The 72,089-nt window shown below is 35.1% G+C and overlaps 1 protein-coding gene and 1 long non-coding RNA gene across 3 annotated transcripts; both read left to right on the forward strand.

Moving 5' to 3' along the window:
* The first annotated feature begins 23,495 nt into the window (after nt 1-23,495).
* Nucleotides 23,496-38,481, forward strand: LOC149560634 (putative disease resistance protein At5g47280). 2 transcript variants are annotated; one of them, XM_089824758.1, is made up of 6 exons: nt 23,496-24,263; nt 24,610-25,016; nt 31,912-32,267; nt 32,350-32,561; nt 37,080-37,923; nt 38,146-38,481. In XM_089824758.1, the coding sequence occupies exons 1-5, from the start codon at nt 23,597-23,599 to the stop codon at nt 37,898-37,900; spliced, it is 2,463 nt and encodes an 820-aa protein (XP_089680884.1). In that variant the 5' UTR covers nt 23,496-23,596; the 3' UTR covers nt 37,901-37,923; nt 38,146-38,481. The 2 variants fall into 2 exon arrangements, with proteins under 2 accessions (XP_089680884.1, XP_089680885.1); XM_089824759.1 differs by having other exon boundaries at nt 37,080-37,917.
* Nucleotides 25,260-25,688, forward strand: LOC149560635 (uncharacterized). The gene is made up of 2 exons (XR_016363712.1): nt 25,260-25,398; nt 25,492-25,688. It is a non-coding gene; the product is annotated as an uncharacterized LOC149560635 (long non-coding RNA).
* Nucleotides 38,482-72,089: the final 33,608 nt, after the last annotated feature.

Genomic DNA, 72,089 nt, shown 5'->3' on the forward strand with positions numbered 1-72,089 from the left:
TCTATCGCTTTGTCTCTTTTCTATATTATCATCACATTATATAAAGTTTTGACCTCTTAAATAATTTCAACATCTTGGATTCATTTTCGAGATCAAAATCAAAATCTAAGTTCATCTTGATGGTCAAAATTGTCTTTTAAAATTCTACTTTCTTCTAAGCAATTAGTTGATCTTTTGAGGTCTAATCTCTGAATCATCACTGAGGCATTGTCATTTCTTCATGTCTTCATCATTTCCATATTACTTCATATCTACTTCAATTCACTGTTTCATGTCTAAAATCACCTTTCTACTCGTTTTGACCTAATTTTTATGCTATATCCTTCAAGGTCAACTCTAGTCAAACTGGGGCATTTTATCAGTTTCTTATAGTCATTCTTGGGTTCTAATCATCTATCTGTCATCTTGGACATTGCTATATTCTGATTTTCTCATGTCTAGCTAGTTTCTGCATCCCCTTACCTCATTTCAATTTCAATCCCGAGGGGGCAGAAATACTCTATCACTAATTGCTACAGCTATGTATTTCTTAGGAGCATTTGTTTGATCTTCTTACTTGTTCTTGATCTATCTACTTTGCTAAGTTTTACCATTCTTCTTGAATTCTGACATCATCTTTTCCTAGTGTTCAGTACTACCGTTATCAGGCTTTACATTTAGGACTCACTATCACTTTCTGCATTTCGTTATTTGGAATAAGATATCTATATCTATTTTTGCCTACTTAGCTTCTGTTTTCTTTGGCATAATGTGTTCCCAGATCGATCTTACATTAGTCAAAGAGGGGCAAATGTAATCACCTAAAAATGGTCATCTAGACTATTAGCTCCCTTCTCAGCATTTTGGCTAAATTAATTAAATCATTTACCTAGACCAAATTGCTAATAATCAATCAATTTGATTATAATCTATAGTTTGAATATGCTATCCTAAGTTCATTATTTGATTAAAAGAACATGTCCCCTTTTAATTAAATAAAAGACCACATTCTTCTAACCCACTTAAAGTGCACACATAAAGTCCTTTTTCTATTTTGCAATTAAAAGAAAAGGCTTTGTGACTTTTGTCTTATATGACAAGTCAACTTATATTCTATTGGTTGACTTATGTGTGCACATGGATCACTCCTCTTTTCAAATTCCACCGTTGATCATCCACCATCTTCATCTTGATCTCTACCGTCTATATGACTTTAAAAGGGAGAGAGCTTTCCCCCTCAAAGGATCCATCCTCATTTGAATGTTGTTATGTTGTAAGTTTTTTGATAGAACTTTGTGGAGAACTTCTCACTTTTTGTCTATATTCTCTCATTCCATCATACTAGCATTAGATCATATGGAATTCTTAACATAGTTGCATGTTAGTTTAGCTTTTATTTTTGCAATAATCTCACATAGCTTAACAATTGGTTTTGTAACACTCTCATTCATGCTTAGAATAGTTGCACCTTGCATATTCATTCTAGTGTAGTAGTCATATTTGCATTTGTATCCTTGAGGGATTCATTGTAGACACTTGCATTCTTGCTCTTGTCTCAAAGAACCTCCTGTTGCATGGTTTACTAGCAAGAAGCGTATCTCTAAGGCTCGGCCGAGAGCCTTCAAACTTGAAACATACATTCTTGCACTCCATGGATAGGGAGCTCTAAGCCGGCATTTGAACATTTCGAACTCATGGAATCGTTTGGATAGAAGGGTTTAGAGTGTGACACAATTCGAGTGTACAACATTTAGTGAACATGGGAATGTGTCAAGGTGAACGGGTTTGGGGTTGTTTTTGGTCAAGTGGTGTACTTGGATGGGTGTAGTAAGATGGGGTTTTGATTAACACAAGGTACAATGTGTTTTAATTAAAATGACCCCTTCGCCACCTTTTCTACCTTGTGAGTCAGGTTCCCATTATAAAGTCAACATTCATTGACACAAAATAAATTACTAATTGGATATATTATGTTTCTTTATTGACCATTCTATATCAATTAATAAATTAGAAAACTATAATAGGAATTGGTTGAATTTCTTTTGTAATGTATTTATCTAGATCATTACAAATTCAATTAAGAAAAATGGTATGATAGATGTATAGTGTATTCATTGACAACATTATACAAATAAACAAGGAATTCCTATGTATTCAATGAGAACATAAAAAAAGAAAGAGAGCAATGTGAAATTATAGAGTACAATTATTGTAGCTTGACTAGATTGAAAAGTTTGTGAATTTATTGATATCATAAGAAAGTTTTTTTGTGCACTGTGTAAAGCTAGTTTTGTAATGTATTCATTGACATCAATGTGAATACATTAGATAACTACTTGTGCACTTTGCAGAGTTAGTTAACTACATTTCACTAGTGAATACATCACCTAAGTAATTGGGCATAATGCACAGTTGGTTTTGTATTGTATTGATTGACAACATTATATAAATAAACAAGGAATAGCTAGGTATTGATTGAGAACAATAGAAAAGTAAGACAACATTGTGAAATGTGAGAACACAATGAGAAGAACACACAAAGATTGAGAACACAGTGAAAAAGGAGAGTGGATAAAAGGAAGAGGGAAGAGGATGCTTCCTAGGATGATAGCCAATCGAAGACTGACGAGGCTAAGGCCAAGGAAGAGTTGAAGCTCAAGAAAGTGAAGCTAGCTAGAGAATTAATGCCCTTATTGTTTCTCCTAGTTTTTGCTTGTTCCCTAGCTTTTGGCCATTTGCTTTTTGCTTCTGTTTGTTGGTTAGGTAAGGCCTATTATTTTTTAGTGTTGCTTGGTTGCTAGACCTGAACTTTAAGTAGTCTTTATGTTGTTAACTGGTGAGTTTCAGGAACCCCTATTAAAAACCTGTTTTACTTAATAAAAAACACACAAAGATTAACATGTATATTTCATTGTATAATACATCATAAAATAAATCATGTATAATGGACCGGTAGTTTTGTAATAGACTAATTGAAAATATTACAAAACTATTTCGATAATGTGAGACATGAGAGCTGGAAACTTGTATGAATAGAGAATAAGTTTCAATATGAAGGAATCAAATAAATTAAGTAGAATGACATGTAAATTTTATGATTGAAGTATGAAATTTCTAGGTATTCACTGAGAACAATTACAAAATGAAGAGAACAATGTGGATTCTTTGTGTATAATGAATATAACATTGCAGACTGGCCAGTACATTTCATTAGCAAATGCATCACATAACTAAATATGCATTAAGTGTTAGATAACTGAGAGAGGGGGGATGAATCAATTATCCTCAAATCCCTTTTAAAAAATATGCAACACTTATACCAACTTTAAATTATCAGTAAATCAACTCAAAAAACACAATAAACTTAATCAACTTTTTCTTGTAAATAAATTTCGCTTCCTATACCGAGTATCTGATTCATTGACCGACTTACAAAAATAATTGACAATTTTAACATGTAAAAACAAATAACATGCAAAACACCCTTGCACACATTAACACCATGATTTTTAATGCGAAAACTTGATTCTATAAAACCCAACAAGGACTAGTCACCCAAAATAATTTAACTTTTTTGAAGTGAGTTTGATTAAGAGCCAACCCTGTTAAAGGTTAAAAATACATTGTTTAGGTCTAACCCTATTAGGGGATTTTCACCAAAGATCATCTAGACCTTATCACCCTTCAATAAGTGGCCTTTCTAAAGGACTTACAAACATTCAATGGAATGTCACCTTACAATAAGCATGTGCAAATAAAAATACTGTTAATTCCACTCGGTTAAGAGATTTTCTTCTACAATAGTTAGAGAATAACAATAAGATGATCTAATAAATATACAACTCACTTTGCTCATTAAGATCTCTAGTCTTCTTTATATCCCTACTTGTTGACTGGCCATCACATCAACTCTTCACTTCACCTCAACTTCGCACTCTAACATGCTTGATAGGATCTCCTTCAACAAATTTGCATCAACTTGATTATCAATTAGGCCAATATTATTCACCTCCTTTTCTCTTCCTTATATAGACATATTTTTGTCCCTTCATATAATGCATTATGGTTTCCATAAAATCCTCTCATCCACACAATCTCATGTTTAATGAATTTGGTGTTAGGTAAAATGATTTGTAGATCTTGCTAGTTATAACTCCACCTCAAAACTTTTACCTTTTCTTGGATATCAAAACATGTCTCAAATCTTCACCATCAAATGTTTCTTTAATTATTCTAGTAATTGTTCTTGTTAAAAAACTTCATCCTTATACTAGAATCTTATAGAATAGTCTAGATCTTCACTTTATGTCATTCTTTGCTCAATGTGTCACAAACTATTCTTCATGTACCAAACTATGCTCTTCCTTCGTTGAACACCTTCATCACTCGGTTAATGCTGTGCTTGGTTAACTTTATACTTGCTCGGTTAATACTGTTCCTTTCATCTACTTCATTTATTGACTACTATCTCTAATTTGTTGTACCTTCTCTTTTCATTCTCCAACTTCATTCCTTCTTTTACCAACCAAACTAACTTGCTTGTACATCATCTCAACACTTCGTGAAATCATGTAAAATAATCAAATCAACATCGTATTGTTATTGACGGATTCATCAATCACCTAATTAGGTTCACATACTTAACATCACTTTTACATCTCATCTTCATGCTTTTTCTTACACTTCTCTATCCAACATCACATCCTTCATATGATTGTAACTTACATTAATTATATAAGTATTGTCAATTAGCTTAACATCAATGACAACATAACAACTGATCTAACTCTTCTACATACACTTTCTAGCTTGGTTCTGACCATGTTCTTCATTTGCATTAGTTGTGTCCAACAATCTCCACCTTTGGCAATGACGGTAGCACATTGTGAAACATATCATCCAATACCAAACACCATTATATGATCAACAATACATTAGTTGTGTCCAACAAATATGATCTTCATTCATGTTCTCATCTTTTCTATTTTTTTGCAACTTATATCTTTTTCATTCGCCCTGTGCCCCCTCACCCCAAGATATATCTCATTCACTATTCATTTAGTCTATCAACAAGTCCCCCTTTGACAATAATCTTCTTCACTAAACATACATAGTCACTACCTTTCATTGTACTCAATCATTCCCCCTTTGACAACAAAGTCAAAGGTAACAATAAGATTCAATTAGAAACTTATGTGTCATGTAGTTTTACCTTGTACCTTGCATTTACCGATCACTTCTATTTCATTATGTATCATCTTCATAACTTTAGGATAACCAAAAGAGCCAATTCCTGCATCAACTCACAAGTAGATATTCTGACAAAATATGAATTGATGCAATCCTACATCAGGGGAAGGACCCCTAATTTACCTCTTAGTTATTCAAAGACATCCTTAGGTAATGGCTTGGTGAATATATCTACTATCTACTCCTTTTACTTCACATACTCCAATCTTATTTTTTCTCTCAAATAGTGATACTTGATAGATATATGCTTTGCCTTAGCATGCATCGCCATATTCTTTGAAATGTTTATTGCACTTGTGTTGTCATAATATATTGTTATAGGATTAGTCATTTCCTCTTGCATTCCCTATAGTATTTGTTTAATCCACACAATATTAGAATAATTAATAGAACCAAATACATATTCTACTTCAACAGTGGACTGTGAAATACAACTTTATTTCTTGGTTATTCATGTCACAAGCCTTTCTCCTAAAAATATAACTCAACCACTAATACTTTTTCTATCATCCACATTACCTTCCAAATCAGCATTCGTATAAACTCCCACCTCAAAATCTCCATCTTTCTTGTACCATAAACCTAAATCCCTTGTTCCTTTTAGATATCTAAATATTCTCTTCGTACTAATCATGTGTGTCTGCTTAGGATTGTTGGAAACTTACAATTGGAACAATTGTTGTTTTTTCATTGATGTCAATTCTACTAATGAGACATGTTGCTATCAAATTTATATGTCATATATATTTGATTGATGAAGAGGATTTGAGAGATTGCTTATAATAATAGCACCTAAGAGGAAAGGTTGAGCTATGAAAAGGAAGCTACAATGGACATTTGATTAGTTAGACTTTGATAAGACAAAATGATTGTTTATATCATAGATGTAAAACTTAACCGAGCAAAAGAGTAAAAGATTAAGGAATGTCGAGTGATGCTAGTGTTAACTGAGTTCTAGTGCAAGCCGAGCAAATCTAGTGTTGAGCGAGAAAGTTAGTTGACATCAAGCCAAAAGTTCTACAACGATTAAATGATTAAGTGATTATTGAGCGTCAGAACTTGGTGATTGTCGAGTGACATCATATTTTGAATAAATATGAGAAATAGTGATTTCGAGTTAACTCAGTTGATTTCTTGGGATATGTAAACTATGTTGAAGATAAGATTGATGAGTTGGATCATTAAATTCAAGGTGAAAATTAGGTAAAGACATAATATATGGATTTTAGAGAAGTTTCTAGAGGATGATCAAGAAGGTGGACAGATTCATTGAACATGTTGAACTAGATCGTAAACCCTAAGATCTATGATGATCATAGAAAATGGCAAAGCAAGAATTACCTATTTAAGGAGGTATATAGCCAAATTTTAAAGCATATGCGCATAGAGAAAGGTGGAATAGAGGTGCACAAGGGTGAACACAAGTGTGTGTGAGTGAGAGAGAAGCAAGAGAAAGGAATTACTTGCACAAATGCCGCTAAAGTTGATAAGTAAATCTAAGCAAAAGGCTTAAGTTTGTTGAAAGGAGAAGATTGACTGCTTGAAGGGTTGCTAAGCATGTTAAGAGATAGAGATGACAATTCATCTCGATTTACGTGTAAAATTTTTGATTTACATGCCAAAATTCTTGATTTTTGCACAAAAAGTTACAAAATTGACACCTTGGGAAATGTGCCAAAAAATCTTAAATTGTCTTGATTTGCGTTCCAAAAATAAAAAAATTGATGCTTTGGGAAACGCATCAAAAATCTCAAAATTTGAATAAAAAATATCGAGGTTTAAAAAATTAGAAAATCATCGCCTCAAGAAACGTGCCAAATATAGAAGTAATATTATTTTGCCTCAAATTCCAACTATGTCCAAATTGGACAAATTTTATATGAAAATAGGGGTTTTTGGGCGCTTTGAGCTCAATCATGATGTTCGTTTAGGCTCAAAGTTACCCAAAAATTATTGAGCCCCTAGATTCAATACAAAATAACTTTGAAAAATGAAACCCTCTTAAAGAAAAAGAATAGATCTGAAAGCCAAGCCAAACTTCTTATAAACAAAACAGGGGCACAAAGATTTGGAGCTCTGATACTATGTTGAAGTTGATAAAAGCTCAACCCTGCGGCTCCCAAGAATCATCTACATGTGCGAACACCTATCACAAAAAGAAAGAAGCAAAAGCTATGTTGTGGACACCTAAAAGTCCTTTAGAAAATAAAATACTTTTATTTTCTAAAAAAGTCCCTGATGACATCATCATTAATTAATTAATTAATTTATTTATTTTTATGCCATTAAATCCCTTTATCTTAATTAAAAATGTTTAATTAAGGAATCCCTCCAAAAAATGTTTAAATTTTATTTAAACATTATTTCCTTATTTATTAATTATTTAATCAATAAATTGACCAAAAATTCCAAAATAAATAATTTATTTATTTTTTGCCCAAACTTGGCCAATTTCCTTAAGACCACTAACCTCTTCCAAAATCTTCTAATCTTTCTTTAATTTTGATTAAAGGCTAATCCCATCATTTCCTACCCCTAATCCCAACTCAAAATATTTAATTAAGATTAAATATTAATCTTCATGTTTATTAAAAATACTTTAATAAATATCTCCTCAACCCAAACCCTTAAATAAATAAAGCTTTATTTATTTCCTAAAAACCTTATTTATCCTCATCCTAGGAAGTTCTAGACTCTTCTAGAAAGTCTTCATCCTCATCCAAAGCCTAGACTCTTCTAGAAGATGTCAATCCTTATCTTTGATCCTAATCCTAATCCCCCCCCTAACCTTGTCACATTCCCTAAACATGGGTTAAGACTTGCTAACCCAAGCCAAAGCCAACAAATATCTCCTCCTTCACCCACCCTCATTAAATGCCATCCACTTGCCCATCTCTAACAAGTCTAATCTAATCTTAACCCAAGCCTAATCCAAGCCTTAATCATTTGCACATTCCTAAGTCAAGCTTAAGACTTTCTTAATCCAACCCAAGTCAAAATATCTCAACTCTCTCACAAATATCCCAACTATAAAACTTTATGAAGCCCACAAAGCCATAAATGACTCTTACAAGCCCATTCATTGCTCTTACAAGCCATTATGAGGGTCTTTATGAGCTTTGAGCCTCCTTTGTTGACTCCTCAACCCCTCTTGCTCTAATCAATGACCCCTGATTGGCTATAAGGAAGCATAATCCATGTGCTCTCCTCTCATTCAATCTAAACCTTCCATAAGCTTTCTCCCATCCTTGCATACTAGCCCTTGATCCCTCAAGCCCTTTGCCTATTTAAGGAATCCTCTCCCAAGCCATTTTAACACAATCACCCATAGTAACAAAGTAATACCATTTTGATCATGAAGTAAAGCCATAATGCCATTTTTGAGAAGCCATTTTACATCAAATCCATTCGCCCAAGCCAAAATTCATCAAGAACACCATTGAAGCCTTTGTAGAATCGAGCATACATCCTATCTAATTAGACAAAGCTACTCAACAAGAGAGCTTCTCATTGAGAGAGCCCATTAATGGCTCATATTTTCAATTGAGAGCTCATCTTAATCTATCTTGAAGTTACATTTATTTAGTTTTGTGAATACTTTTGATTTGATATTTAGTGTTCTTTGCATTACTAATCCTCATATACATTCTGGCACACTCGGTGGGACCCCGCATGGGTCATCTTCATTAGCTTTTTTAGTCAAGTTTTGTATGTCATTTGATAATTTTGGCTAATTTTTCTTATTTTTGTGATTGGTAGGATTGTATAAATTGGATTTGCAGGTCCACATGAGCATGAAAAAGACAAAGGAACTCATAGTCTATCTCATAGTGTTTGCAGATTTTTCAAGCTTATAGGTGGATGGAGCACTTGGAATTCTTCTTCCTCTTCTTGTATATATTCTTCTTCTATTCCATCTACTTCTTCTTCTTCTTCTTGAGGGATCTTGGCCTTTTTTTTTAAGGAAGCAAGATCATACACACTTTTTTTTAAGTGCTTAAAATGAACCCCCAAATCATACTTAAATCCATTAAAAACTAAAAATTTGTAAAAAAAAAAAAAAATCTTTTAACAAGTGAAACTAAACCAATCCAATCATTTGCATCCTTGCAACATCAAGGTTTTAGATGCATTCATGCAAAGTTAGGAACACTTCAGTTTTGGAAATTTAAAAAGAACTTCAAGTTTCCATTTCAAAAGGTTCAAAATCAACACTAAGTGCACACTAAAATCTAAATCAAACTCAAAGCATCAATCAAGGATAAAATGAACCTCATTTGCAAATATTTTAAAGTTCTTTTAAAAATCTCATGAAAACTAAGAGTCCTAAACGATTGCCAAAATTGTCCTAAAAGCTTTGTTATTTGTTCCAAACAAATGTCTTGTTGTAAAATCTTGAATGTTTCCTAAGTTTTTTATGCATCAAAACAATCTAGGAATATGATTTTTTTAGGCTTAAAACATGCAAACTAGAACACAAAATCTTGAATGAAAATGAAAGTCCAAAGAGTCATTTTCACTTTTGAGTCCAAAACAATCTTGAATGATCTAAGGTTAAAACAAAACACTTCAAAGTTCTTAACACAACATGCAAAATCTCAATCTTGAATGCTTAAAGGAAAAAACTTGAATGTTTAACCACTTGTCTTTGAATGCATGTTGTTAAAATCACTCTTGAGTGCCATGGATTAAAATCAAGTTTGTTATTTTTTTTTTATGAATGCATGATTAAAATAACAAATCCAATCTTGAATGCCATAGATCAAATAATCATCTTTTGGGGCATAAAAAGAATTCACATTTTAGAAACTTTCTAAGTTATAAAAACAAATAAAGACACTTTGAGTGAATTTGTTGTTGGACTCACCCTCTTTAATCACCCATCATTCTAACCATTTGTTGCAATATCAGCGCCATATATGGGGATGAGTCTACCTAAGAAGGTGTTAAGTGCTCCATAAAAATCAAATTCCACTCACTTGATTTTTTATTGGTTTTTCTAAGATAGAAAATTTCTTGAATGCACATTAGTCTCGCTAACACTTCATTTGGGCATAAAAATTGAACAAATCTTGACGTGGAGGGCCTCCGAGCGCGCGCTTGAAATCGAGCTTTACACACATCTTTGTTTTGGCCTTAAAACGAACAAACACCAACTCTTGAATGCCTTAAAGGAAATTAATTGATACTTGACGTGGAGGGCCTCCGGGCGTGCGGGTTTACTTTCTTGTTGACCCTAACTCTCAATTGTGTATTCATTCTTCGATCAGTTCTCTTTCATTGTTGCATTTCAAATTGGAATTGAACCTTTGCATCTTCATCACATGTGTTTTCAAAAAATCTAGATCAGAAAACTTAAGCGTCAGTTGGAAAATAACTCTGTCTTTTAGCCCAAGATCATCCAAGTCTTCTCTCCCCTTGTCGTCTTTCGAGGCCATCTTGGGTGCATAATATTAAGATCCAAAATCTTATTTAAGTTTTAGGAGGCCTGCTCGGGGATTTCATCACCCCTTGGGACAACCTCAACTCCAGCGTTCTAGTGGAGTATAAAGATCAGGAGGTGAATCCAAAGACACCTCTCTTAGGATCAAAATTCTGTCACTCGGGCTAAGCCTTAAGGAACTTTATACCCTTGAGAAGTGAAAGAGGAGAAGTGGGTTACCGCTCCTCTTGGCTGTGTGACATCTTTTTGGTTTCATCTACGAATTTGGGCCTCACATACCTTGTGTATATCGAGGACTCCCTAGGTAAACCAAATTTCATCCTTGTAGAAAGCTTCTTAGGATGTTGGTGTGTTTGACGTGCTTGCTCCAAACTTTTGCCTGCTTGTTTGTTCATAGCTTTTTAATGAATGTTTGCCAACTTTGGTCAAAATTCCAGAAAAGCATAAATCTCCCAGCTCAAGGCATACTTAGCATAGTCACTGCCTCATCAGAAAATCATCCAAGCTCCCCCTCCGCAACCAAATCTATCTAGTTCTTTTCTTTAGAACAATCCCAAATCCAAAGTCCATCCAAATCATCCCCCCAGCCAACTAGCAACCCAATCCAAAATCACCCAAGCCTTTAAGGAATTATTGTTACTCTGCCAGAGTTTGCTATCCAATCAATCTATCCAAATCCTTCAATCTCCCCAAGGTTATCCCTTTGACAGAGCTTTGTCTAGGGTAATCTAGCCTTGTCACTTGTCATCCCTCATCACCTTAAGCTAAAGGTTGGGATCCACAAGTGGTCAATCTTGTGTCATGCCCATAGGATCATGTGTCTATCCTTAAGTTGACACCAAAAGCCACCAATCCTGCACATAGGAAAGCAAAACTCTCACTTTTTGACAACATACCCTTGAAGTCTTCTATCCACAAGAAAGCCAAAAATCTCTAGCCAATCCTCCTTAGGTCTGTTATGCAGCTTTGACTCTCCCTAGAAAATCTTTCATCAGCCAATCCAAAATTTGCGCTTAATCCAAATCCAACCATGAGCTTCTGTGTTCAACCATATGCAAGACCCCATCCCCATCCAACTCATCATCAAAACATGAAATCCCAACCCTATCATGATGAGTTTGGTCGCATTGTCCTTTCTCCCGCTACATCTTATTCCAATGATAATGAAAATCTTGTTGACTATGACGAGTATCTTGAGGGCCTTAGATACATTCCGCCAACCATCCCCCAAAATCCAAGCATTCCTCCAAACTATCTAGTCATGCCATCTGATATCGCAGCTTCTCCTCCATCACCCAATCAACCAAGCTTCCAATCTTCCACCCCCATCACACCAGCTATTCTTGTCAATCCACCACCTCCACCTTCGACACACGAGTCTCCCAGGAATCTCCTAGAGGAAATATAAGAAAAGCTGCCTCCAACAATCGATAAGCCATGTCATCTAATCCAACCATGTGAAGTAGTCAGTGATGAAGCTTCCCCATCTATAATATCACCTCCATCTCCCATAGCTATCATCCCCATACCATCCATCAAATTGCTTAAAATCTTTCCACTTCCCGCAAGCATCAAAATCCCACCACCTGTCAAATCCCTCCAAATCCTATCCACATCACCTCCAAGCATTTCCCAAATCTCCCGTAATGACCCTTATGCATCCATCTTCTACTCACCCATCTCCACTACCGAATCTCCCATCTATCCATCCACTGCCTTTGAAGAATCCATCCCTTCACCTCCTATTGCACCATCCACTCCAATCCAATCCTATCAAGATCCTGCCCAAAAGCATGTTGAAATCCCCCAAAGCATAAACAAAGATATCATTGTACCATGTCTTCCATCCATAGTGTAGTCACCATCCCCTCCATCACCAAAACCTCAAGCCATACCTCCTATACTACATGATATCTTTTCATCCCATTAGCTACATCAAGATCCTATCCTACCATCTCCTCCGCTCCATGCTTCCATCTTACCACCTATCCAAGCTATTCCACCATCTATAATCTACCCTCTTGGTTCACTTACATTCATCCATGGTGGCCCCCTCTCAGCAGAAGAATTAAGAATAGTATCTCCCCGTTGCAATACATCTAATAAAGCACTTCTACCATTTTCTACAAGCAAAAAGTTTCCTCAGCTCGTTCAAATGCTCAATCGATGGTATTATCAAGGTCAAGGTTTAGGACCACAAGAGCAAGGAATCAAAATGCCTATTATTGTGCAAAAGAACATAGGATTTCATGGTCTTGGATATGTATCCAAAGGCTCACCATCTAAAAGTGTTGGTACACGCCATCCCCAACCAAGCCTATCTCCAGGCCCACCATGCCAACCTCTCATCACTCCTTCAAGAAATCTTATGTCATCCCCCTCAACCATCTTTGCAACCCAAAACAACCTACCATATCCCCCCTTCATCCGCTAAATCCATTTTGGGTCCCTATGTCCCAAAATCTACCATCCTCCATCCTCCTATCAGCCATCATAAAAATCTTATTCCATCCATTCCTACGCAAGATCAACAAAGGCACATATCAGGGCACATCATCCATTATCATCCCCCTACATGCTCTTCCATATCCTCTCCATCTCACAAAGCTTCTCCTAACCATCTCCCCAAAGCTTACCACAACAATGTGAATGCCAACTTCAAAATGCATAAAGCTAAAAATCCACATCCTAGGCAATCATATGTCTATTCTAAAAGACATACTCCAAAAAGGCAAAATCCAATCAAAGAATGCAAAACAATGCAAAAGCCTATGAAAAGAAAATCCAAAACCACGTGGATCCCAAAGAAAAAAGTCAAACCCAATGCATAATGGCATCCACCATTGCTAATCCCCCATCTAGTGATTCGTGTCCCCCATCTCCTAACTCCATCTTGGGTACCTATATCCCCAAGTGTGCTTCCACAAATCCGCCATCAAGCCCACATCTACCATCTATACCCCATATGCTCTTTTCACACTCATCCCAACATGTGCCAATGTTGATCCTGCAAGCATCCCCATCTCATGCTCCTTTCCAGCCTTTTCATCCCTCCATCTCCTACCATCAATCCCATCTAATCTGATCTATTGCATAAATCACACATCCGGTGTACCAACAACTAGCAACAAAATTGAACATTCCAACAACCAGTGAAAAATCCCAAAAAAGCCAAAAATAGTTGAAGAAAGCCAAAATCATTCCAGCTAAGTCCAAAGTCAAAAAGTCAAAAAAGAAAAGAAAAATAAAGTGTCCACTAGTGAAAACTTGGCAATTCAAGCGCCTTGGACAAGTACCATGATGAAAACTTGGCAAAAAAGCGTCATGCGTAATCCAGCCATCCCTAGCTTAGCCTATCATCCTCATGCTTTTGGTCACATATTGCCATCCAGCTCCATCTTCCAATTTATCCACCTATCTTTCATCCTCTAGCTTTTATCTATCACTATCCACTTATCTTTTGCAACCTCACCCCATCATCCTAGCTATCATCCATCTCCCTAGCGCCTTCAACTTTTCCATCCTAACTTCAATCCTATCACATCCATCGTAAGACCTCCTTCTGCATGTCATCTTCTGACTGGGGGCACTGTATTCCTTGGAGATCTTGTCTTGTCCATCCTCCCTTGTCATTGGTATCTCGCTCTAGGCTATCCTCATGCAAATCCAACGTCATCCTCTCATTAGCCATTCACTCTAGTGCCATCTATCAGCTTAGCTACCACCAACCTTAGCATTGTCCCCATCCTTGGTCGCACATCTATCATCATCATTGGATGCATCCTACCAAATCCATACCTTTCGCTATCACCTCATCCTTAGCTTTTGCATCTTGCACCAACTTGAGCCATCTCGCTATCTTATCATCCGAAGCTCCTATACAGCTTGTAAATAATCTTGTATCCAACGCTTGTATCATACCTTGTATCATAGCTTGTATATCCAATCTTGTCCAAAACAACTTGTACATTTGTACCATATCTTGGTCCGTCAGCTTATACATCCTCTTTAGCTTAGTACCATTGTATCTATCTAGCTTTTATGTCAGTTCATCCTTAATCAACATCTTGCACACATCATACAAATCTTGGTTAGTTATTCCAATGCATCCTTTAGCTAGATCTCCTGTCATCAAAGTGTTATCCTTCTCAATTCAGCTTGCCAAGGGCATCACTCATCCAAATCCACCAGCTTAGGTGCTCTCCGATAGATCCTTGCAGGATATAACTTTCCTCATGTCTGATCTTGGTCCATTAGTACCTCGTCCTACCCATCTCATTGGCAAACAGTTCTCTTTTGGATTTTCGCTTTCTTTTGATTTGGAATCTTTCCTTTTGGGTCTTGAAGTATCTTTTCCAAGCAATTTTTTTGTTTCCTCCTCAAGGTTGCCACGATCTTCCATATCATGGTATGCTGCGAATGGGGCACTCTGAGCGTATGATTTTGATCAGGTCTTTCGTTTGTTTCTTTTTTGCTTGTGGGTTACCAGTGTCGGTTCCACGCTGTTTCCTTCGAGTTTCATGTGTGATGCTGGGGATATCCTTGTGTGTTTGTTTCAAGTCAGTCCATCAGTCCTCTGGACGATTGGTGACACGGCCTTGATGTTCTTGGTAACCTTGGCAATTAACCAATAGTCCTATAGCAAATCTAGTGCTCAACTACATGGTAGTACTTCTCTTTGAAGTATCCCCCTGCTCAAAAAGCTTCAATGGATTCCCTTCATCTCCATTATCCCCCATCTATATCCAACATCTGTCTCTCCTACCCCAGCTTATGCATCAGTATCTCTTTGAATCAATCTTCACTTTTAGCTTTAGGGATCCACAATCCTAGTCTTAGGGATCCACCAATCCAATCAATCCACCAAGCCTCATCTTTCGAGATCCACAATCCTAGTCCTAGGGATCTCTGAAACCCATCTTCCGCCAATCTGACTCTTTGAAATCTTGTTGCATCAGCTTTATAATCCCCTCATCCTTCTCCCTATCTTGGATTCCTTTTTATAGCACTCTGCTCCTTCATCCTCCACCTTCTCTAAAGTCTTAAGCTTGCTTCCTCTTATGCATTTGATTCTCCTTTATCATTCTCCTATAGTGAGAGTTTGAGCTAATTCAGCCCCTTCTCTTTGCCAATCTGAGTCTCCTTGCTTATCTCAGATTCTTGTATTTTTCAAAAAGTCGTCGAGCCTCATTTTCTCTCCCCGCCGCCTTCTTGAGGGGGCATCTCATAGTCTAGTCTCTCCTTCTTACCCGAGACTGGAGCAACTGTGTTGCTCCATAAAGTCATCTCTATGTTGTTTATATCTGAACTTCTTTGAAATAGTGTTGTTTCAACACAATGTCAAAGAGGGGCAAAATGTAGACACCTAAAAATCCTTTAGAAAATAAAGTATTTTTATTTTCTAAAAAAGTCCCTAATGGCATCATCATTAATTAATTTATTTTTACGCCATTAAATCTTTTTATCTTAATTAAAAATATTTAATTAAGGAATCCCTCCAAAAAATGTTTAAATCTTATTTTCTTATTTATTAATTATTTAATTAATAAATTGACCAAAAATTCTAAAATAAATAATTTATTTATTTTTTGCCCAAACTTAGCCAATTTCCTTAAGACCACTAACCTCTTCCAAAATCTTCTAATGCTTCTTTAATTTTGATTAAAGGCTAATCCCATCATTTCCTACCCCTAATCCCAACTCAAAATATTTAATTAAGATTAAATATTAATCTCGTGTTTATTAAAAATACTTTAATAAATATCTCCTCAACCCAAATCCTCAAATAAATAAAACTTTATTTATTTCCTAAAAACCTTATTTATCCTCATCCTAGGAAGTTCTAGACTCTTCTAGAAAGTCTTCATTCTCATCCAAAGCCTAGACTCTTCTAGAAGATGTCAATCCTTATCTTTGACCCTAATCCTAATCCCCCCCTAACCTTGTCACATTCCCTAAACATGGGTTAAGACTTGCTAACCCAAGCCAAAGCCAACAAATATCTCCTCTTTCACACACCCTCATTAAATGCCATCCACTTGCCCATCTCTAACAAGCCTAATCTAATATTAACCCAAGCCTAATCCAAGCCTTAATCATTTGCACATTCCTAAGTCAAACTTAAGACTTTCTTAATCCAACCCAAGTCAAAATATCTCAACTCTCTCACAAATATCCCAACCATAAAACTTTATGAAGCTCACAAAGCCATAAATGACTCTTACAAGTCCATTCATTGCTCTTATAAGCCATTATGAGGGTCTTTATGAGCTTTGAGCCTCCTTTGTTGACCCCTCAACCCCTCTTGCTCTAACCAATGACCCCTGATTGGCTGTAAGGAAGCACAATCCATGTGCTTTCCTCTCATTCAATCTAAACCTTCCATAAGCTTTCTCCCACCTTGCATCCTAGCCCTTGATCCCTCAAGCCCTTTGCCTATTTAAGGGATCCTCTCCCAAGCCATTTTAACACAATCACCCATAGTAACAAAGTAATGCCATTTTGATCATGAAGTAAAGCCATAATGCCATTTTTGAGAAGCCATTTTACATCAAATCCATTCACCCAAGAAAAAATCCATTAAGAACACCATTGAAGCCTTTGTAGAATCGAGCATACATCCTATCTAATTAGACAAAGCTACTCAACAAGAGAGCTTCTCATTGAGAGAGCTCATTAATGGCTCATATTCTCAATTGAAAGTTCATCTTAGTCTATCTTGAAGTTACGTTTATTTAGTTTTGTGAATACTTTTGATTTGATATTTAGTGTTCTTTGCATTACTAATTCTCGTATACATTCTCTCCAAAGGCTTCAATGGTGTTCTTGATGGATTTTGGCTTGGGTGAATGAATTTGATGTAAAATGGCTTCTCAAAAATGGCATTATGGCTTTACTTCATGATCAAAATGGCATTACTTTGTTACTACGGGTGATTGTGTTAAAATGGCTTGGAAGAAGATTCCTTAAATATGCAAAGGGCTTGAGGGATCAAGGGCTAGGATGCAAGAATGGGAGAAAGCTTATGAAAGGTTTAGATTGAATGAGAGGAGAGCACATGGATTGTGCTTCCTTACAACCAATCAAGGAGTGACACATGTCACAGGGTCATTGATTATAGCAAGAGGGGTTGAGGGGTCAACAAAGGGCATGCCAAAATGTATACGAGGATTAGTAATGCAAAGAACACTAAATATCAAATCAAAAGTATTCACAAAACTAAATAAACGTAACTTCAAGATAGACTAAGATGAGCTCTCAATTGAGAATATGAGCCATTAATGGGCTCTCTCAATGAGAAGCTCTCTTGTTGAGTAGCTTTGTCTAATTAGATAGGATGTATGCTCGATTCTCCAAAGGCTTCAATGGTGTTCTTGATGGATTTTGGCTTGAGTGAATGGATTTGATGTAAAATGGCTTCTCAAAAATGGCATTATGGCTTTACTTCATGATCAAAATGGCATTACTTTGTTACTATGGGTGATTGTGTTAAAATGGCTTGGGAGAGGATTCTTTAAATAGGCAAAGGGCTTGAGGGATCAAGGGCTAGGATGCAAGGATGGGAGAAAGCTTATGGAAGGTTTAGATTGAATGAGAGGAGAGCACATGGATTGTGCTTCCTTATAGCCAATCAGGGGTCATTGGTTAGAGCAAGAGGGGTTGAGGGGTCAACAAAGGAGGCTCAAAGCTCATAAAGACCCTCATAATAACTTGTAAGAGCAATGAATGGACTTGTAAGAGTCATTTATGGCTCTGTGGACTTCATAAAATTTTATGGTTGAGATATTTGTGAGAGAGTTGAGATATTTTGACTTGTGTTGGATTAAGAAAGTCTTAAGCTTGACTTAGGAATGTGCAAATGATTAAGACTTGGATTAGGCTTGGGTTAAGATTAGATTAGGCTTGTTAGAGATGGGCAAGTGGATGGCATTTAATGAGGGTGGGTGAAGGAGGAGATATTTGTTGGCTTTGGCTTGGGTTAGCAAGTCTTAACCCATGTTTAGGGAATGTGACAAGGTTAGGGGGGGATTAGGATTAGGGTCAAAGATAAGGATTGACATCTTCTAGAAGAGTCTAGGCTTTGGACGAGGATGAAGACTTTCTAGAAGAGTCTAGAACTTCCTAGGATGAGGATAAATAAGGTTTTTAGGAAATAAATAAAGCGTTATTTATTTCAAGGGTTTGGGTTGAGGATATATTTATTAAAGTATTTTTTAATAAACATGAGGATTAATATTTAATCTTAATTAAATATTTTGAGTTGGGATTAGGGGTAGGAAATGATGGGATTAGCCTTTAATCGAAATTAAAGAATGATTATAAGATTTTGGAAGAGGTTAGTGGTCTTAAGGAAATTGGCCAAGTTTGGGCAAAAAATAAATAAATAATTTATTTTGAGATTTTTGGTCAATTTATTAATTAAATAATTAATAAATAAGAAAATAATGTTTAAATAAGATTTAAACATTTTTGGGAGGGATTCCTTAATTAAATATTTTTAATTAAGATAAAGGGATTTAATGGCATAAAAATAAATAAATAAATTAAATAAATAAATAATTAATAAATGATGATTTCATCAGAGACTTTTTTAGAAAATAAAAATACTTTATTTTCTATAGAATTTTTAGGTGTCTACAACGTAGGTTGGAATTGTTAGATCCATAGATGCAACATTCTTGATGAGCAAAAAAAGAGATTGCTATTATCAAAAGTGAATGAATGAATAGATTTACAATTACCATCCTTATAAAAGGAGAAAGCTAAAACTTTAAAGGTAGAAACCCTAAAGAGGAATATCCTAGGTTGAATGATAATAATTAATAAAAGAATTAATTATTATATGCCTAAAGTTTAGCTTAAGTAAACTAGAGATAATAAGTGACTTAATAATTAAATCAAAATGATTTAATTAATAAGATAATATCTTATTACTCTAACACCCCCCCCCCTTAAGATAAACTTAGGGAGTAGCTAAAAACCTAAAAACTAATGCTGAAAACAAATTTGGGTCCTGACAACAAGGCTCGATGAGGTACCCAAGCAAAACCAAATCTTTGTAAAGAGAAGAAATAGAGAAAACCATATGAAAAACCCTACTCCAAAAAGAGACAAAAATAAAATATTCCAGAAGATAGGAACAAAAGGATGATCGTGAAGAACACCACTGAAGAATGAAGCTGCAAACACTGCCAAACTACTGATTTGAAGAACCTCCATTGTATAGAATATGACTAGGTAGAGAAGCCTAAGTCTGAAGAGCTAACCAATCGAAGATGAATGGTATCTTCATGGCCTCTAAAAATAGGAATGAAAGAATATCTATATGGTAAATGATCCATCTCACGGAAATACATAGGTATCTAGCCATTGCAATTGCCTATTACATAGGATCAAATACTGAATACATAGCTCACTCCATTGAACCAAGAAAGCAATAGAACCAACATAACCCCTCTATAATGTTGAGAGGTAAGACATGAAAACTAAAGCTAAATGCAATATCTCTTACAGAAAGAAGAACGAAGAACATCGATAGTGCAAAAGAAGTACAAACACCTATAATGGTACGTGTCATCGATACATCATGAGGCTAATATCGTGGAAGAGACACTCACTTGGCAAAGGAAGATGGCGAATATGGCCAACATGAAACCCCCCAAGGCACTTTATAATGTAGTGTGAGTACAAAAAAAATACAAAGATGTACAAGATCTCGAAATGTAATAGAGTGACTCTTTATCTCAATGCGTTTGTGTCATGCCCAAAATTTGAACAAGATACACACGCATACACACATACATAATATTCAATTTTAATTCTTAAAAACAATTTAGAAAATCATATCAAATTATTAATAGATTATTTTGCTACAATTTTTCAAATACTTTTACTCATTTTCAAGAAATATTTAAACTAAAATATATTCACAGTGTTGAAAAGTCCTTTCAAATATTACAATCATAATTGGATCCTTACAACAATTCAAAAATTACACGAAGATCTACTTCTGATATTTTTACAATACATAACTTTTACAAATGTTCATAATAAATCATCTTCAAATCTCCAACAGAAAATAAAAAATCTTCCAATCTTTTCTTCAACACATATCCATTTAGAATCCTATACAAAACAACCCTGTAAACCATGGAGAGCTCACCTCCTAGCCTGGGTCTCTATAAGACCACCCATCAAGCTTGGAAAATCAAGACCAACCGGGTAACAATCAAGCACAACCACATAACACAATAATTATACAATACAATATTTAACACCATTTTTGAGCTTACACAATAGGTTACCATAGGAACCAATATAATGGGTGAAGGTGTTCCCAAAACCCTGAGGAGAGTTCAAATACATAAAATCAAATCTACCTTTACAAGGCATACAAAATAATTACCAACTCTCACAAAATTTCTCTCTTTATCACCCCTAAAGTGCATAACAATATATTGGCACATGCAACCCATACTACACGTGTATCCCTCTTCCTTCTAGGGAAGAGACTTTGCACTCAAGGGAAAGGCCCAACTAACCCCTTCACCCGAAGGCCACTTCTTCCCTCCCAAGGGTGAGCAATGTCCTTCCACACCCATAACATCGTACTTTGAAAATCAAGAGAAAGAAACTAAATGATAGAAAATTATTCACACCCAACAATACAACATAGAAAATGAACAATACACATATGCATCTGTAGCCAAATCTACATAACTTTTACTCAAAAAATTAATACAATACATAAGTCCTAAAACATGGCAAAAGCTCCAAAGTTACGACAAATGAACTAATTTGAGAAGAGCCCTCTATCCTTCCTTGATCAAATCTCCAAACACCAAAAATCTCTAAAGCTAGAGAGTGGGTGAAGGAATCTCCTATTTTCAAAATCACTTTTATATAAAAAAAAAACTCAACTTCTTTTTCTCCATTATGAAATAGAAAAAGCCCCTTAACTTCAAGTTTCCCTCTTTGATTGGAACTCCAACTCACTGAAGATAAAGTGATAAGTTGGATAAGGTTTCTTCCATTTTTGCAATACCTTAAGAATGACATTTTAAAAGGGTTAGAAAAGTGATTTAAACTAAAGAAAAATCAAAATTAAAGTCCTAACATATAATACTAACATATAGGTAACTTAATTTCACTAAAAGAACACCCTAGGACTCAAATAAAGCCATCTAAAGTCACCCTAAACTTGAAATCCGAATTTTAATTTAATTAAAACCTTCGTAAGATATTTTTATGCAAGGGTATATAACTTAAACATTTATAATTGGTTAGGAATAAGGTTGGATCTCTTTTGCCAATGTCTAAATCTCACTTGCCACTTAAACACATAACAAGTGTTAAGTGACACTATAAAATATACACTATAACATTACGAGTGGCAAATAAATTTTCACAAAATGAATCTAATCTAACACACTCATTCACATTACGTTCACAAAGTAAAATACTTAACAATGAGGTTAATATCTCTTCATTAGATCTAACCTTGACATTCCCAGTTAATAAAAAGGTATAGTCTTGGTTCTTCGTTTTACCATAGTTATTTCCTGCACACTCAAACCGCATACCATTATTCCAAGATATATAAATCATATGCATATATAAAATCCTAAATCAATTTTCCATTCATAATTAAATCAAAATATAAAATATATCTCAATTGAATTTGAAATAACATTTTTCCATTTCTAAACCGCTGTGCATATATAATTCTAGCAACATCAACTAAGCATGATATAACCATTTGCAACATTTCATAATTTTCAAATATACGATCCATCTAATCTTTGCATTCAAACATAATTTCCTACTCATTCATAAAATAACCAAATATATGAATGCAAATAATTATCAAGCATCATCAATAAGTTCTAACATTAAAAATAATTAGCATAAAATAAAATGTCCAATACTATTAAATAGTCTAAATAACAATCCATAATAGTCCAACATATAACAAGATATCAAAATATAAAGTATCTAAAATGTAAATAAATTGCGATGCTATGATGGGTCAGAGAGGGGCCTCACATCCTCCCCTAGGCATGTACCCCCTCCTGGAGTTCATCAAAGAGGTACTGTGATCTCATTTGAACTGCATTCTCTCATGAATGCATGGATTTGTTTGCTTGATACTCCATGCCTTAATGAGTTTGATTCTATAAATTGCCTTCTTGGCTAGAGTCCATCTCATGATAAAAAAATACAAAGTGATGAAGTGTTTTTTTTATTTAAAAAAAAAGTTTGAATAATCATCTTGTTTTCAATTAACATTACATTTTATAGCTAAAACTCAATATAAATATTTAGATCACTACTACATTAAATAGTGAGTCTTGCTAAAGCTTGTACATATACTAAATTAACTATGATAAATTTTAATATGAAAAAATAATAATTTCTACATTAATTATAAAAATTCCTACACTTACAAAAGATCATAAGGATCACATAATCTTGCACTCAATTACAAACTATAAAAAAAACAGTTCAAATTGATGATATTTTATCTGGAACAATAAAAGCAATTTAAGGGAGAGTAGTACAATACTTGCACATAATTATAAAATATTAAAAACAATTAAAATTGATGATATTTTATCTTGTACTAATCTGAAGTAATAAAGACAATTTAAGGGAGACTAGTATAATTTACTGAAACAATAAAGACTTGTACAATTTACTGAAATGTTTATACTAATTGGAGTGAGTGATCTGTAAGGTTAGAACTCTGTACCGTAAAGTTGAAAAGTAAAAATTGTTGCCAAGAAGTTTAGCTTTATGTTACCGCCCATCTCGTTTTTTCATCATCTCTAATCAGGAAGCTTTCAGTGCCCAACGGCTAGATAACACAGTCTTGTATACAAGGTGTAAGAAGATCCAGAAAAAATTTTCAGTAGCGAAATTATCATGCAGATAATTAGCAAGACTCTGTCGGACAGACTCGATGCTGTGCTGAAACCCCTAGCTCCAACTATTCACAAGCTGTGTGTGTCTGAAAACAATTTGCCCAAAGATGAGCAAAATCCCATCTTTGAGCAGTTCTACAGAATTCTCATAAGAGGTGTCGATTTGGTTAAAAGATGTGAGAATACCAGCTCTTTTAACTTGCTTCTTCATTATAGGTATGCTTTGCAAATCCTTAAGCTTGAGGAGGAGATCAATGCCTTTTTGGCGTCCATGCCTGCCCAAATACTGCTTGATACCAGAAGGCTTATGGCAGATGTTAAAAGAAATTATCCAATGGATGATACGGAAATAAACAGGGGCGTGAACGAGTCCATTCTCAAACAAGCTTCACTTCTTACAAACGACCCCGCTCAGAATTCCATGATGCTTCAAGAAATGGCGTCACTTGACTTGTTTGATTCCGATGAAACGATGGATGATTCCTCATGCTTTCATAGTGATAGTGCTCCTGGGAAATCTCAGTTTTGTGTGGGGTTAGAAAAATGTATTAGGGATTTGAAGGGACTTTTATTCAAGAGCGAGGTGTCGGTAGTTGGTGTACAGTCTATGGGGGGTGGTGGGAAAACAACTCTCGCATTGAATCTCTGCGACGATCCTCAAATCAAAGGTGAAGTGGTGCTTCCCTGATTTTTAAAGGTTTTAAAGTTGGCCTTACCAAAGGGAATGACCCTGTGTTTCAATTTTTTTAGGTCAACACAACTATCAAAATTAAGAGTGTTGTTCTTCTGTGTGCGAGGTTTCCCACCTTATTTTTTATGTCTTGTTTTTGGGTGACCTGTACCGTAGATATCATATAAATTCAATTATTTATCTGCTTCAAATTACTTTTTGGTGGCATCCATCATCTGAAGTGGATTTGTTGAGAAATTATCCAGGCGTGAATACCCTACTATAAGTTCTTTCCCCAATTCGAATCATCTTCTGAAATATATTTGTTTTTTCACTATTATCAGGTTATTTCCAAAAAGTGCTTTTCATCACCGTTTCACAATCTCCAAATCTGAAAGGAATTTTAGAGGGTATGTGGGATAAGATAATTGGCAAGCAAAGGCCCGAGTTTCAGAATGTGGAAGATGCTCGTAGACAGCTTGGACAACATCTTCTGATGCAATCTAGGTCAACTCTCGTGATATTAGATGATGTATGGTCCAGAGCAAATGCGGAAAAGTTACTGTTTGAAATGCCAGGATACAAGACTCTTATAACAACACGAGATAGTTTCACTTTTCCCAGAAGCTCCTCTGTTTCATTATATCAATTGCCATTGCTGGATCAGGAAGATGCTCTGTCCCTTTTCTGTTTTTGGGCTTTCGGACAGACATCAATTCCAAGTACTGTAGATGCAAATCTAGTCAAACAGGTATATTCTAATTTGCGCTATTGCAGGTTTTCTGATTTGATGAATTATGCGAAATTGCCATTCAGTTTTCAATTGACTTTGCTGTACAAAATATTGTTGGAATTGCTCTTTATTTTATTGCCTTTCGAAACAAAATTACAATGCATATCAAATGCTTAACTGTAGTATTACTCGCAGAACTTGCACCTGGTGTAAGGGGTAGGAACTTATTGGAAGGGATGGCGTTCCTACCCTGAAATTCATAAACAAGTAGCAAAGTCCACAGTATATATGTCTGGAACTTTAGGCCTAAGGTAATAAAGGCGCTATCCAGAAATAGAATGTGACAACCGGATTGGGTGGATCTAAGTCGAATCAGGCTAATTTATTCTGATCTTTGCAGGTATTATGCGTTTTGAAATTAAGCAGAATTGCCCTTTACACATCTTTTTGAGATTGCTGTGAAACCTCTTGTTGTTAATGTTGCTTTCTACAGAAAATTTACGCTAGAAAGCCTACTAATTGGACTTCTACTCGGAGAGCTTACACATGTTGAAAGGGGTGGCCATTCATAAACAACTAGTACAATGCGTTCCACTTGATGTCGTATATGTATAAAGAATTGAGAGAGTCTTCATATCACAACCGAAGGTCTCTTCAATTTCTAAAAACAAGTTTCTTTATGTTTCCAAATGCGCATAACACATGATACATGTCTCTCATACAATATTATCTCAAATAAATATCTTCTCCAGCTGTATAGGAATTAATCTCAATTTCTATAAATAACAAAATTAGAGATAAAAGATCTCTATCGCAGCTACAATCTTCATCAATTACCACATTCACGATAATTGATGAAGATTATAGCTGCGATAGAGATCTGTATCTCTAATCTTGCTATCTCAGCTACAATCTTCATCAATTACCACATTCATGTTGTGAATAGTAAGAAAGAAAGAACAAGTCTATATTTGCCACTTTAGTGAAAGGGCAATTGCAAGCAGAGGCTTCATCAAATGGTCTAGCCGCAATAGACTGAAACAGTGATGCATGTAAAAATATGGAGTTATTGACTGAGAGCTCAATTACTTGGCAAAATGCTTCAATAAGATGCCACTATAAAATGATTTATAAAATAAAAATCATATTGTCACATCTAAACACCTTGGCCAGCGTGCATTAAAATATGACAATGTCAAAGATGCACGGCAGGTGTATGACAAAATGTTTCATCAAGTAATTTCAGGATACCCCCATACCTGGAGTCGTCATCTCAAGAAATTAAACGAAAATGTTGCAGAATACAATGAATCTCGATTTCTATAAGAGTCTTTAAAGACTTCCAAGCACGCTGTCCTTCACCATAGGTCTCCCTGCTTTTTGGAACACCAGAAAAATAAAACAGAACAAATAAGAATTTAAAATGTTGCAATGGAAGAAACAAAATGGTTGAAATGTTCATTGAATTCGATGAGATCACAGCATACGTATAGCTAATTTATCATCAAACACGGAAATCCCACGGTCCAAGAAGAAATTATATACACAAACTCAAAACATTTCAAAGTTGCTGTAGCATTAGAAGAATGAGAGAAGAATATTATCTTATAGATAGATGATACTAATAAAGCATTGGATTATGATAAGCCAAAAAAAGGGGGTAAGAGTAGGGGAAAAACAAGGTAACTTACTATTTCTAATTTCAGAGTTTTTTGGTAATTTCCAACGAAAAATCAAAGGGAAAAAAAAAACCTAAAGTGTTTTCCATAGTTGGAAAAGAAAAAATTCCGGGAAGAGGGCTGAGAACTATTAGGGAGGATAAAGTAATTTCCAAGAGCAAAGCTCCCACACAAAGCCTATCGTATAAAAATGACTTCAATAACTAACATACCTAACTAAATTTACAAGCATTGATGATAGGGAAATGTTAGCAAACCCAACAGCAGGAAAACATTTCTTTGTTATTGCAGTTGTGGATATTTTTCATGTTGGCAACAATCGATGCAACATAGAAGTTTGGCTGTGATCGAATTTGTTTGTTTGTTTCCTTTGCAATGAGACTTTTCTTGACATCCTCGCTCCTTAGAAGCCAAGGCTGATAATAGAATCTATGCAATGCACACACAAGTTAGATGGGATCACACTTGCTCCACTGACATATGTCGATATGCATGTGATTTTTCTACAGGTTGTGCTTTTGTTTTGTGTTTCACAATAAAAAGTGATGTGGAGCATGCTAGAATGCATTTAAAACTCTCACAATAAATATCCACCTTACATATTTTAATCTGTCTTTGAGAGGCTCAAATTTTGTCAAACATGTTTTAATGGAACTATGTAAATGCCCTTCAAGTAGTCAAAAATAAATCGACAATGTACATTGTTTGGATATCTTGCAAATGTGTCTTTTGCGCCTTACACAACTAAACCTGTTTTGTTTCTCATTCTTCTACATTCTCAGTGGTTTATAACTACCATTCTTCCTTTAACAATTTTTTTTGCAACTAGGGTTTGATGCAAATTATTGAAATTGGAGACACAATTGGAAAGATCTTTCAATAGATAACTTGCGTGGATAGATGTGTCTCTTTTAGGAGACATGATGCTCCATGACAACTAGTTTGGAGTGTGATTATATCTAATTTATATTCTTTATTCTTTTTTTTTATTGGTAACATTAAATATTTATATTCATATGTCAAAAAAGATTACAATAGAAGTGTTGATACTTTATCCAAGACCATCCAAGACCAAAACCAGTCTATAAACCAACCAACCAACTTGAACAACATACTATCTATGTGTGGTAACGAGATACATACAAAATGTCACAATGATACGAAATCTGTGAGCATAGTAGGCTGCCATGACCAAACATACCAACCCCACACTACTAGAGACTCTTAGGCACGACACCCAGGCCTAACCCTTAAACCATTTTGCCATCTCCTCTTTGGTGAGAATAGGAATGGCTTCGATAGCCTAACCACCTTGCACTACCACGACCCTACTTCCTGCAAACACTTTTATGCTCGGGGAGGAGAGAAATGTCAACCCTGACCATAGGGGCTTGTACTTGACGAACAACAAAAGGTGAATCAAGTTCCCAAGATCCACTCGCAGTTTGCTTTCCTTGAACCACAAAAGCCACCGTTGAGCCATCACCACCACCTTCTATGTTTGCCTGGTCTCCAAAACTATTGTTTGTGACGACAAATAGGTAATTGACGCCGAACCAGAGGGCGACCATCCTTGTCAAGAGGAGTAGAAGACCTGACAGGCGTAGTTTTTCGACGTCTCACCATTTTTTCCTCAGCCAACACCTATGTTCAATCAGTAGATTGCACAAATTCCAGAATTTTGCTCCACCCCTACCGCACCTATGGGAGATGGACCATCGAAGGTGCATTGGTGGACAAGATTAGGAGTGGCTAGAGTTCTCTTGGCCCTTCGCCAATGAGCCGCCATGGATGGTCCCCCATATGCAAGTTAATACCCAATTCAGTATGATGGACAATGTCGTCCACACCTCCGCTCTATTTTGGTTCCATTAGAGCCTTTGCCACGTACAAAACTTTGTGTTTAGAGTTAATCACATGAGCCCCAAAGCCAAGAATAGGAATGATATATGGAGGTTGGAGTGGGGACACATGTCTTTTTCCAGGAAATCCTCTCCAAAGATCATCTTAACCACATCCCATAAAGCTTCATGATCAAACTTGAAAATGTATTTGAGTCGGATATCAGAGATGGATCCAACAAAGGATGGGATTTGTTCGTCAGTGTAGAGGGCAAAATTAGCTTCCATGTTGTAGTGAGAAAAAAACTAGATACCGCTTGCACATAATGCTTAAAGATAATGTGTGGATCAAGCTTTATTTCTACTCGAAGCCTCAAGAAGTCATCCTCAAAAGAGGTTCTTTATTACTCTTCAATCGTGTTCTACGAGTACACATGTCTACCTCCTATCATTATTAGATCAATGTACAGCCACGCCTCCAGATGTATAATGAAGAGGTGTGATATTACCCTTCACATTGATTGAATCTATGATAATGGGATGCCTAGATATTTAAATTTGTATGCAAATCCGAGAGAGCCTATACCTAGGCCTCTGATGAGGGCACAACCCAAGACAAAATGAACACAATAAGGAAGGAGACTTTTATTATCAGAAATGATATGCTAGTACATCTGTTACAGCAAAAACAAACTCCACTATATGCGCTATGGGCTTACAACATGATCAGTTTCTAGAGAAAATCCTTTCTCATAGTACCTTCTCCCAAACTCCACCAAAATTGCTTTTACAATGCAAGAAATGACCTTAAGTAACTCGAATTAGGTTTAGGGTTAGGAATACATTTTAGAATATGCCATTTGGCATCCACCGCCAAAGTAGAAGGTTTTAGAAGACATGTTAGAAGTCGGTGCTAAATGCCAAACTTTCGGGAGGCATAACTTTTGATTCGGGGCTATGATTGATGAACCATTTACATTTGCAGAAAGCTCTTTGAGTGTTCTATATGCCTACGAACCAATTTTGCTGGTCCCCCATTTTTTAGGCCCATATGAGGCTGTTTAGATGCATTAAGTATGAGAGAATTGTTACTAATAGAAATACAGATTGAAGTTGTTAGATTTAATGAACTCAAGACTTTGTATATGAATGTATAATGCTCCAAATTTATGCTAGTACATTCATTACAGCAAAAATGGACTCCACTATATGCCCTACGGGCTTACAACATAATTAGACTATGGAGAAAAACCCTTCTCACAGTACCTTCTCCCAAACTCCACCAAAACTGCCTTTACAATGCAAGAAATGACCTTAACCCAAATTAGGTTTAGGGTTAGGAATACATTTTAGAATATGCCATTTGGCACCCACCGCCAAAGCAAAAAGTTCTAGAAGACACTTTAGAGGTCGGTGCAAAATTAGAAGAATCTAGAAATGGTAGTGCAACTTCCGAGAGGCATAACTTTTGATCCGGGGCTCCGATTGACAAAATGTTTATATTTCAAGAAAGCTCTCTAAGTGCTCTATATGCTTGAAGACCAGCTTTGCTCATCCCCCATTTTCTGGGCATGTACAAGGCTGTTTAGTGCCTCAAATCTGACTTTTAAGCGTTCTTAGGAGGTCTCCAGACAACTTAAAACTGCAATAAATTTCAAATTGTAAAGTCTTTTTAATTAATTGTTTTTCTTGAGTGCTTGAAATTACAAGTACAATCATCCCTCCTATTTGCACCCTCTAGATCATCATAATTATGGCTCAATTACAAATAATTGATTTTCTACATTGGCATGTATCACGAGGTGCTAAAAAACACTAACCCAGAAAACTAGTAGTGGAACTATGAGAGTTGAAATCTATATGTGGCCCAAATGAGTATCCAGAAATATAAACACATTAAACAGAAACTAACAATAAGCATATTTTTGGGTGATATAGGATTTTCCATTACACTACTGGATGCTCCTGCATCAGCCTCATGACTTTCAAGGCCAATTGGAGGGCACCATATCGAGTATGGATGCCAGAAGTCTAGATTGTTACTTAGGAGAAGTGTCCCCAAACCTGATACTGAAATCATGCCAGGTGTTATGACATCTAGTCACCAAAATGGATGATTCATTGGTGTGGAGAGATGTTACCAATCCAAAGCTGATGAGGGAATATGGCTATAATTCTCTTATAATTCAAATTGATCTTCTAGGGAACCTATCACTCCCACATTTGAAAGTTGGTCAGTAAGAGAGTTGGCTTCTTTGGGAACATTTGAAACTTTGAACTCCTCTACTTCAGATAGAAGGGTTCGGATCTGCTTAATGTGCCTATCAAGATGCCATGCATCCATACTACCTTTGGCAATCCCATTGATCACAATCTGCGAATCCTCTTCTAGATGTAGCTTGTGGGTTCTTAGTTTCACACCCAGCATTGCAGTTTCAACAGCAGTGAAACAGTCCGCCTGGTTGTTAGTCCCATCCTTCAGCCATTTAGCCCCAAAGGCCACCATGTCTCCTGCATCGTTTCTAGCAACAACACCGATCCCTGAGGGCTCAGCTCCCTTTGGAAGCCCCATTGAAGTTAACCTAAATCCAACCTTTATCTGGGGGTGTCCAGGACGTGCTAGGAGGAAGAGGGGAAGAATGAGCTCTAGAGAGCAATCTAATTTATATTTTAAATATGTTTGAACCCCCTCATTAATAAAGCAACGGTTCTACTTCTTGCATCTCTTGAATTCTGCACCTTGGTCTGTAAAAAAACTGGTTAAAATTGAACCATGTGAAAATAACAATGAAGAGCGTATCAGATCAAACTGATATGCTGGGATTATGTCACTTGACTTTGGCCAGAACTTCTAGCTTTGGACAACCCTTTGCTGCATGGTCAGCTCACTGCAGAGATTTAGTTACCAACTAGAAGTCTTTGCAGATCTGAATTCTACCTCAACCAATTTGAGTGATGGCATTTGATATCAGCATTCAAATAGCCTAAAGAGTAACCAAGAATCCATTGATCTCTTCTTGCTATGAACTTGAATTGCTTTGCCTATAAGCCATATAGGGAAGAAAGAAAGAAAAAATGATAGTCCACGATAACAGGGGGTCTGTATATGGGTCCACAGATGGTTATAGTAATATGGGACTACCCTATACTTCTTGTGGCGGCTGTATGGCTTAAATGGTGACTAAGAAGTGTATGGATTATTCTAGTGCTTAAAGAATGTAATTTTACATCAGTCACAAATCAGTCAATCATCAAATGCCATGGTTTAAATTATATGTGCAACTTTGTTGTTCTTTAAATTGTATGTCGAATGTTGTTCTTTAAATTGTATGTGTATTTAAATTGTACAAGTTCCCATGGGCTTTGTTTAAAGTTCTCACATATGAATGACAGGTGCAAGCAGAATGTAAGGGTTTGCCACTTGCGTTAAAGGTGATTGGAAGCTCTTTGCATGGGGAGCCTCGTGTGGCTTGGGAGAGTGCAAAGAATAAACTTTCCAAGGGGGAACCAATATCAGATTATCACAAAGATGGGTTACTTAGATGCTTGGAGACCAGTATTAGTTTCTTGGATGACATAGCAAGGGAATGTTTCTTAGACTTGGGGGCATTTCCAGAGGACAAAAAAATCTGTATTGATGCATTGTTGCAAATTTGGATGTACGTTCGGAAGCTGGAGTGGCAGGATGCCTTTGCCATCTTATTGGAGCTTGCAAGGAGAAATCTATTGAATTTGACCAGCAATCCTGGGTAACTGCCAACTCTTATATGTTTTGAATTTTGTGTTATTAATTATTTAATGCTTGCCTGACATGGTTGTTATAATTGTCAGGAGCAAAGTAGAACTCTCTTATGGAAATGCCTCTGAGCTTTACTTTTCCCAGCATGATGTAATAAGAGATTTGGCCATATATTTGGGAGGAAAAGACTTTATAATCAACAGGAACAGATTACTTATGCCCAGGAGGGAACATAATTTGCCAGGGAAATGGGAGTTGCTTAATGATAGACCGTTTGATGCTCAAGTTATCTCCATTCACACTGGTTTGTTAAAATGTCATAATTGGATCGTCATATTATCAATTTTTTTAAAGAAATGCTCCCCATATATATTTTTGATTCTTAAAGAGTATTTCTTTCTCATTGTGTTTCTTTGCTATATCCTTCTTTATCAAATTGTGTAGCATGTCTAACACTGATGTATTTGATCAATCATCATGGAAAAACGTTACAAGTCAACACATGTCAAAGGTTTTAGAGTTGTATAACTTATAAATTGTAATAAAGAGTAGAAGAGGTAACATGTGGCCTCTTAATGTAAGGTAAGAGAGGTGAAGGAAAGAAAAGGGGTAGAAATAAGAAAATATCTTCAAAAGAATAAAAGAAGAAGCAAGAAGAGAATAGAAAAAAAAAGAATGCAAGAATAGAAAAAGAAAAAGGAAAAGAGAAAAAGATGAAACAAGAAGAAAAAAGAAGAACCTCTTCAAAAGAATCTGAATAAAGAAAGAGGGAAAAAAATAGAGGAGAAGAAGAAAAGGAAGTTTTTAAGGAATAAAAAATAAAACTAGAAGAGTAATATCTGAGTAGAAAATGGAAAGGAAATGAATGTTCTTTGAATTCAAGATCCGACAGGGGTTGTCTCCAGGATGGGATTCCCCTGCCCAGACAGGGGTGCCCTCAAGGACATTTCCCTATCATTTAAAAAAGCCAAAAACAAATTCTTGTTATGGCATGTGTCAGATAGAAAATCATTTATTTATTTTCTCCCATTTATTTATTTTTATGAATATTTCAACTTTTTAAAGTTTCCCTAGTCTGTCTTGAATAATTCGGTAACTGATTGATTTCCAATCAGACTTTTGGTTTGCCGAGTCAGTACCCAGCCTAAGTAATGGTACTATGATTACCAATCAAATGATTAAAAAAGTGAATACAACGATCTCGGTGAAGACGGTCGGTTTTTTGACATGTGTACATTGACATTGCAATTTGTTGTCAACCTCTTTGTCAAGTTCTACACTCAGTGAATCTCTTGGGAACATGCTGATTCTTCCGACTTCAATAGATGGCCTATTTAAATTTTGGTTGTTATTGGTATATTTGTTTTTAATTGTTTGATGAGTAATGCTGGGGGCTTTTAGATGTGAACGGCAACAAGTTTTATCATCTCTGAAAATAGTAAATGTAGAAATCATCCCAAAGTTTTCTGAGTTTATTTACAACTTGACCGACGCTGAGACATTAAAAATGCAGAATATGATCCTGCAACATGTAATAGTGGAGTACAACTTCCTCTCAAGATGCTGAAGTTAGTAGTGAACACACTACGATTTGTTTTCCCTGATGCAAAATGTTGAGGAGTAGGACAACTTCGTATTAATTTGAATTCAGCTTCCTTCACTCGTTTTTTGTAATAAAATTATAGGTTGCATATTGTTTTACTGATTTTTGTGATTAATTAATTATAAATTGCATATTGCATATTATTTTACTTATTTTTGTAATTAACTTTTAAAATATTTATTTTCATGTTTCAAATTTTTATGGTCCATCTCCTACCGGTGTCCACTTCTCCTGTCATTGCGTTTTCTTGCCGCTGAAGCTTTTGGCTCCACCTGCCTCGCAAAGCTTCTCATGATTTGATGAAGGATATATCCCTTACCTCTTCTTCGCAGCAACACATCACATCAATGGGCATTTTGCAGATAACTCTTTTCTCACACTTGCTTAAACGAATTTCATAAAACTTTTAGCTTGAATCCACAGTGGATCAAGATTCAATGCAAAAAGCGAAGCCCTTCTTCATTGTTGGATGGTCATAAAGTTTAACTTTGAACTCTACAAAAGTTGCTAGATTAAAGTGAAATGTTCAAATTTCTAGGCATCCCTTTTTTCTTGAGAATACAATAGCCAGTCTGTGGCACTATGGCCATCCTATGTCAGTGACACTGCTTTGCAGTGTGTTGAGAACAAGATTTTCTTTTGGGTCGTGTAGTTTGGGGATCGCCTAACCTCTATACGTCGTAGACAAGTTTTGGATTTGTACTGAAATCTTTATGACTGCTCATGTTGTTTTTCCTTGTCATGTTCTATCCAAAGTTGCTGATGATAGGCTTTCAAAGGTCTTGTGAGATTTGCTGTAGGCCAATGCCAAACAAACCCATGGCTTCCATAGGGTTGCATGGGACATCAACTAGCTTCCTTTGGGTAAAGGAAGCATGGGAATCATTGATGTTCACAAAGAAAGAAATATTATGCTATGTGTCAGGTAGGTTTTTTTTGTACTGTTGAGAGATTGGAGGCCTTGAAGGTCTGTTGTGGACATTGTATTGTGTCTGGCTCCCCTTATGACACCGACTGTTGGTAGGGTATTGGTTTTCATTCTCTTCTCATTACTAATGCCCAAGTCAAGGTTCAAGATTCATTTGTTGCACACAAGCATTTGGAAGGCATTGTTAGTGAAACCCTTTTGAAAATGGGCTGAGGATGGTTTTAAAATTGGTTTGACCTTCAATTACCATAATTTTTTTATGGTCTCCTTATGTTAATATCTTCAACTTACCTTTGGTTGAGACCCTTGGTGTCAAAATCCCCAAATTTTTTCATAAAATATCCCTATCATCTTTTTGCTTCCAGTGCCAATCTTCTGTATCCATTCGTTTTACTTATCAAGTTCTGCTCCATCAAATATGGTCAGCAAACTGCTTATAGTTCCGTTTCTTCATCTTCTGCAGTGCTGATATCAAAACTTGCCAGTCAGCATCTACATCAGTTGCGACTTGGTCTCTTCTTGAGATTGGGTCCCTGGGGTTGCATAAGGGCAAAAACTTCAACTTTGATGATTTGCCTCTGATTCTTGTTAGGATTAACTTCAGACAGAAATAATAGTTACATGCAGATATAACCAATACCGTAAAATAGTAGATCGCATAAAAGAGAACACAAGACACCAAGATTTAACATGGTTCACCCAATCCCTGGGCTATGTCCACCAACAGCAAGCCCAATATTATTATTATTATGCAGTGATTACAATCAGCAATCCCTTACAACTCAATACCGCCGCAAGAAGCTACAACATCACCATTACATTATGAAATCCCTGACTCTAAGCCTTTTTTATACAAGCTTTTGCTGCTTACAAAATTAGGACTAGAATAAGTTGTCCAATAGGAAAAATAGCAGCCGACGCCTTTTACAATATAAGGACATTTTTGGCTTCGAGGGCATTACCCCTCGACCTCACCCTGTACTGCAACCGGGAGTGCACCTAGGGCAGCCCGCAGGGGTGCTGCCCCTTGACCCCACCTCCGTAGAAATAATATGGGGAGAAAACCACCCCGAATAAACCTTTGAGTCTGATTAGGCTCCACATCACAACAATTCTTTACATATAGGCTACAAGAGCTTCTCATTGATGTCATGCTTGAGATTCATGGGGCTTCCATCTCCTCGAGCTGAGTAGAAAGATTGCAGTGGAGTTTCGACACAACATTTAGAAATTTTATCTCAGGCCTTCTTTATAAAATTCTCAGTGCTTTCTGACTTTCTGCACGTTTAACAGTTGATGGAACTTAAAATCTTCCCCTTGTACTTGGCTCTATAAAATTTCAATGTTTTGGCAACCAGGGCTTGAGCCAAAACTTGCTCATTTCTTTGGACTGGTGTATCAATTGCCATTGGGTGAAAGTCTAATCCACATTGGCCTTACTCATCCCAAATGCCCAGCTTACCACGACCAAAACACTTATAAGCATCTCATTTGGACTTACCCTTGTGCCAAGGACACACAAAAGTGGGTTCATGGTCTTTTCTCAAGTACACGCAAAAGTGGGTTCATGTTCTTTTCTCCTCTCTGTCTAGGCTTTTTTGGTGTAGAACTGTTCTTCTCAGGACATGGCTGAATGACATGCTTGCATTGCTAAAGTTTGGAATTATTTTATAACTGCTATTGTATTTCAGCCTTGGAATGTGCCACAAAATGGTGCTCCTTATTTTGGAAGCTATTGATTGTTTTTTTTTCTCTTTTTGAGATAGTTAGTGTTATTACCTCTGCTTTTTGAATAGGTCCAGGTCCATGCAAATAAGACATCCTGGACTCTGAACATTTACAAGACTTCAACTATTGGGAGAGTGCATCATGCACCATGAGCGGAGTTCCACTGGATCAGAGTATGCAAAACAGATTGCGTTGGACTCCCTGCAGATATGGTCTTTACCACAATACAAGCTACTTTTAGCCACCTCCTGCTGAAAGAAAGGGTTACTTTGTGTCTCTCTGAGGCGAGGCATTTGGACGTGCAGAATGGAGCTTAGGCTGTTCTGATGAACACTAATTTTCTCTATCACTTGTGTTTATTGTCCATGCATATACATGAATATACAACATCACCTGTGACATCTTGAACTTGTTTTCTTGTCAAGCATAGGTTTACTATGTTCTTACGATTTCTATTATTGCATCTCTCTTATTTAATTTTTATATGAGAGGACTTTAGGTAGCATGTTTTCATGGTCAATATAGGATGTTCTAATTGGATTTCATTTCTGATTTAATCACAGGTCCTATGGCTGAAAGCCAGTGGTATGAGATGAATTTTCCCAAGACTGAGGCTCTCGTGTTAATCTTTGCTGCAAGTGAATACTATCTTCCCCCATTCATGAAATCCATGAAAAATCTGAAATATCTCATGATATTCAATTACAGTTCAAAGAGGGCAACATTGAAAGGTCTAGATGCCCTGTCTTTTCTCACTCAACTCAAAAGTGTCCGCTTGGAGAGGCTGACTTCATCACTTGCTTTAAAACAGAGCATTGAAGGACTGCAGAACTTAGAGAAGCTATCATTGAGCTTATTCGAAGGGCTTGGAGAAATCTCTACATTCCACAACACCAACCTGCAAGATTTTAACCTAGATCATTGTAGTGATTTGGAGGAGTTACCCCTTGGTATCTGCCATATGCCCTCCGCTCTGACATGGTCTATTACGAACTGCCACTTGGTTCAGAACATACCATATGATCTTGGACGCATGGGCTCTCTAAGAATGCTAAGGTTATCGGCATTACCTGGATTGAAAGAGCTTCCAACTTCGATTGGGAATCTTCTGAACTTGGAATATTTAGATATTTCAGTATGTGAGGGCTTGAAAGAACTTCCGGAGGAAATAGGACAACTCAGGAACCTGAGGGAGTTGGACATGAAAGAGTGTTCTCGCTTGAAGAAGTTGCCTAGAAGTGTTTGTAGACTAAGCTCTCTAAAGCATGTTGTCTGTGATGAGAAGATTGGAAACCAGTGGTTGAAAGCGAAGGCCATTTCAATTCCGGAACTAAATGTGGAGATTGCGGAAGCACAATTTAGTTTGGACTGGCTTGATGATTAACTCAAAGCTGAAGCAAGGTCCTGGTAAAAACGCCAAACATTCTCCTTATTTCTTATTGGCAAGCAATTGATTTGTATAATATTTATTAGTTGAGTGTTTTCTGTCAATTCTTTATCTGAAATATTCTCCAAATGTTTCAATGTGGAAATACAATGTTGTTTGTCCTCTTTTGATTTCAGAATTTCATATCTACAATTTTCCTTACTAAGCTAAACCTTGATTAACATGAAATGCTTTAATTGCAGGAAGAATGTGTACTCGCACTTGATGCGTTGCTTTGCTTCCTTACTAATTATCATATGTTGGAAGGGGTGATGATTATTACGTGGGAGTGGAATAAGGCTATAAGTGGACCTCTGAACGTCTTTTATTCTAGATAAACTGTTGATATATGTGTCTTTTCCCTGTTTTAGGTTTGAGATATTACACATTGATTAGCTACTATTTCTCATAAGTAGTCGTGTGTTTTTCCTGCTTTTGGTTTGAGACATTACGCACTGATTTGCTACAATATGTAATAATTACTTATGTTGACTATCTAAATCGTAAGGACCTGTATGATGGCATTTTAGCTTTTGTAACTTCACACGTGTTTGGCCTAATCTGTTTGTCTGAATCTTCCGATTCTTAGACATGAGGAAATTGATCTTTTTTGCATTTGGCCAGACAGATGTCCCCGCCATAAGATAGGACAGAGTTAAATATTATGCCTCTGGATGTGTTTGGACGTGCGTATATGAACAGATGTCATAAATGATTTCACCAATCGTCAAGCAGTGTACATCCGTTGCAACCAAGTTAAGACTGAATCTAAACAGATCCATACTACACCTACAGGGTGCTGAATGGATATCCTCAAGGCAATTGATCCAAGAATTTGATTTATGTCAATAGAACTCACAGATCCATACTGCACCAAGCTGAATTCTAGCTGTCACAGGAAGCATAGTCAATTCATATAAATCTAGAGACTAGATTGAGATGTCAAATTTACAAATCCTTAAGAGAAATGATGACCTGAAAATATAGTAATGGTATATCATAGGTTTTACTAAGTTTCTTGTTCTCTTTAAGCTAGATTTTACTAGGGTTTGGACTCTTGAAAGTTTTATTTTGCCCACTTGGACTACAAATGCATCAAGACCTAAATGGTAGCGTTGCCTTTATCGAGTATTTGAAATTGGAAACAAAAATGATTATTACGTAGAGCCTCAATTACCAAACTAACCACAGATAAACCCAGAAGCCTTCAATTACATGTTCGATAAACTTGCCAAGTTTGTTACTTCTGGCATCAGGTTTCAAGACCAAAAGGAACCCGTAGGTATTGAATATAAAAATCTAGGGAAAACCACAGGCATTGAATATATGGTCTAGGGAAAACCACATGCATTGAATATATGGTCTAGGCCAATTTTTTTATGAAAGTAGTTGGGATTAAAATAAAATAAAATAATAGTATAATTAAAAATGTTTTAAAAGATTTATAGTTAAGTACTGATGATGGATATATACAATTATATGAAATCTATTTCCTGGATTAGAAAGGTAATAATCATGTGATATCATTTTGATACTGTAGAAAAAATTGTCTTTATGTGCAATTATTATAACCAATAAATGTTAATTATCAAAGAGGTCTGTTTATTGCTACTATTCTATTTTTTAAAAAGATTTTATGTGGATCTGAAACATTAGTTACTAATCCTCCGCCTTGTCCAACACTGTCAGATTATTAGTTTCTGCTATTGAGTTATAGTCTAGGGCAGTTTTTGACTAAATGCTCTACTTTTTCTCAATCAAAATTCGTTATTCATCTTTTATAAGCTGAAAATTAATTATCATCAATTTGATTGGTTGAAAGCTTTGATAAGAATTGCTTTCTTGGAATAATAGAATAAGCGTACTGAAACACACATGAATCATTATGTTTGTATTTGGTGGGTTTATAAGATTAATAATTAAAACCTGCATATCTATACTAGTTTCTTATTATATAGTATTTTATTATCTAATTTTTTTTATGAAAGGTTGTTTTATTAATGCTGATAGGCATTTTACAATGGAAGAATGGGAGGGTGTGTGTTAATGGTAGCATTTATTTTGTAGGTTAAATTTGACAACCATTTACATGTCAAAATTTTAATATTTAAATATTTATTATAAATATGATATTTAAAAAATAAAATTAATAAACATTACATAAAATATTTGTTAAAATTATAAACTTAAAAGATATAAATAATTATTTAAGAAAGAAAAAAAAAAACTGAAGTGCAAAAAAGAATCAAAATATGAAAACTTTAAGGAAGAACAAAAAAAAAGAATGGAAATAAAAATATTTTCAGTAGTAAATTAAATTTTAATCATGTTTATAGCTTATATCTATTGGCATTTGTTTAGATAGATTTATTTAATATATCTATACTAGTTCTATATGCATGTATATATGAATGTGAATGAAACATAAGTAGAAATAATATGAACGAAATGTAAGTAAAAATAACATGAATGAAATATAAGTAGAAATAACATCATTGTAAACTTATTTTATGTTATATTATTTTATATTAAAATAGTGTCCACAAAAAGACAATACGTATTGAGTAGAGCTGCAATTGTTCAACCTTACCATATACTAGGATCTAACAAGTTGAAGTTAGAACAAAAGAACTTATATCAAAAGCATAATTTCAATGCATAGCATTTTGTAGATACGAGTTCAGCAGTATGGATCAATCGTGATAACCTCTCACATTTCTACAGTTTATCTTCATATATACCAATTGGAGGCACAATCAAATCAGTAGGATGTATATCTTTCACCATGGGTCAGTAATTGGTTTGAACACCATTGCTAGATCTAACGTTGTCCACTTTCAGAGGCTTCTGAATGCTATGTTTGCATATGATTTTAAGATATCAACCTCCTCTCCGTTTAGGTTATCTCTGCCATGAGGGAAGAAGTGAACACTTCTGATTTCTGATTTCTATACAATTGTGAGCCCTTCTTTAAGCAATGTCATGTATTTGTTGATTTCTGATTTACATGCACTTGTGAGCCCTTTTTTAAGCAATATCATGATTCTGTCCTTATAGGACTGTAGGATAGTTGAAACCTGCAACATAATAAACAAAGAGTTGAGTTCGCTATTGAACTCAACAAAGCTCCTTCTTTTCCTGTGAATTTTGTTCCCAATGTTTGTTTTTCCGGATGAACCAAAAACTTCATTGATAAAAACAAGCCAATATTTAAAGTTTTTAGAAATGATTCCGCACAACCATCAAGAATTTTAAACCAGCTAAAACCATGTCTGCAGTCCCGACGAATAGATCTACCAAGAAACAAATTCTCAAAGTTCACAAGGCAAGTTGCACCATTTACAGAAACTAGGAGGGATACAAATTTAGGAGAAAAGAGGGAAGAAATCTACTGGCAGATTGATGATGATGAGAACGGTTTGCAATATTCAACCATGTTGTTTAGGCAGATAAAGATGATGATCCTCATTAGAAGATATAAGCATGAGTAAATATAGAGTCCCTCTGAGGAACTGATGCAATATCTGCTTATAAATTTGGTAGAAGTTGTGATATTGCTATTAGAATTTAACTCTGTGATTTTGAGTCAAATTCATTGACCCATATTTCATGAATAGTAATTCAACATGAATCCATCTCTCATGAGAATAAATGGAACACTTAGCACTCATTGGATTTAGGTGATGCTCACAGGGATGTATGAACCATTCATAAGGCACAACATTGGTGAAGGTTTTGCAAATGGGGTTGCAAGCTTTGGGTTTAACCATGGAGGAAACTCCATAGTCAAGCGTGCTCAGGTTGAAGTAAGTACTGAGATGGGTGATCTCCAAGGGAGTCCTAGTGCTTCACCCTTGTGAGCATCACCTAGATCCAATGAGTGCTAAGTGTTCCATTTATTCTCATGAGAAATGGATTCATGTTGAATCACTACTCATGAAATATGAGTCAATGAGAATGACTCAAAATCACACAATTAAATCTTGATAGCAATATCACAATTTGACTTGCTGTGGAAATAATCTCCTGCTTATTAATTGGTAAAAATTATTTGAGGGGTAGTGTTAGTGACTAGTAGAATGTAAGAATAACAAATCCATGTTGTGATGTGGAGCCGAATCAGAGTCAGCGGTTTATTTGGTGCGGTTTCCCTCTAGATTATTTCTACGAGGGTTTAAGATGGGGTCAAGGGGTAGCGCCCCTGCGGGGTCTTGGGGCAGTGCTCTAGGTGCGCTCCTTATCATAGTACAAGGTAGGGTCGAGGAGCAATGCCCCCACGGGGGGTTTTGAGGGCAACAAGCCAAAAATGACTTTACATTGTAAAAGATGTCGGCGACTATTTTTCTATTATCCTAGCCCTAATTTTGTAAGCGACAAAAAGTTTGTATAAAAAGGCTTAGGGTCAGGGATTTTTATAATGTGTGATGCAAAAATTGATTTTTGCATCGTTATTGAGTTGTAAGGGATTACAGATTGTAATAAGGTTGTAATCACTGAATAATAATAATATTGGATTTGCTGTTGGTGGACATAACCCAGAGATTGGGTGAACCACATTAAATCTTGGTGTCTTGTATTTTTTTATGTGTGATTTATTATTTTTTGATATTGGTTATATTTGCATGTAATTGTTATTTCTGTCTGAGGTTAATCCTAACAATCCAATCCATAAAAGATGAAAAAGTCTACAAGAAGGTTATAACCCAAGTAGTTGTTGATCCCAAAATAGGACAGATTGTGATGCAACAAGAACATCTGGTTCCTCATAAATGATTATGGAAGACATGGTTAATGAGTTTTTTTTCCCTTAAAATCATAAATAAAAAGTAAACAGTCATATAAAATATTTTGCAAATGAGTGTTGTGACTTGAAGGAATTTACTGACTATTCAAATGAATTTAGATAGCTTTCGTACGAGTTAAATGAAAATTACACTGAGACGGGAAAAGCAAAATATCATGAAGGATTGCCATATAATATTTCAGATAAAGTTTTGGATATTTGAAGTTAAAAATCCTCGCCCTTCACGTATGTCCCATTATAGATCTCATACAATTCACTAGAGATTAAACACTAAAATTCATTGATGATTGCAAAATTCAGCAAAAGTTCACTAAGCACGAAGCCTAGAGGATTGCTCATACATTTCTTGATTCTCAAGGCTGTAATCCGTTCACAAAATCACAACACAACAGAGCATAAGAAACATAAAAAGCGCAGATTTATTTCCAGAGAAAAACATTTCCTCGAATAAACTCTTTTTCCCCAAAAGGAAATATTTGTACAAACGCTTTCATCTATAACCACAAAGCCAAAATTTCATGTGCTACATTTGTAACAAACTAAGCCACAGAGCTCCTAATTGCACATGTAAAAATACAGTCGTCGTAGTAGTATATTTTGATCCCTCTATAATAGTGTGGGGAGATGTTGTTGATGAAGAAGATCTTTATTTGGAAGACATCTGTGGAACTGATTTTGAAGAATATAAAGAAGAATTAAAGAAGATGAAGTTGTATTAGATGATCATGCTGCTACACTACAATTTTTTTTTAAAAAAACTAGAAAATGAGGAGATTGATTAGTTCTCCACTAAATTAATGAACCAAACAAGAAGGGGAAGATGAAATGATGCCCCAGAAGAGTACACAACACAAAAATAATCATTTTTCCGGTTGCTATGTCTTACTAACCACCTTTTCACACAGAACAGTCAATCATGCAGTTCCAAGAATTTCAAAGAGAATTACAAGATTTTAGCTACTTTGAAGAATAAATTCCCCTAGTGTGTACAAGACGTTCTGTATTCACTCCTTTAGTTGCAGAAAGTACAAAAAGAAAATTTGATAAAAAATCTATAAATCATATGAGATATTTCCCGATTCTCTATAGAACATTCATGTTCCATAATGCCTGACTACCCTACTCAATATTGTCCACCCGGGATCATTCAAGAAGAACCTCATTTTCAAACTACACCTTAATTTGGTTGAAATCATTACCAATGCTCGCCAGGATTCACAAAGTAAATGAAAATGAAATTGATCATTCCACTCCATTTATAGAAGTTCATTCCCCTCCATTTATAAAGGATCCTACCAATGTAAGAATGATCATGTCCATCGTACTTCCGGATTTCAAGCCACGAGTAGAGCCACACAATCTTGTACATATCAGTCTAGGCAATTTTTCTCATTATACTAGTGTGATAATAAATGACAAACACTATGATACTCAAATTGAGACCGGAGCCTCTTTGTAGTTTTGCAAAGAACATATTCTCAATAATTGGGAACAATCAACTTATAAAACTACCTATAACGTGCTATTCAATCTAGAGTCAGTAAGGGTATGGGCTCCCTGGGTTTGCTGGAGAGACAATGCTTCAGGGATCATTTTTAGGATATTTTGTCCAAGTTGTCCCTTTTTGACTCCTTAGTTCGTTCGACAGTCCTTTATGGTTCAGTGGTTTGGGGACCTTCTCTTATTGCTTCTGATTGCGCTTCTATTGAGCGGGTCCAGACACTATTGTTGCGTTGTATCATTAGGTGTCACAGATTCACCCCTAATAACATTGTTTTAGCGGAGTTTGGTGCTCATCCTCTCAAACTTGCCGTTATTTTTGACTTGATTTGGTTTCTTCATCGGCTTCGTGGTTTTATGGAGACAGGTGTTGACCGGCATAGATACTCTTTTTTGGCATATTGTTCTTCGGTGGAGATTAGGAGATCTGACACTTCTGCTAGATCAAGATGCTGGTACGCTCAGGCCACCTCTTTGTTGGGTTCGATCAGGATTGAGATTGATCGTCTTCCTCCCTATCAGTTTTCATTGGATGCCCTGACTCATCTTCTTCCCTCTCATCAGGAGTTGAACGAGCATGTCAGATAGGATATCTATAAGTAGTACATTACCACTACTTGGTGTCATCCCTTGGGTGGTTTGCTACCTAAGATGGCCTTCTATGCTGAGCATTTTCTTGCTATTCAGGATGGTATTGTTGATCGCCCTAAGTATCTTTACCGGCATTGGAATCATGCATTAAGATTTTCTTTAGGCTCTTTTAGGGTTGGTTCTCATCGTCTCAGGGCTCAGACTAATCACCATATGAATCGGGTTGATCGATTATGCCAGTTATGCACTCTGATGGAGGTTGAGATCGAGACTCACTTCATATTTCGTTGTCCTCATTACTATGAGATCAGAGGGAGATTCTATTGGCTTTTCAGAGACTGTTCTTCTCTCTTGATGTTCTTCAGCTATATTGATTAGCGGTGTTTAGTACTTTATCTTCAGGAGGCCAACCATCTTTGAGAGAATACTCTGCAGTCATTTCATCAGAGACGGACTTTTGATTAGCTCATTACCACCTTTTCCTCTCCCTTGTCTCCTCCATAGGGTTTGAAAAGGCCTTTCACTACTTCACATTCCAGATCTGTTAGACATTGCACCAGTCTCTATAGGCAGCATCAGTCCTATAGGGGTTCTTCACGGCATCTGAAGACTATGGATTGTCCACGGATGTACCTCTCTATTACAGATTTCTTTGTGACAATGAAGGACCCTTAGTCCTTACCTTGTCTTTCTTTCTTCTTGTTGCTTTGTCCCTTTTTAGTCACCGTTTGGTGCCTTTGCTTGGCTGACTCTTCTGTTTGTATGCTCAGTCCCATAAATCGTTTTGGTTTTTCGTGGACATTAATAAATTTATCTTATCTTATCTTATCTTATATTGCTTGTGATCTCGAAGGAAATGAATTTCAATGTGATAAGTATAGTCATCAATGAGCAGTAGAACAAGAAGGAAAAAAGTTAAAATGTGACTTTTTTGCTATAAAGAAAATGGCCGTTGAGGTATTATTAGGTGGAATTTTATTTACAAATCCTTATGGTTGCACCAAAAAGAATTTTGTGCCCACTTTTAGGGGAGAAAATATACGCCCTAATTTATTTATGCATCGAAAAAATATCTAGCCATAAGCAGATTAAAATAGTTGAACCATTGCCAAAACTGAAAGATGTTATGATTAAAAGGATGCCTGCTTGGTAGATCCTCAAAAATTCTAAGAAAATGAGATGCTAGAGATGGAGATAAAATTAAAGCTTAATGCTAAAATCAGGATTTGGAAAAGATACCAATCCCTACTCATGATTTACTAGATATGCAAGAAGCAGTTGAAGAACTTACACAAGGGAAGTACAATGTGTATTCACAATCAGATTTTAGTTATTATGCCTTTATGGTTTGCAAAGAATCAAATAAAAGGAAAAAGAAAATAGTGGTTATAAACTATGGCCATTGAATGCAATTGTAATACCTTCCTCTTATCCAATAATAGATAAATCATATTTAGTAGAAAAAGGTTACAAATGTAAACAATTTTTTCTCAATTTGAATGTGAATCAAGTTTCTAAAGAAGGAAGACCAATGTAAAACAATATTCAAATTAACGTTTGGACATTATGAATGGATTGTGATGCCTTTAGGATGGATGAATTGTCCTTCTTATTTCGAGGAGAGAATGGACAATTGTTTTTTAGCTATGACAAATTTCTTTGAGTATATATTGATGATATTCTTCTTTGTAGTAAAAGATTTGAAGAGCACAAATCTCATTTAGAAACATTTTATAGGTTAGCATTAAATTTTGAGATTGTTTAGTAACCATCTAACGTTCAATAATGTTTAGAATTCTATAAGTTTTTAGGAATGATTGCCAATGCCGGTAAAGCTGAGCATTAACCTCATATCAAAGTAGAAGTCATAAATTTCAACTTTTTCTCATTACCAAGTAGCTGCATGGGTTTTTAGGAATATTAGATTATGTACACAATTTCTATGTAGGTGTAGGTTTAGACTAAGAACCACTACAAGAACTTGTAACAAAAAGCAAACCACAATGAGGACTGATCCATAAAGAAGTAGTAAAGAAAATGTAACAATTCTACAATCTTCCAATATTACACGTCCTAACAATTGAATTTTTTTTTTTTTGTATATTAATGCTTCAATTCATGCATGGGGTGGACACCTTTGTTTTGACAAGGATGAAAAAGAATTCATTGTTGAATATGAGAGTGGCATTTTTTCAACAAAAGTTAAGAAATTGATTTTTTATAATAAAGAAATCTATGGTATCATAATTTTTTAAAGATGTTTTCTCTAAAATCAATATATATTTTTTATAATAAAGAAATCTATAGTATCATAATTTTTTAAAGATGTTTTCTCTAAAATCAATGCACTTAAGAAGTTTATTATTTGGATTGATGCAGGAGCATCTTGGGTTCTTTAGCTATCTTGCATCAACCAAAAACATAATTCATGTTTATTGTTCATGTCTTCTATTTATTGAATGACCCTTGTTGTTCGTATTCTTTCTTTCCACGCAATTGGCTTCTTAATGTGGACCTATCATGGATCCTTGTCTTATTTTCGCAGAACTTAATTGCAGCATATTAGGGAGTTATCCTTTCTCTTTGCTCGTGGTGTGTTCCTTCCTAGCAACTCGAGTTACGTGCAAGTTTAGCTTCGATGAGGTCGTTTGTGATATCATGGCTTTCCATGGCCTTGGGGATCTCTTCTTGGATCACATGTGGACCTATCTTTGTCCCTACATATGTTAATTTGCTTAATTACAAGATCACTAATTTCTCCTTTGGGACGAGACTTATATTTTGTAATAAATTGCCCGACAGACCAACTTGTGGTCTTGCTGGCTATATTTTTGAAATCTAGAATTAGAATAGGCAAGATGAAGTTAGATGGAAGGAAGATAACAAAAATTTGGCTCTAAAAGCCTGAGCTTTTAAGCTCACATATTATAATTTGAATGATTATGGTTGCAAATAGGTAGGCCTTATGTTTGTCATATATGAAGAAGATTGTCTCATCATATCTACATCAGAATCTATATGACTTCTTGTGGTTTTCTTCAATTTTGTTGCCTTTTGTGTGCAACTCTAGCAAGGATAGCTTGAGAGTGTCATTTTCCCATTCCCAACCTTGTGTCAGGTGGTATCAGAGTGAAGGTTTCTTTCCTTGCAAAGTCTTGGGACTGTGGAGAACCTTGCTTGGAATTGGTTGTAGGGTGGTATACTGAGTTTCTGACCTATAACTTGTAGAGGGTTATGATTCCTGTAGGAACTATTGTCAAAATGGTTTGAGGTAGAGGAAATGCATATAATACTATAATGGACATGCTGAGACAAATTGCAACTAGACTTGAAGCTGTTAAGACAACCCAGAGAAGAAAAGTGCATCTTGATCATGTTAATGATGAAGAAGTAGTTGCACCTAATCCTGAACCTGAGGTAGAGCAAGATGAAGAAAGAGTCTCGAGAGGCTTGAGTAGAGAAAATTCAAGACCTTCTTTTGAACTTCCAATTTATTGTGGTAAGCTTGATATTGATGTTTTGTTGGATTGGATCTCTAAGATTGAGAATTATTTTGAATATGTAAGTATTTTTGAGGATATAAAAGTAAGGATATCAACTACTAAATTGAGAGGATATGCTTCTCTATGTTCAAGGATATAAAAGAAAGGATATTGACTACTAAGTTGAGAGGATATGCTTCTCTTTAGTGGGAACACTTTCAAATTGATAGACAAAGAAGAGAAAAATAAAAGATCAAGACTTGGGCAAAAATGGTTGGTAAGTTGAAAAAGAAATTTCTTCTTGCTAATTATCAAGTTAATTTATTGAGAAGAATGCAAAATTTAAGACATGAAGATATGAATGTGAAATATTACACTGAAGAAATTTACGCATTGGACATTAGATCTGGACATGTGAATGATGAAGATGAGAAGGTTGCTAAGTAATCGATGTTAGAAACTTACAATTGGAACGATTATTGTTGTTACATCCCAATTTTTGACCTAATTTAAAATGTAGCCGTTGAGGTTTGCATGAAGTCAGTTGGCAATTTAATTTGTTATAATCTTGCGAAATGGCAAGATGGTTAGTTGTTATAATTTCAAGTGAAGACAATAAGCTAGTTGATCATTTATCACGAATTCATGGAATTGAACCCTTATGATTAAATAATTTATTATGATAATATAATTTAACTGCAGAGAATTTCCTTACAGGAAGCATGTCGAAGGGGTGGAAGCATTGTCAAAAAAGAATTAGGTAGGGGCATCACCATCACTAGGTAGATGGGTTGAGAACTTAGCGACTTGAAACATGATGAATCTGTGGGACCCACATGGGCTATTTAAATAAATAATTTGAGAAACATAACATAATTGAGTTAAAACATAATAAATACCTCAAGGATTTTAATTTATCTTTGATCATATTATTATAATAAATATTTATATACATGCACATAAATATAAAAATGAAATGACACCAATAAATTATAATAATATAATCTAATGATGTCACTTCATCAATATACTTATATGAATGTATATAAGAATGTATTATAATAATAAAATAAAGTTTATAACTCTTCAACTTCTTATTTCTTTTCCCTCTTTATTTCTCTTTTTGTCAAATCGAATTATTGTTTGAATTCAAATGGTCATCTTGGAAATTGATAGAAATCGAGGAGTCTCGACTAAGTCTTTAAGAGAGTCGTGACTTGACCAAGCAATTCATTCCCTCCCTGTCTGATGTGTTTCTCCTCTAAGCCGTATTAATCTTTCTAAGATGTGAAACTCATTCCCAACCGAGCCATTTAAGTTCTGTTTGCTCTATCGTTAATACACAAATCCATTTCTTATTCCGTCAACAGACCAAGCTAGTGTTGAAAAGAATTTCCCTACAAGAGCCACAACCAAGGACGAGAGGAGCCACATCCCAACTGACATTAGGCCAAACACAAGTCATGATTTATTTGCTTTACATTCCTAATTTATTTCCTTCTTCCATGAATATAAGACCGACTGCATTCGAATTTTACAATGCTAGCTACATGAATTGTAAACATATGTAATTAATTTATGCTTTCCTTACTGGAGTAAAGGTCTGATTGCAACCGCTCATATATTAATAGGGCTGTGAATGAAACATTTCATGTAATTGAATCTCATAAGCCTACCATCATTAGGTAGAAAACCAAATGCATCCAACATACTCATACCTTGCTGATGGTCTTATGAAAATACTTTGAATCATTGAGATCTTTTAGTTTTATCTCTGTAAATTCGTAACATCTTTATGAAATCAAATTGTAGCTGTAATGAGTATTAAAATCAGTTTCAATAAACATGCTTTTATAATTTTCAAAACAAAGATTAGAATACTCATAGAATCTAAACACCTAGGAATTCACTGACAAAAAAGCCATGACATGGTGAAGAGGTGCAAATAAAATAGAATGATCATTATCTTTCAGGCACCTAGGATTCACCGGCAAAGTAGCCATGAAATGGTGAAGAGATGGAATGGTTTCTGCAAGAACGCAGAAGAGAAATTAGATATGATTAAAGTAATTAATGAAACAATAAATTCTACAATCTTTAAGAACTTCCTTTTCAAATAAAAAATTATGATAATCTAGAATATATATTTTATTCATGAATTTGTTGGGGATCATAAGATAGAGCCGATTGCTTTGAGATTCGAACACCTAGGATTCACCGACTGTATAGCCATGGAAAAAGGGTGAAGAGGTGAGATGGAGTCTGCAATGACTTAGAAAATAAGAGTCAAATATGATACATTTAATCTAGACTAATATCATTTAATAAGTAATGCATGGTCATGTTATTGTAATCTCCTGCTGTCCTGTCGAGTGGTGTAGATACCAGGATTGCTCGGTAGATGACAGATGTTCCAAGTCCAATTCTGGGTAGGGAGGGCCTTTCTTGTTAGAGATTTTGTGGGAATAAGTTAAGGTCTAAGGTTGGGTGGTTAAGCCCCTGAAAATGTTTCACCTCTCTCCAAGTTGTCAGACGAACAACAAACAAAGATAGCTATACATTCAATTGTTGTCGAAAAACAAGTATTATCACTTTTACGATGTATATGCAAGAAGGTAAGATTGATTGAGTTATATTATCTTTGCGATTATTTTTACACTTAGATGTGAGAGATAGATTTATGGATTGTTTTCATTTATAAGAATATTAAATACGAGCATATTTTCTAATCTTGAGTTATTGCCATAGTTAAGCAATCAGAAGGAAAGAAATGATATAGTGATATCTGAAGCCCTAATTGGATACAATGGTATCTAAAGCCCTAATAGATTCAGTGGTATCTGATCCCCTAAGTAATCTAGTAGTAACTGAAGCCCTAATTGATACAGTGGTATCTGTTGCCCTAAATGATCCAATGGTAATTGTTGCCCTAATTAATACCATGGTATGTGATGCCCGAATTTTTATATGGTGGTATTTGATTATAATCGTCATTTGATTTAGATTTAGTAGTATTGGATGGAAGTCGTTATATGATATCGTTATAAAGGTATTTGTGGATTAATCTAGGTGATTGTAGAAGCATCCCTACAATGTTTCTTGGTTCAAATGTTGTGGTATGTGGATTTTAATTTCTATAGTAAATTCATTGATGGGGTTTTAAATTTTTAGTTAGGAAATTTTGTTTAACTATTTTTATTGGTAAATCTCTTTCACATGAACATGACTGATATAATTTTCTTCCTATGAAACAATGTAAAAATTGATTTTTTATGAGTATGTTAGTTGTTAATTAAGACCCATGAAAAATAGGATGTTACATATGGTATCAGAGCACTGGGTTCAATGCTAAAACCTTGGGCCCAACATTATTTTGAGAAAATTGAAAATGCAATGTTGAAAAAGATTTATTTTATATAACTAGATATTTTACAATCAAACTAGAAAATCACATCGGGAAATCATTCAGGAGAGTTGGGAAGGGCTGAGATGATATAAATGGACAAATGTATAAACTATAATATCATAAAGATGAAAACAATTAAGAATACGAAATGATTGGCAAGTCGAGTGGTGGAGATTGGGTCACTGAACCCATTCAAAAATCCTTGGCCAAGGTAATCTATAGGCATATGTGCCATCTAATGATCACTTGATGTCCATAGACATAAGTTATATAGGTATAACTAATTGGGCACTCAAACCACATGGAAGCTCAGTGGATGGACTAAAGAACATCCCAAGGAAGCCATTCTAATATGTTAGAATGTTTGGGGATAAGTATGGTTCGAGGCCAAAACTTGAGCAATCCAAAATAGTTTATGTAATCTTGATAAAATTCTATCAAAATCCATGATGATGGCTAAATAATTCTTTTCAGTTGAATGTTCCAGCATTTATTTTATGCAATTAAATTTCTGTTCTTATGAAATGGTAGAAATAAAATTGTTACCTATTTTGAACTTGAACTGAATGAAAAATGAAATTGCGAACCATGATCCTTTCTGATGTTGATTAAATGACAAGACCATTTTATGTTCCAGTATGGAGTAAACAAACTTGCATAATTGAAAACTATCAATGCTTGTTTATAGATGTAAACTTTTGTTTGACTTAAGTTTTTCCTTGAAACATTACAATGATGAGATGGGCATGAAAGCCTCGGTCATACAAATGGAAAGGATATTCCAAATAATTATAGATGAATGATGAGCTACTCATGAGAATTATATCAGATGCTTATGATCTTGATAAGATATGGGATGATTTTGCATAGTATATCATGTTTTTACCCTTTGACACACTGCTATACATGTATAATACACATGCGATGTTGACTTTACATACTGAGTTGTTGTATATTGTTTTGGAGATGAAGTGTATATTCTATCATGAGATGATTATTCTAATGGAATGTTATTATGATTAAGATGGGCAAGAAGGCCGAGGTTACATGAATGGAAAAAAGAAAAAAGAAAAAACACGGATTCACTAACGTATTTCAGGTAATCTGTAAGTTGCAAGAATGATCTACCCATTAATAAGTGCCATATGCCGAATGGTATGTATAAGTGATTTAAACTATGATCAAGTTATGATATAGAACTTTCTAGTTGAAGAATTCCAATTTTGAATACTTATCTTACTCTCAATTATTGAACTTTGAATACTCTCTTAAATAAAGATATCAATATGGAATTGAACTAATGATATGGTTAGTGTCTATATGAGTATTATAGGAATATGAAATAGAATCAACTCAATTGATGTTGAGATGACCATAAGTATGATAAGGTGAACTTAGGTGAGTAAGTGTTTAATTTTATGATATCATGCAAGTATCTTCTGGAAACATTGAAGTAAAAATGGACCTTGAGTTTTGAGTATGATTTAGATTTTGATCCAAATTTGAAAGGAAATGATAATATACATCTTGTATTTGGAATATTATTTTAGTGTCTAATTTGCAGAGATCATCGAGGATGATGAAACACAAAGGGGAATGGTACGTTACATTCCAATTTTTTTAAAAATGCTCCTTTATAATGTTCTTTACAATTTCAAGTTCATCGAGGATAATGAACCACAAGGGTAATGGTATGTTACATCTCAATTTTTGACCTAATTTAAAATGTAGCCGTTGAGGTTCACATGAAGTCAGTTAGTAGTTTAATTCATTATAATATTGCAAAATGGTAAGATGGTTAGTCATTATAATATCAAGTGAAGATAACAAGCTATTTGATAATTTATCACGAATTCAAGGAATTGAAACATTATGATTAAATAATCTATTATGATAATATAATTTATCTACAGAGAATTTCCTTACAGGAAGCATGTCGAAGGGGTGGAAGCATTTTCAGAAATGAATTAGGTAGGGGCATCACCATCACTGGGCAGATGGGCTGAGGACCTAGCGACTTGAAACAAGATGCATTTGTGGGACTTGCATGAGCTATTTAAATAAATAATTTGAGAAACATAAAATAATTGAGTTAAAACATACAACGTACCTCAAGGATTTTAATTTATCTTTCACCATATTATTATAATAAATATTTATATACATGCACATAAATATAAAAATAAAATGACACCAATAAATTATAATTGTAAGAATTTGGCTTAGGCCAAAATTCACCCAAGAACTAAAGAACTCAACACAAGCACATATTAGACCAAAATAGACAAAGTATGATCAGAATGATAATATTCATTCAATAATTGGATTTAAGAGCACACTAGGAGTACCTGAATATGAAGGCCTCAGGAGAGCTTCTAGAATGCATAGAAGTTAGCATCATGACATGTCATACAACCAAGCACATGTCCACCACATATGGGTTATCCTCCATTAAGCACAGGATTAAGTGCGATGATGTGAGGATAAGCCTACAATGGTGTAGCATGCAAATCAGTGGAGTAGACAACATGTGCTAAATGAGGAGTGCGGATAACTGTGTTGTCATCATGACAACTCAGAATGATGCATACTCCTGTGTTGTAGACACCATGTGCATAGTTAGAGTTGCGTAACTCAATGAGAGTTCAAAAACTCCTAAGTGTCTCACCTAAAATAATAATTAAATAATGAAAAATAATTAAATAATGCATTAACCTAAGTAAAACTTAATTAAGTGTAATAAGTAAATACTTATTTACACCAACACCCCCTCTTAAGCTTATGAAATCTAGGATGAAATGCAATATGGGTGTCGGCTACTAGGCCATGCTAGGTATCCATTGTACATAATGATATGCAATCTCCCATAAAGCGGGGAAAGAGGGAAAACCTCACGGGAAAAACCCTCCCCCAAAAAGAGAGATAAATAAGGATGCATCGATGGATGGAGTAATCAAGACCCCCCCATTACGACATACATCTAGTATATACATAAGAGAATGATGAGAAGAGGAAGAGAGATAGGATGGGCTGCGCCCCCCCACCCCAAAGAAGAATGACGAATAGTGACTGCTTTGATGAAGAAGCTGATCCAGGAATGCAAAATGGTGTTCCTCCCCTTAGGAAGAAACAATGCCAAAGGTACACATGAGATGCTTCCACTGTGTGTGCAAAGAATCCCATGGATAAGTGATGTCTCTAAAACCTACTCAACTAGCTGAAGAACCTGTCCCAAAGAACTATCTGACTCTGCAACTGATAAAGAACCCTGCTACAACTACTGATCATAAGTATCCACAATCACTTCAACCTGGGAGGATTGATCATGTAGAGAATGAATAAGAGAGTTTGATGGATCTCTTGTGACAACTAAAGAAGGTAATTCTACATCAAGAAGAAGAGGTAGGTCATCAATACCATCCCCCAAATTTGTCACTGAACCTGTATCTAGAAGACTGAATGTACCCTGCTGTTCTGGACCTATCACTATAGCGATGTATGCATGTGGACTGAACTGATGAAGTGACCTCTCACTGTACCTGTTGATAGAACTCCACGTGTCTGAAGTTGTTGAAGCACTATCACTGGAATCACTATCAATATCCACACTATAAGATGTGCGAAGAGGAGTAGAGGACAAGCTTGGAGAACTTTCCTCAAAATGTACATCCTTCTCCACAAATAACTGATGAGTCTCAGAATCTAGAAGTCTATATTCCTTCACACCGTCTTCATAACCATTGAAGGTACAAGGCTGAGATGACTATGCCTTGCATCCCTTGGAAGATCTCTTTGCTCATGTAGGACAATCAAAGACTCTGAAGTGTGTCACAATAGGTTTTGTGCCACACCATGCCTCAAAAGGAGTTTTTCCATCTAAGGCTGGATGAGGAGAACGATTAAGAATGTGAGTGGCATTGGAGATTGCTTCGACTTCTAATGATGGATCGAGAGACTTGACATGAATCATGCAACTTGCCATAGACTTAAAAGTTCTAATCCTCAAAGCTGCAACATTTGTCTTATGCGGACTAAATGCTGGCGGAGTCTGAAGATCAATTCTCTCATGTCTACAAAAGTCTTTAAGTCTTCTGTTCACATCCATGTACCATTATCCATGCGGAGTACTTTGATGGCCTTTTTGGATTTTCATTCTACATGAGCCTTGAAGTCTAGAAATTTGTCCAACACTTCATTCTTGTTATGCAGAAAGTAGACCCAAGTGAACCTTGAAAAGTCATCAACAAAGGTGAGTATATAGCGACCTTGCCTGAATGCAAAAGGGCCTGCTAATACCATGTGAACCCTCTGTAGAACACCTATTGCTCTAGAAGACTTCCCTCTTTGTAACTTCCCCTCTGGATGCATATCCACTGAATCTGTTGAACACTCACCCTTAGAAAAGTTGATTTGAGGTAGACCTTTCACCATGTGGTATGTGCAAAGTTGCTGAAGATAGCAATAGTCAAGATGACCATACCGCTCATGCCATAGTTGCATATTTGAATTTGATTGAGTTAACAAGGCCTTTGAAGGAGACTTGGGTACAAAGTGCAAGAAAGAGTACAACCTCTTATGATCATTCACTTTCCCCACTGCAACCAAGGAGTTATCTCTAAGACTATGCACTTTTACTGAGTCTGGAAGGAACTCAACTTTATGTCCATCTCTGAGGTGAGTGATTTGGTAGATTGAGAGGAGATTTGAACTTAGGTTTGGAACATAGAGAACATCTTGAAACTCTCCATTTTCCATCTCCACGTTTCCTTTTCCTTCAACTTCCATTTTGCTATCATTCCCCATGAAGATGTGCGGTACCTTTGAGTGATTCAATGAAGGAAAAACCTCCCTTGAAGAACCCATATGATATGAGGCACCTGAGTCAAATATCCATTCCTTTGAAGAGTTCAAATTAGCCATGAGTGCTTGCCCTTTGCCCTTTGAATATGAAGATGACCCTTTCTCATTATAAGCATTAGGCAATGGAACATTATGTTTCTTCATGATGTGAGTCAACTCATCAATCTTTTTGAGATAACACTCATTCTCTTCATGACCTGATTTCTTGCAATAAGCACACTTCTTCTTCTCCTTATTGTTGTCCCCTTTCTTGTTGGAATTCGAGGACTTGCCTTGTTGATTGGATTGTGGTGTTGTCTTTTCTGCATCCTCAGATTTGCTCTTCCATTTCTTCTTACCCTTTCCTTTACTTAAAGACTGTCTAGCTGAATTTTGAGAACCCTTATTGGCCACCAATGCTTTGGACTGAGGTGATTTGAGAATCCCCATTGATTTCAACTTCTTTTCTTCATCATCTAATAGTTTTTCATATTCATCGAAAGTGACTTTCTTGTAGGCAGACCCTAAGGTAGTCTTTGAGGTGTTAAAAGAAGATACAAATGTGGAATATTCTGATGGTAGCTTGTTATGTATGAGATAGATCAGCCTGTCATCTTTGATAGAACTCCCACAATTAGTAAGCTTTATTTTTAATTCATTCACCTTAATGATGAAGTCATGTATTGAGTCATATGACTTAGGATCTAAGGAAACAAGCTCATCTTCAATTTTGAACACATCCTCTTCAGACACCTTACCATATAGGCTTTCGAGGGTATCCCAAGCTTCCTTGGATGTAGTACATTTCTTGATTTGATACATGATTTTATCATCTACCCCCAAACATATATCACCTAGAGCTTTCCTATCCATTGCTACCCAATTTGAAATATCACTTGCAAAAACATTATCACCTGCTGGTTTAGGAAGTGTACCATCTACATATTGTGAAACTCCATTATGCATTAAGTGATACAACATTTTGATTGACCATGAAGCATAGTTATGAGGAGTTAATTTAGGAAACTTAAAGTTGCCCATAATGTAGAAAATAAAATAAATGTGTAGAAAAGAGAGAACACAACACCAAGAACACCCCCCCTTTTCACTAAATCAAGAAACCCCCCCTAAATAGATGCTTTGGGCACTTTATCAGTAGTACGATTACAATGGGCCACTTGCCAATTTTGGCCTTCATGCACTTTTGATTTTGCTTGTTACAACCTCTTAATAGAGTACAAATCTAGAACTTTACAGTGTGCTACAATTCTGAAGCATTACAAAGCAAAGAAAGACCCTATTGCTAAAAGTGACAATTTTGTCCACACAACACTATAATTTGATACCAAATATGGAAATTAGACAAAAAAATACACACTTTCAAAAAAAATGAAACCTATTTTTGACTCCAGATGTGCATGTACGGAGTATTTGAAGTTGAAAAATACAGGATTATCTAGGTACAGTCGCGAAAAAATAAAATTTTTGAACAATTCATGCACCAAAACTAGAAACTAGTTGCACCACCAAAAATTTTAGAAAATTTTACCCAATTTCAAAAAAAATTGCACCTAAATTAGAGTCCGGATGTTCGAGTTATGGCCTCTTGAAGTCAGACTGCAAAATCCAAAATTGATTTGGTGAAGGGTTGCATTAGCAAAATAGGGGGTTAAATTTGACAGTCATACGACCGTCACAACAGTTCAAAATTTCCCTATTTTGATGTCCAGATGGGCGTCAAATTTAGGCACATGAAAAGGTGACATCAGCAGAAATCAACCCCACTGGATGATGTGGAAGTCGATGTGGAATCCATACTGTACGGATCCGTACGAAATTGATGGCTTGTCCCTTCCTATGTGTCAGTACGAAATGCTAACTATATCTCTGCTGGCAGGTTCACGATTTGCCACGTGGTGGGAAGGGATTGGCCCTGCGGGTGCTAACTCACTGCTGTCATGTCCAGTACGGTGGTCTGCGCAGCCTGACAAGTTGTGGGATTTCATAGAGCCACATGTTATCCAAGTTTGCGCAGCTCTTTGCGCTATCTGGGCATAATGGTGACAAAATATTTTCCTGGAGATCCTTTGCGACAGTCAGATTATCTTTGCGCACGCCGAAGGATGGGAATCACTATCAAATTTTTGAGCAGCGATCATCGAAACATGCAGATTAATCCCACATGCATGGGATGAGTGCTTAAAGTGCTAAACAAATAGAATCTGCCACCATGATTAAAATGAAAATAGCGTTGGTATGCTCGCCGGTGGGTTGAATCGATTTGTGTTTGATGGAAAAGTGATCCATGGTAGTGGTAGCTCGGGTTGGAATTTGCAGACTCGGTACTCGAATTTAACAAGGAATTTCCCTATCATAAATTAAATATCCACCACAAAATAATAGAGTCGAGTCGAGGTGTCACTGCTCGGTTTGACAATTTTTTTTCTCTGCTCCAACTATATAAATTTTTTTGAAAATAGAACAAAAAATTAATACAGAGATTTAAATAATCCAGATCCAAAAAATAAATTCAATAGATCCGAAAAAATATACCCAAATTGCAAATCGGTGCCTTTGGGTACCAGTTTTCAAAAAAAATTTGCCTCACGATCAACTTTCACCCAAGATAGACAAATTTATAGTTGATCTTCACTGAATCGACGCTTTAGACACAACAGTGAGGTCAGATCTAGCTCTAGATGCTCCCAATTTTTGCGAATCCTCGAGATTCGTGTCGAGGTGCTGAAGCATGAATGGTCTCAAAGGGCTATGTGATGAGAATCTTCCTTGGCTCTAATACCATGTAAGAATTTGGCTTAGGCCAGAATTCACCCAAGAACTAAATAACTCAACACAAGCACACAGTAGACCAAAATAGATAGAGTATGATCAGAATGATGATATTCATTCAATAATTGGATTCAAGAGTACACTAGGAGTGCCTAAATATAAAAGCCTCAGGAGAGCTTCTAGAATGCATAGAAGTTAGCATCATGATATGTCATACAACCAGGAACATGTCCAACAGATATGGGTTATCCTCCATTAAGCACGGGATTAAGTGCGATGATGTGAGGATAAGCCTACAATGGTGTAGCACGCAAATTAGTGGAGTAGACAACATGTGCTAAATGAGGAGTGCGGATAACTGTGTTGTCATCATGACAACTTAGTGATGATGCATACTCCTATGTTGTAGACACCATGTGCATAATTAGAGTTGTGTAACTCAATGAGAGTTCACAAACTCCTAAGTGTCTCACTTAAAATAATAATAAAATAATGCAAAATAATTAAATAATGTGTTAACCTAAGTAAAACTTAAGTAAGTTTAATAAGTAAATACTTATTTACACCAACAATAATAATATAATCTAATGATGTCACCTCATCAATATACTTATGTGAACATATATAAGAACATATTATAATAATAACATAAAGTTTATAACTCTTCAACTCCTTATTTCTTTTCCCTCTTTATTTCTCTTCTTGTCAAATCAAATTAATGTTTAAATTTGAATGGTCATCTTGGAAATTGCTAGAAGTCGAGGAGTCTTGGCTAAGTCTTTAAGAGAGCTATGAGTTGACCAAGCAATTTATTCCCTCCTTGTCTGATATGTTTCTCCTCTAAGCTGTATTAATCTTTCTAAGACATGAAACTCATTCCCAGTTGAGCCATTTAAGTTCTATTTTCTCATTTATTAATATACAAATCCATTTCTTATTTTGTCAAGAGTCCAAGCTAGTGCTGAAAAGAATTGCCCTATGGGAGCCCCGGCCAAGGATAGGAGGAGCCACATCCCGACTAACATCAGGCCAAACATAGGTCATGATTTATTTTCTTTGCATTCCTAATTTATTTCATTCTTCCATGAATATAAGACTAATTGTAGTCAACTTTTACAATGATAGGTGTATGAATTATAAACTTACTGGAGTAAAGGTTTGATTGCAACCACTCATCTATTAATAGGGTTGTGAATGAAACATTTCATGTAATTGAATATCGTAAGCCTACCATCATTAGGTAGCAAACCAAATGCATCCAACATACTCATACCTTGCTGATGGTCTTATGCAAATACTTTGAATCATTGAGATCTTTTAGTTTTATCTCTGTAAATTCATAACATCTTTATGAAATTGAATTGTAGTTGTAACGAGTATTGGAATTAGTATCAATAAACATGCAGTTATAATTTCTGAAACAAAGATAAGAATACTTATAGAATCTAAACACCTAGGAATTCATTGGCAAAGAATCCATGACATGGTGAAGAGGTGTAAATAAAATAGAATGATCATTATCTTTTAGGCACCTAGGATTCACTAGCAAAGAAGCCATGAAATGGTGAAGAGATGGAATGATTTCTGCAAGAACGTAGAAGATAAATCATATATGATTAAACTAATTAATGAAACAATAAATTCTACAATCTTTAAGAAATTCCTTTTCAAATCACAAATTATAATAAGCTAGAATATATATGTCATTCATGAATTTGTTGGGGATCAACAGACAAAGCCAATTGCTCTGAGATCCGAACACCTAAGATTCACCGGCTGTATAACCATGTAAAAAGGGTGAAGAGGTGAGATGGAGTCTGTAATGACTTAGAAAATGAAAATTAGATATGATGCATTTAATCTAGAATAATATCATTTAATAGCCCATGCATGGTTATGTTATTGTAATCTCCTGCTGTCAAGTCGAGTGGTGTAGATACCAAGATTTCTCGGGAGATGACAGATGTTTCAAGTCAAATTTTGGGTAGGGAGGGCCTTTCTCGTTAGAGATTGTGCAGGGAATAAGTTAAGGTATGAGGTTGGGTGGTTAAGCTCTTGAAAATGTTTCACCTCTCTCCAAGTTGTCGGACGAACAACAGACAAAGATAATCTATACATTCAATTGTTGTTGAAAAAAAGGTATTATCACTTTTATGATGTATATGTAAGAAGGTAAGATTGATTGAGTTATATTATCTTTGCAGTTATTTTTACACTTAGATGTGAGAGATAGATTTATGGATTATTTTCATTTATAAGAATATTAAATATGAGCATATTTTCTAATCTTGATTTATTGCCACAGTTAAGCAATCGGGAGGAAAGAAACGATACAGTTGTATCTGAAGCCCTAATAGATTCAGTGGTATCTAATGCCCTAAATAATCTAGTGGTAATTGAAGCCCTAATTGATACAGTGGTATTTGATGCCCTAAATTATCCAATGATAATCGATGCCCTAATTAATACCATGGTATGTGATGCCCTAATTTTTATATAGTGGTATTTAATGATAATCATCATTTGATTTTGATTTAGTAGTATTGGATGGAAGTCATATGATATTGTTATAAAAATATTTGTGGACTAATCTAGGTGATTATAGAAGCATCCCTACAAAGTTTCTTGATTCAAATTCTGTGGTATGTGGATTTTAATTTCTATAGTAAATTCATTGATGGGGTTTTAAATTCTTAGTTAAGAAATTTTGTTTAACTATTTTTATCGGTAAATCTCTTTCACATGAATATGATTGATATAACTGTCTTCCTATGAAACAATGTAATAACAAATTCTCTATGAGTATGTTAGTTGTTAATTAAGACCTAAGAAAAATGGCATGTTACAGTTGTTTTGTCATTAATGTCAAATATGTGGATGAGACATATCGCTACCTAGTCTAAATGTCATATCTATTTAGTTGATGAAGAGAATTTGAGAAGTTACTTAGAACTATTGCACCTAGAGGAAAGGTTGAAGTTATTGAAAGGAAGTTACAATGGACATTTGATTAGATAGACTTTGATAAAGTTTTTATGTCAATAAAGATAAGCTAAGCTAAGCAAAAAAGTAAAATACTAAGGACTCTTGAGTAATGCTAGTGTCAACCAAGCTACATTTAGTGCCAAGCAAATCTAGTGTTGATTGAGCATTAGCATCAACTGAGGAAGTGAGTTGATGCTGAACCAGATAGCTTTACAGTGAATGAGTATTTTAGTGTTGATCGAGTATTAGAATTTAAAGATTGTCAAGTAACAGTAAAAGAATAAATTCAAAGAAATTGTAAGATCAAGCTAACTCAGTTGATTTCTTGGGAGATGTAAAACGTGTTGAAGCTAAGATTGATGAGTTGGATCATTAAATTCAAGGAGGAGATTAGGTAAGGACCTAACAAACAGATTCTAGAGAAGTTTCTAGAGGATGATCAAGAAGATGGACAGATACATTGAATCAAGTTCAACCTAATCATAAACCCTAAGATCTATGGTGGATGTAGAAAATGGTAAATCACAAATTGCCTATTTAAAAAGATATATAGCCAAACATTTGGTGCCCTGTCCAGCTAGTGTGTGCATGTGTGAGTTTGTATGTGGAGAGAGGCATACAAAGGAAGGTTGATCAGATACACACAAGTGAGGGAATGTGAAGCTAAAGGAGAAAGCTTGCAGATATGTTGTTTTTATTGATAAGTGAATTAGAGCAGAAGGATTAAGTGTTAATGACAAGAGTGGATTGATTGCTTGAGGGTGACCAAGTAGATCAAGATCAAAGATGACAATGAGAGTCTTATTAGTGAACCAACATAAGGACTGAATAGAGATTTGAACTAGCAAAAGTGAGTTGTCGTCACACAAATAAAACCTACTTTTTTCTTTCTTATCATTGTAAAAAAATTGTATTGAAATCCTTTTAACAAAGGTTGACCTAACAATTATTTGAAGACTTAACAATCTATGCAAATCCTTTAATTGGGTGACATTCTAAATGGAATTATCAAAGTTTCCTTATAAGTCCACTCTTAATAAGGTGATTAAATCCTCTAACTAGGTTACGTTTAACCATGTATATTGTAACCTTTAATAGGGTTGACTCCTAACAGAGCTCACTTCAAAATAGTGAAAAAGAGTGACATGTTGCTGGTGGTTCTTCCCAAATTGGATTTCCACATTATACTCTAGTGCCAAACTGTGATAAATGTTTTATGAATGTTTACATTATGTAATGCAAGTTAAAGTTTATGACAGTTTTATAGTAGAGATTGAGCAACAATAGGATAAGAAGAACAATGAAGTGTTTACTATTTAATTATTCAAGTGGTACATATAGACCTTGAGTAAATGATTCACCTCCCCTCTTAGTTATTCTAAATATTTCTAACAATTTTTATAAAAGCTCAGTGCTTATAGAGGAAAGTTTGAAGGTACTTAAAACTAAAGATCATGATGAATAAGAGAGATGTACCTAAGCTGAATAAGGAGAAATTTCTTGCATGGAAGACCTTGATGAAGTTGCACATATCTAGTATTAGTGATGCTACTATCAAATTTATGAACAATGAATATGTAGAAGTAAAAAATTCTCCTTTGATTGCTGAAGAACTGAGACAAAAGTTAGATCACAATCAAGCAATGTTGGAGATTTCCTCAGCCCTAAGCTATGCCAAGTTTGATGACCTAAAAGATTGCAATATTGCAAAGAAGATGTTGGACAGATTGAAGATCATATATGGAGGTAATGACAATGTTTTAAGAGCTAAATCAGAAAGCCTAAGGTAAATTTGATGACTTGAAAATGATGGAAGGTGAGAACATAGTACAATACTATGCAAGAGTTAAAGAGATTGTTAATGCTATTCAAGGTGCAAATGGAGAAATAAAAAATGAAATAGTGGTAAGTAAGGTATTGAGGACTCTACTCCCCATCTATGCCATTAGAGTCTCTGCAATCCAAGAACTGAGATGCACACTAGGTAACAACTTGTCCTTAGAAGGTATAATTGGTAGACTTACTGCTTTTGAAATGTCTAATTTTGATAATTACACTCGTGCTACTATTGAATCTTCTTTCAAGTCACAACTAGTTCTTAGCAAGAAGAAAGTAAAACATGTAAAAAGTGAAAGTGATAGTTCTGATGATGAGATTGATGAACTTGAAGCCCTCATTGCAAAAAGGTTTGGAAGAGGAAGAGGTAAATGCAAAGGTAAATTACCTATCATTTGTCTTTCATTCAACAAAGTTGGTCATATTGCTGCTAGATGTCCTCATAGAGAAGATAAGGATGAAAGGAAGGAAAGTAAGTACAAAGAAAGAAGAGATGACAAAGACTACAAGAGAAGAAAGGATGAAATAGGTAATAAATATTGTTATATTGCTAAAGAAAAGACTGATAATGAATCTGAGAGTAATGATGATGAAGTTGTCTATGTAGATATGAAAGAAGATTTTGATGAAGATGAGAAAACTACATTAATTTCTTATGTGAACAAAAAGTGATAGATGGATAATTTATAGTGGACGTTCCAATCATATGACTGGTGATAAAGACAAATTTGAAGATATTGGTCCATAAAATGATGGATGTGTTAATTTTGGTAATGATATTCCATGTGTTATAAAAGGTATAGACACTATTCAACTAACTAGCAAGATAACACGTGACAATGTTTACTAGGTTAAATGACAACTACAATTTATTGAGTGTTTCATAGTTGAACAAATCAAGTTACAGAGTTGAATTTTACAATAGAAAGGCCAGGATACATGATGGTGATGGTAAGCTAATTGGGATTGGTGAGCATACAAGAGGTAACTTATTTTATCTGGACCTATCAAGTGAGACATGTATGTTTGCACAACAAGAAGATGTTTGGTTATGAAACAAAATATTATGTCATGTGAACTTTGAAAATTTGGTGAATATCAATAAGATGAAGAAAGTAAGAGGGTTACCTAAACTAAAGAATCTTGATAATGCTACTTGTAAACAATGTTAATTAGGAAAGATGACCAAGTGTAGTTTTAAGAGAAAAACATATACTGCTAGTGATATTTGGAGTTGGTTCATACTGACCTATGTGGACCCACTGGTGTTAAAAGTTAATATGGAGATCAATATTTCATTCTATTTGTAGATGACTATTCTAGAATGATGACTATGATGTTTCTTAAAAGAAAAATATGATGCTTTTCAGTTATTCAAGTGGTATTTAGCTAGAGTTGAAAAAGAAATAGGGAAGAATCTGAAGTGTTTCAAGTTTGACAGAGGTGGTGAATTCATTTCACATGAGTTCAATATATTCTACAATGATAGAGGAATTAAAAGACAGATGTCAACACCAAGGACCCTTCCTTAGAATGAGATAGCTGAAAGGAGAAATAGATCAATAATGGACTACAAAAGAACATTAATGATTGAGAAGGGAGAGAAGTGGTTGGTACTGTTGTCTATACCCTGAATAGTGTTCAAGTCAAGAAAAGTACAAATGCTATACTTTTTTGAACTATGGTAAGGTTATGCTCCCAATGTTAAATATTTCAAAATCTTTGGTAGTAGATGCTATATACTAAAAGAGAATAGGAATGGAAAGCTTGATGAAAAAAGTGATGAAGGCAACCTCCTAGGTTATTCCACTAAAAGAAAAGTTTATAAGTGTTTAAGTTCTAACACTAAAAAGGTTGTGGAAAGTGCAAATGTGAGAATTGATGACTTTGTAGAAATATATGACACTTCATGTAATGAAGAACCTAAAAACTATAGTACAATAATCTATGTGGATGATGATGGTCCCAACACTCAAAGTGAATAAACAAGTCAAGTTGCAAGTTCGCATTAGACTAGAGATGATGGAGTGCAAATACAAAATGCCAAACAATAGAGAGTGGGTGTCGATCAATAAACTGTAGATGTCGAGTCACAGACAGACAATGTTGAGCATTCAAAACCTGAACCAAAACTAGAACAAGGAAGAGGAAATGAGCCTGAGATTATCTTTCCAGATGAACTTGAAGAAGAACTAAGAAGAAAACTACCTATGTTAGCAAAATATGTAAGAAGACACCATAAAATTGATCAAATCACTAGAGATGTTGAATCAAGTGTTATGACAAGAATAAAATTCAAGGGTGACGCATGCTTATTATGTGAGTTTGAGCCCAAGATAATAAAAGATGCTTTAGGTAATGAAGATTGGATACAAGCAATGAACAAAGAAATTGACCAGATTGAGAAGAATGATACTTGGACCCTAGTACCAAGACCTAAAGACAAAAATGTCATTGGGACAAAGTGGATCTTTAGGAACAAGCTCAATGAAAATGGTGAAGTACCAAGAAACAAGGCAAGATTAGTATGCAAGGGTTATGCACAAAAAGGAGTTGACTATGGAGGAACTTTTTCTCCTATGGCTAGACTTGAAGGATTAAAAACTCTACTTGCATACTCAGCTTGCAAGAATTTCAAGGTATATCAAATGGATGTCATATCTACATTTTTAAATGGTATACTAGAAGAAGAAATATACATTGAACAACCTTAAGGATTTTTATATCTAGACAAGAGGAACACGATATGTAAACTAAACAAAGCTCTTTATGGATTGAAGCAAGCCCCAACAACATGGTATGAAAGACTACATAATTACTTAGTGAAAATTGGTTTTGAAAGGATGAATGATAACAACTTATATTTGAAGAATGTCATGAACAATGAAATACTGTTATCTAAGATATTTGTTGATGATATTATATTTGGAGGAAGAGAAGCATTATGTAAATCATTTGTTGATGAAATGAAAAAGAATTTTGAAATGTCTATGTTTGGTGAAATCAAATTATTTGTTGGATTACAAGTATGTCAAACAAAATTTGGTATTTTAATTTCACAATCCAAATACATCAAGGAAATATTAAAGACTTTTGGTATGGAGGATTCAAGGCCAGTGAGGACACCTACGTCTACATGACATAAGCTATCAAAGATTGGTGATTCTACTGATGTGAACCAGACCCTATACAAATCCATGATAGGAAAATTGCAATATGTTGTTCACAACATGCCATATGTTGCTTTGGTAGTTGGGATAGTTGCTAGATTTTCAACAAATCCTAAAGAGAATCATACAATGACTGCAGAAAGGATATTGATATATCTAAAAGACACAAAAGATTATGCATTAAATTACATGAGAAGTGATAGATTTGAACTAAATATTTTCATTGACTCAAATTGGGTTGGAAATATTGATGATAGAAAAAAGCACCAGTGGAGGTGAATTCTTTATAGGAAAGAGATTGGTGTCATGGAAAAGAAAGAAACAAAATTGTATATCCAATCAACAATTGAAGCCGAGTATGTGGTAGTTATAGTGAATTGTTCAAACATAATGTGGATTAAACAATTTTTGAAAGGAATGCAAGAAGAGATTGTAGATCCAATAGTTATTTATTATGATAACACAAGTGCTATCAAAATTTCAACAAATCTAGTGATGTACACTAAGACAAAGCACATTGCTATCAAGTATCACTGCTTGAGAGAATTAGTTCAAGAAAAAAAAGTGAAGCTAGAATATGTGAATACAAAGGAATATATTGTTGAAATATTCACAAAACCATTACCCAAAGATGCTCATGAATATCTTAGAGGTAAACTAGGGGTAATTCCCCTAATTAAAGATACTTAAGAAGATAAGGTGCATTGAATCACATGTGCTAATCAGAACATTCTACATAGTGGTGCAATATTGTTGGAAGTGGGCTGACATCCCTCATAGGATTCATGACATGGCTTAACTCCCTCCTATGCTTCTATAAGACTATTAGTTGTATTGGGCATTAACAGGTTGATCTTTTGGTGCAACGACAACTCAAGCCTTTCTAACAATTGGTATTAGACCTTGGTCATAAGTTTAAATTTTGTAGGCCATGGTGAGTGATGCTAGGAGGGGGGTTGTTGGTAGTGGGCCAGTGTCTCTCACAGGATTTGTGACATGGCTTAACTGCCTCCTGTGGTTCTATAAGACTATTGCTTTTATCGAGCATTAACAGGTCAATCTTTTGGTGCAACAATTTGGCCTTTCTAACAAATACAATTCTATTCTGGGACATGCCTAAGGTAGAATACTTTAGTACAACATAAAAAGATCAGTCATAAACATTCAAAAAGTATCAAACAGACATGCAAAATCTAAATAATTCAGATGTATGAAGAGTTTGAAGCTGAGACAAATATATGTCTTTGGAATTGTTGTCAAAGAAGGAGAGATTATTAAGAAGTCAAAGATCTAAAGAGGGACAGTATTAAGGAAGAGATTATTGAGAAAAGAGAGAGATAAACCTCAGACGGAGAGAATCATGAAAGTGAAACAAATTGATAGAGGGAGTTTGCATGGATGAGAATTGTAATGAAACTAAGGATATTTTTCACTCATGGAAGTGAAATATTTTGGATTGTATGGTAACTTAGCTACTACTAGTATTTAGATGTTTGAGATGTTTCCATCAATGATAAAGAGGGAGATTATTGGAAACTTACAATTGGAACAATTGTTGTTTTGTCATTGATGTTAAATCTATGAATGAGACATATTGCTACCTAGTCTAAATGTCATATCTATTTAGTTGATGAAGAGAATTTGAGAAGTTACTCATAACTATTATACCTAGAGGAAAGATTGAAGTTATGAAAAGGAAGTTACAATGGACATTTGACTAGATAGACTTTGTTAAAACAAAGTAATTGTTTATATCAAGCAAGCTATGCCAAGTCGAGAAAAATAATAAAATACTAAGGAGTACCGAGTATTGCTAGTGCCAATCAAGCTATAGTTAGTACCAAGAAATCTAGTGTTGATTGAGCATTATCATTGATCAAGAAATTTAGTTGATGCTGAGCCAAAAAGCTTTACAATGACTGAGTATTTTAGTGTTGACCAATTATCAAAATTTAGAGATTAACGAGTGAAAATAAAAGAAAAAATTCAAAGAAATCGTAAGATCAAGCTAACTCAGTTGATTTCTTGGGAGATGTAAAACATGTTGAAGATAACATTGATGAGTTGGATCATTAAATTCAAGAAGGAGATTAGGTAAATACCTAACAAAAGGATTCAAGAGAAGTTTCTAGAGGAAGATCAAGAATATGGACAGATACATTGAATCGAGTTGAATTTGATTGTAAACCCTAAGATCTATGGTGGATGTAGAAAACAATAAAGCACAATTGACTATTTAAAGAGATACATAGCCAAACATTTGTGCCCCACCCAGCTAGTGTGTGCATGTATGAGTTTATATGTGGAGAGAGACATATAGAGAAAGGTTGATCAGATACACATGAGTGAGTGAATGCAAAGCTAAAGGAGAAAGTTTGCAGATATGATGCTGTTATTAATAAGTGAATTAGAGTAGAAGACTTATGTGTTGATGAGAAGAGTGGATTGATTACTTGAAGGGTGACCAAGTAGATCAAGACCAAAGATGAAAATGGAAGGCTTATCATTGGACCAACATAAGGACTAAATATAGATCTGAACTAGCAAAAGTGAGTTGTAATCACACAGATCAAACCTACTATTTTCTTTCTTATCATTGTAAATAGTTTTTATTGAAATCCTTTTAACAAAGGTTGACCTAATAGTCATTTGAAGACTTAATAGTCTATGTAAATCCTTTAACTAGGTGACATTCTAAATGGAATGATTAAATTCCTCTTACAAGGCTACTCTTAACAAGGTGATTATATCCTCTAACCAGGTCAAATTTAATAGCGTGTATTATAACCTTTAATAAGGTTGGCTCCTAACAAAGCTCATCTTGAATGAGTGAAAAAGAGTGACATATTGCTGGTGTTTTTTTTTTTCCAAAATTGGGTTTCTACATTATATCCTAGTGTCAAACTGCAATGAATGATTTATGAATGTTTACGTTATGCAATGCAAGTTAAATTTTAGGACAATTTTATAGTAGAGACCAACCAACAAAAGGATAAGCATAGAAGTGAAGTGTTTAATGTATAATTTTTCACGTGGTTCATATAGAACTTGAGTAACTGATTCGCCCCCCCTCTTAGTTATTCTAAACATTTCTAACCTCTGAATGGTCTAAGGACTTTTATTCAAGATGAGATTATCTTTTTAAAGATGAAAAGTGTGGAAGAAGTATATTTGTATACCTTGAGAGCTGAAGAAATATTGGTGAGAAACATGAACATAGACAAAGAACAAGGGTAGAAGATTTCATCGAAGTAAAGATAGATCTTTTGGAGTTAAGTAGAAGATTAGAAAACACATCACATCAAGAAAAATCAAAAGATAATGCTAGCAAAGGAAGAGGTAACTACAGTAGAGGTAATTATTCTGGGTACTCTAGGAATAACAATATTGAAAAAGTAAAGATAGAGCTTGGTCTAAGGGTACTTATTTTAAATGTGGAGGACATAAAGCTTTTGAATGTAACTTTTTTGGAAAGAAGAAAAGAAGTAGTAGTAGAAACATTTTGATTCAAGATGAAGCTATTGATCCTCTTAATGAATTTGAAATTTGAGAGAACCTGATGATCAAACGAACCTTGTGGAATGAGCAGTTGAGTGAAAAACCTATTTTGAAGAAAAGTATTTTCAAGACCAGATATAAAGTTGAAGGAAAATGTTGGTAATATGGTTAGATAGACATATTGATGGTTGTCATTTATGGCAACATATATTCAACATTTCATTTATGCATTTATAGTTAGAAAATTGTCTAAGTGTTAGACAGTTTACAACAACACAATGAACATATATTATGTGTATGGATGACTCATTGAGATTTAGCTCATGCATAGTTGAGGAATTTTTCATGATAGTATCATGATAATGTGTACTAGTGCACAGGTGTGTACAAATAGTATGGTGCAAGATATGGTTAAAATACCAGTGTGGGTATTTAACAGTGCATAATAGAGCATAACAAAGAATTGGATCGTATGACCTTAGGAATTATTTTGTCTACAAAATAATTATTAAGTTATGATGAGAAAACTATGTGGATATTAATCCATAATTTATTTTATATTATGTCAAGCGTGTGAACACATGAAGGTGGATTGATCATAGTTTTGTAATTATGCAAGGTATAAGTAAAGATCTAATCTTGCAAAGATAAGTGTGCTATCTATGATAGACAAGAAAGTGTTATATGATACAAAATATTATACATAGAGCTTGAAATATTTGTGAGCCTTATGTGATGCAAATTATGATATGTGATCAGAACAAGTGCAAAGTACAATAAACGTCAAGTATTATATGTATATCTATTCTTGTGAAGAATTGAATTTGTATAATTGCATGTTAGGGTAGTAGGCTCTTCTTGCATAAATTGTATTTGTTCTAAAAAATCCTAATAGGGTTGAAGCAACTCCTAATAGGGTTGAAGCTTCTAACAAGGCCTAGTCTCCTAATAGGGACTCAAGACACTATATGTACTTCATAGACTCCTAATAGGGTCAATATCCTCAGGAGTATCCTATTGTTTAGTGAATCATCTAGTGGGTATCATCCCCACTGGAGTTTTCCCTTGGCAAGGGTTTCCCTAGTTAACAAATAATGGTGTTATGAGTTATCTATGTACATGGTTATATTTACTATTCAACATTGTTGGTTTACTCTCATATGCAAGTTACAAAGTAATTAACAATATTGAGTTGTGGGCAAAAGTTTGTAGAATATTTATTCACCCTCTGTTAGTATTATCTATT

This window comes from Cupressus sempervirens, chromosome 4 (assembly GCF_028749045.1).
Source record: "Cupressus sempervirens isolate cs-2001-9-10 chromosome 4, ASM2874904v1, whole genome shotgun sequence".
In the NCBI taxonomy this organism is placed as follows: domain Eukaryota; kingdom Viridiplantae; phylum Streptophyta; class Pinopsida; order Cupressales; family Cupressaceae; genus Cupressus; species Cupressus sempervirens.

Excerpts from the sequence above, each read along its gene's own strand:
- LOC149560634 (XM_089824758.1), top strand. The coding sequence starts at position 23,597 with ATGCAGATAATTAGCAAGACTCTGTCGGACAGACTCGATGCTGTGCTG. Across the intron at positions 24,264-24,609 it reads CGACGATCCTCAAATCAAAG|GTTATTTCCAAAAAGTGCTT; the intron begins GTGAAGTGGTGC and ends CACTATTATCAG. Across the intron at positions 32,562-37,079 it reads AGTTATCTCCATTCACACTG|GTCCTATGGCTGAAAGCCAG; the intron begins GTTTGTTAAAAT and ends ATTTAATCACAG.